This window comes from Amblyomma maculatum, chromosome 7, assembly GCF_055883805.1.
Source record: "Amblyomma maculatum isolate TAMU_Amacu chromosome 7, ASM5588380v1, whole genome shotgun sequence".
Classification (NCBI taxonomy): domain Eukaryota; kingdom Metazoa; phylum Arthropoda; class Arachnida; order Ixodida; family Ixodidae; genus Amblyomma; species Amblyomma maculatum.
The window spans coordinates 52,661,041-52,733,129 of record NC_139350.1 but is presented as its reverse complement, the minus strand read 5'-3'; the positions used below and the strand labels follow the sequence as shown (position 1 = coordinate 52,733,129).

General features: G+C 44.4%; 2 long non-coding RNA genes across 2 annotated transcripts; one reads left to right on the top strand and one right to left on the bottom strand.

The window, feature by feature from the left end:
• Positions 1 to 49,941: 49,941 nt before the first annotated feature.
• Positions 49,942 to 57,146, top strand: LOC146183199 (uncharacterized). Its single transcript, XR_014708758.1, has 2 exons — positions 49,942 to 52,969; positions 56,114 to 57,146. It is a non-coding gene; the product is annotated as an uncharacterized LOC146183199 (long non-coding RNA).
• A 4,992-nt stretch (positions 57,147 to 62,138) lies between these two features.
• LOC146183198 (uncharacterized) lies at positions 62,139 to 70,220 on the bottom strand. Its single transcript, XR_014708757.1, has 3 exons — positions 70,004 to 70,220; positions 69,163 to 69,269; positions 62,139 to 62,205 (listed from the first exon to the last, which is right to left on the bottom strand). It is a non-coding gene; the product is annotated as an uncharacterized LOC146183198 (long non-coding RNA).
• Between the last annotated feature and the right edge of the window lie 1,869 nt (positions 70,221 to 72,089).

The window sequence follows — 72,089 nt, the reverse complement described above, 5'->3', positions numbered from 1 at the left end:
GAAAACGTCCTGGCTACCGTGATGGTTATCAGTTCCATAGCTGCTATAAAAAAGCCGACCATGCCATGCCTACCCTCTGGCTCAATACAGCGTGGAAGCCTACAACCCATTTTAACGACAGAAATTTTTCCTGCAAGCACAGCTTCAAGATTTATCATGTGCAGCTTAACTAATGGTATATAAACTGTTCGCATAAAAATGCCACGATAACTTTAACCACAGAAGATTGCTACATTCATTCGCCAAAAAAAGCCAGTCACACATATTGATCAAAAATATTCACTGAAAAAAAAGGAACGAAAACTACAGCCCTATTAACCCAGTCAGTCTGCAAAGGTTGAGCAGAAAGCATTTCTTCCAAACCAGATATATGTACCAATAATTTATGTCGAGAAACCTGAAATCCCTTCCCGTGAAGGTATGTCGCTAGTTTTTGTAAAATAACTCGTCTCGTGAGGCGCTGTACTTCCCAGGCCGGAGTCTTTAGCAGTCGTATGATTAAATATACATATTCACTATGCCACTTAGAGAATGCACTACGTTAAATTTTGAGCAGCAAAGATCAGCATCGAAGCAAACATAAAAACTGATATGCAGTAACTTAACAAAAACGCAAATTAGTAAAAGCCGCGAAGGACCTGCTGCCAGAAGCACCTCCGGGGTATTCGCAGACATGTGTGTTAGACTATCAAATGGAGTCAAGGATACAAAGGTAGACCTTCCTGGCTTCCAGCGAAATACCTGCTTCAGTGGTCAGATTTGTCTGTGAGGCAATAAATCCCATCTCTGCTGCCGAAAGTACAAAAAGAAAATATAAAACCAGTAGGACATGCTGGCTTTTAATTGAAACATTCCTGACAATTTTTATTTACTCCATGTACACGGCATTACGACACCATTTCCCATTTTTCCGCGTTTCCTTGTAAACGAACAGTAGGGTGCGGCTTTGGTGCAGCTTATAATAAGTGACTCTGTATGTCGAAAAAGTTTGTAATTTCGAGTGTGAGGTCAAGTGCAGCTTTTGTTGCTCAAATGACTACTAATGGGGGACTGAGTTTCTCAGATCAGCAATAAAACGTTATATCAGTAATGCAACTCTGATTCACATTGGCGATATTCTCTGGCATCACCCAGTCTTGGTAGAACACAAAATTTTTGGAATTCTACACAACAGTGACAGTTTATTCATCACAACCGTTCGCCATGCGTTGTGCTGAATGCAGCCGAATGGGCAAGTGGGACCCAATATGCTTCCAGAGAGAGCAGTGTCTCCACCCTGAAAGCAGAGCAAGTCATCGAGACACCCTATTTTCATGCAAGATGAAAGCACGGTCAGTCGACCCTATATATTTGTTTCAAAAGTTTATATAGTGTTGCCTGATGATTGGAAAGAAGAGATCTGCAACTGGTTTTGCTACCAAAATTTTTTTCGAGGCACAGGGAATTAATGACAAATAGGTGGGGTGTCGTGCTATCTTTTTTTGCTGTTTTGGACAACTTTTGTTATGAATTACACAAGATGCATTAAAGTTAGGTAGTTGAAAATTGTCTGACTAAACATTTGATGTTGTATCGAAATTCAGTTAATTTTAGTTTTTCTAAGTAGTGTAGATATTGCTTTTATCAAATTCCTCAAAATCAGCCCAGGAATAAAATTTCGCTTACTTTGCAGGCCTTTATCTCAAAAAAGGTTTATGACAGAGCAGCAATAATTCCGCAATATGTTCTCAGCATACTTATCTATTCAACTGCTAAACTTTATATTCATATAACGTTTCAATACAGTGATACTATTGCACTAATTTCAAAAAAGCAGCAAACAATAAAAATTTCTGAGGACAATTAAAAAAATGTTTGATATTTTTACTTTGTCCACGTAATCTTCTCTACTTCAGCTTTCAAAATCATTAAAACATTGCATAATTTTTTTCCACCAGTAATTGCAGCCACTTCAATAAGGCCTTTGCACAAGGCACAGCGCACCATGCAGGTCTGTAGATTCTACAACATTTATGAATCGCCTACGATTTTTTAATTTTGGCATAATATTGTAATGCGGAGAAATATATTTATAAAAGAGGTTTAAAGATATATACATTGAGAGACAGCCAAGGAGTCAGGCAATGAGTGCCCAGCATTAGATGCACTTCTTTCTCTTTACCTTCTATGCACGAGCGCCACTTCGTCCTCATCGTTCTCCACACGTAACAATATTGTATCTAGCTATTTTGTGCCTCAACGTTGCAAATTAGCCATGAGAGACACTGCAACGATTAATTAGTAATCAGTTTCTTATGCGTGGTGTTCCTGATGCATTATGGCATTGGACAGCACACAGACATTTTTGCAATTCATCTTCACCTTATTGCGGATTACACAAAAACACAACACAGTTCAGTGAGCAAGCAACGTGTTTAAAATAACGTAGTGAAATGGGAAAATTGTGCGAGGCATGGAGAACAGCTGCCTCATTAACAGTGTTTCTGGGCTGTAATTGTTTATTTGAATGATTTGACAGCACACAATGCCTTCATTCCTGTACGCACAGTTTCTTCCATGCAGTCTTGGCTACGCTTACCGGCATGAAGTGTGAGCAGCAGATCGAACCCGCTGCAAAAGACCCAGTTCAGGCCGTCTGGCTGCCGTCATCGATGATAGGCGCGAGCATCTAGTTAGTTTTTTGTTTTTTTGGCATTCGATACCTTGCTTTGCCATGGGAGCGCCACAATCGCATCTGGTACAGCAGTTTCTCATGTGGCAGCGGCTGCCGCTCGTGCATGTGGGTGAAGTAGGCATGTAAAGCTCTCCTCGATAGTGCTCCAATCTTGCTTCCTTCACCCCCATGTTATCGGTGTCTGGTTGCGGTACTAACAAAGGGCGGATAAAATAGTGAAGCTCCAGTGCACATGCGTTGAGCAACTACCCGAGAGGTACTACTGTTTCGAACTCTGTCAGTCCGAAGACGCAAAAACAAGCTCTCACTGTGCCGCCTGTTAAAACAAACATCTGGGGTGCGCATACCCCCGCGCTCATGGCCGCTCCACTGACCAGATCGTGTCAAAATTAATGTCTTCAGTTCCACTGACATCCTTTCTGTACTGCTGAGCATATTTTAATAACCTGAAGTCCAATCCTGCTTGTATTTTATAAGCATAGTGGGCAAGAAGGCCATAACTATTAGTGCATAAATATTATGCAAAATGCTTTTAATTTTAAAAGCCAAAGTAGAGGAGAAAAGGTAGACAAAGTTTAAAAATATGAAGAATGTTTTGTTTTTTTAACTGTCCTTAAAAATTTTCATTGTCCATTGTTTTGTTTTTTTAAATTAGCACAATCGTATCTCTGTATTGAAACGTTTTATAAATATGAGCTTTAGCAGTTTGATAAATAATGCTGAGAACATAGTGCTGAACTATTGCTGCTCTGCCATAAACCTTTTTTTAGATAAAGGTCTGCAAAGTAGGTAGAATTTCATTTATTGGGCCGATTTTGAAAAATATAAAAACATCTGCTCTACCGAGAAAAGTGATCATTACCTGAATACAGATAAAAGCATGCAAATATTTATTCAGACAATTTTTAACTACTTAATTTTAATACATTTTGTGTAATTCATAACCAAAGTTGGACAAAACAGCGAAGATAAGCATGGCCACTCCACTTCTTCATTAATTCTCTGTGCCTCGAAAACATTTTTGGCAGCAAACCCAATTACCGATTTCTTTTTTTCAATCATCAGGCAACAATATATAAAATTCTGCAATATAAAAGGTCGACCGACCATGCTTTGATCTTACATGGAAATAACACTCTAAAGTCGTTAATATGATGCGAAGCTAGCTAGCTTACAACCATGCTGGTGCGCGGTGATGGCTGCAGATTTCAGATGATTGTCCCGTAAGCAGCCTCACACACAGTGAAGCAGAAAGACAACACACCACGAAAAAAATAAAAGCAGAACAATACCTCGGAAAGTGCTCTGGGATATAATCTTCTACATACCGTAACAAAGGGGAAAGTTTCTGGGAGGCCTAGAAATGTGTCATGTGAATCTGCTAAAAAAATTGGACCTCAGACAAAAGAGTGCAATGACTCGAGCATTGTCAATAAACTGAACCAGCTGAATGAATGAATGAATGAATGAATGAATGAATGAATGAATGAATAAAGTAACACTGCTACTAACACTCGTTGCAAAAGTTGATGCCTTATGAAAAAAATCACAGATATTGAAATGTCAGTGCAACACCTTCCTGAACAGTATGACAGTGTGCTTATCAATCTTGAAACAAACAGCAAAGATATTGTGACGTTGAAAAGGAAAGTGGCAGGCATTGAAGCCAGCACCTCACCGGTAGTGAAGCAGGTGTGGATGCAGCTAAATGATGTCAGCAATACATCCATGTGGAGATACATGGTCTGGCGCAGGAGGAAAAAGAAAACTTGCTTGAGAAACTAATTGATCCAGCAACGAAGTTGGAACTACTCAAGCTGCTTGACTGTGATCTTGAGGGACTGCACCGTTTGCCGGCATTGGCTAATACGGTACCTGTTGTAGTCACATGATTTGCTTCATACCCACTGAAAAAGAAATGGATGGAAGCGTGTTCTTGTCTGGAAAGTAGGGCAAAAGGAGTATGATTCTTTGACAGCTCGACTTCCAGCAACCGGCGATAGTTTTTTTAATGTGTGAACTAAAGCTGCTGCGATGGGGTATCGCTTCATGTGGCAGAGGGAAGGACACGTGTTCGTAAGAAAAGCCGAAGGTGATAAAGCGCTTCGCATCCAAGATGAAAGTGATCTTGATAACATTGAGTGACGTCACTGCTCAGATTTATAGCTTGGCTCTATTTGAACATCCATGGCGTGCTAAAATAATCAGTCATTTTTGCTCCCAAATGGCTTTAAAAGGTATATCGGCAAACAGTTTTACAAATCCTTCAAGGCATTCCACTTGAATGCAAGGTCAGTATAGAATAAAGAAACTAACCTTACGCCATTTTTTGATCAGGTAGAGCTAGCTTTTGATGTTATACTGTTAACGGAAACATGGTCCACGGATGCCCAAACTGTTTTCCACCTCCAGTCAAATAATACCTTTTATGTTAGTCGCACTGATTGTAGAGGTGGTGGTGTCTGTATTTTAGTTTAAAAGACTTATAATGCTAAATTATTGCCTGAGTGTTCAGTGCTTTCTGGTGACTGTGAATTATTGTCAATTAAGTTGCAAAACACAATAATTGCAGTTTGTTACCGACCCCCTGGTGGTTCTGTCACTGTTTTCTTAGAGCAAATAGAAAACATTTTTTCTTTGGTTACTGAAAAACACTATAATTTCATATTTGATGGAGACGTGAATATTGATATGCTGAATAATGATTGCAATAGAAACAAACTTTTTTTTTATTGTATATGGCCTTCACAATGTAACTAATTTACCTACAAGAATTACAGAACACTCAGTATCTCTAATTGACATATTTGTAACAAATACAACCAATGAGAACGTTAAGGCTGGAGTGTTCTCATGCGATCTGAGTGACCACCTCCCTATATTTATTTGCTGCAAACTCCACGTTAATAGTAAGATACAGCAAAAGACGATAACAATACAGGAAATCAAAGAACAGCTTATTAGCTTTTTGTGCTAATATTGCCCTCACCTCTTGGAGAGTGTGCACGGATATACTGATGCACAGTGCCTACAATGAGTTCATGCTCATTCTAAAACAGATATATGAAGCTTCCTCTCCACTTCAAACTAATAAGGAGAAAAAAAAGGATGCAAAAACCATGGGTCAATTCTGAGCTACTCAAGAGGATAACAAAAAAGAAATTATATAAGCAATTCATATCTTGCAAAGATGCGGACATTTTTCGCTAATACAAAGTTTCATAATTGTCTAGATAAACAGCTTAAAAAGGCGAGACGTGACTATTTTGCAAACTTGTTTATCGCAGCTGCTGGGCATTCGGATGTCCTATGGAGTAGGCTAAACTCAATATTAAATCGTATTCCTCATGAAATAGACAATTAACTAAGAGCTATCAGGAAAAGAACTTGCTGATGCTTTCAATAATCACTTCATTATGATTACTAATAACACTTGCGTTGTTAATGATTTACCAGGTTTTGTATACAATGAGAGCAACATCTTTCTGAAACCAGTAAATGAACATGAAGTAAACTGCATTATACAAAGTCTCAGCAATAGTATCGCTAAGGATATAAACGGCATGCAAACAAAGACAATTAAGTTTGTGTCAGATCTTCTTGCACCATATGTAGCCCACATTTTTAACCTTTGTTTAAACCAGGCAGTTTTTCCAAGCGAAATGCAGATTGTTCGTGTTACTGTACTTCACAAGAAAGGAGATAAAAATGACATGAATAATTACTGTTCCATATCTATACTCCCTGTTATGTCAAAAGCAGGGGAGTGGCGATGACCATTGTCGACGGTAGAAGCTATTATCCTACAATTTCCTTTACTGCCGCTAGCTGTGCTTGTCTGATGCCACCGCCATGGTGACATCTAGATGAAAGAGAAAATGGACAATTGATACTTATGAAGTAGTAACCTTAAATAATGTCCCATAATGTCCTCAGCGAAAGTTGCTTTTATCAACAATTATATAGCCTATTTGCCCTCGCAAGATTTGCTTGCTTCAAGAAATGACTGCTTTTCCCATGACTGTATACCTATTTATTATCGACAGCAAAAGCTTATGAGATGCGTATTTTCAAAAAAATATATAGTGCTGTTTAACTAAATAATAAATTGACAACCAATTTATTAGGTATCGTTGTCTTCTCCCAAGTGGGGCATGTTCTTTCATATTTTCATAAATCTCAGGTGACTGCATCGAAATAGTTTTTCTTTCCCAGTCGTCATCTCGTAATATTTGCCGCAAGGGATATCAACCACTTCTTGCCAAATGGCGGCCGTTGTTGTACTGATGTTCAGTTTTTCCGGTCCCTTCTCTACAAACACAGTGTTCAGAACCCGTACAAAAGGCTGCCCAGGCAAAACACTTTCGGGTGGGGCTTGAAATTCAGAAGCTGCACGTCTTCGCCCAATTGAAAGAGTTGCAACTGTAAAAGCATAAAGCGGCAAATGCGCCTACTACCACTGTTAATCCTTTATTTTATCTTAATCATCTGCTTTTGGTTCTAATCTTCTAGTTAATTCGAACAACAGAGTAAAGAAAATATTTTGCTAGCAGTGGAACGCCTTGCAGCTAAACTGCAGCCGGCGGAAATGAAACGATAAAAGGAAGGAAAGAAAGGGGCAAAAAGAAGAAAGAACAAGGATGGGGTATGTACAAAGCATAGAATATATAAAAAAGGCTGTAAAGATAGCGCATTGCTCGCATCAGCTAACCAGCTTAGATACCTTTCGGCTGCTGCACGAGATTCTCAAAAGGAAAGGTGCTCCAACTGTCCAGATGCCCCAAGTTTCTCCCATCTTCTGCCAGGTGTATAGGACCATAGGCACGTGCACAGGGTTCTGTACTAGGGAAAGCCAAGTTTCACCTCAGCCCCCCTCCCCCCCCCCCATCTCGCCTAGATGCCTAGAGCCAAAACACAGTGCGAAGATGAAGAATGGTTATAGAGCAATAATTTTGATTCTCCACCAAAGCAACAAACGCACCTCCAAGAATTGAGAGGTGGCATCTCCATGTCCAGCTGTATGATTCAAGTACTATGTCAAACCCTCAATTCAGCAGACTACTTCTCCCGACATCCTACTGAGGTCCCAAGATTGGGCACTGAGTGCTCCAGTTCATCTTATTTTGCAGTCAGCCAGGCTGACAGCGCCTTTCCCGACTGAAATTGGAACCAGTGCAGATGCACTCCACAGATCTGCTGTTGTTGAAGCCATTACCACCAACCCCAGGCACCAGCTACAAAGTTCACCTCCCCAAATGACTAGACGAAATCGGTGCCCTCTCAAGGGTGAAAGAGGAGCTATGTGCAAAAGGCAGCATCATCCTATGAAGTTCAAGGATGATGATACTATGACCTCTCCGCCTATGTGCTGTGCAACTGGTTCACGTTGGCTACCAGGGAATAGTAAAAACAAAGCAACTCTATTGTACAAAAATATAGGTTCAACAGTTGGACCAACCCTGTACAAGCACGATCCAAAGCTTTATCCCGTGCCATGCCACGAGCCACTTACCCTGACCTCACTCCCAGCACCACCATGACCAGAAGTAGCTGTTGACCTCTATGGCCCTCAAAAGAAAAGTATCTGATTGTTATCATTGATGATCACTCATGGTTTCCAGTGCTAGAGATTATCCAGTCGACACTTTCTACACAAGTTCTACCAAAGCTATAGAAAATATTTGCTCTGTTTGACATATCAGACAACTAGTAAAGAAAGACAACTGGCCACCCTTCAACAGTAAAGACACTGCTTCTCAGTGCAAGAGCGACTGAGCTAGCTGAACCTTTATCACCACAAAGTGACATTATATTGGCCCTAAGCAAGTACAACCATGGAGAGGTTCACAAAGCCACTTGTTAAGCTCATTGAGATGCGCACATCGAACTTAAAGATTTGGCCATGGAACTTAATGCATACTTGGCAAGTTACAAACACCCCATCTCGCTACACGGCACTCCCTGCATCACGTCATGTTTAGAAGGAATGCTAAAGGCCTCTTACCTTTTATCCTACCACCAGAGCAGCACCTGCACATTGCTACAAGACACTGCAAAGTAAACACACCATGAAGGCCTACGCCAATATATACAGGCATGTTTCCCATCATGACTTCTCTGTGGAGGGAAGAACTACTGAAGAAGAGAGAAGTAAGGAAAAAGCCCTACTCTGTATATGGTCCTGAGCGCCTGACTGTGACTGCAACAAAAAAGAACACCATATAACAGCAACAAACCAGGAACGGAAAATGGTATGCAGAAACCTGCGACTTACCAAAAAGCTGCTGGTACCTGGTGCTATCGCCATCTATGAACCGGCAACGGCACCAATCTTTTCATTCTTTCTTTCCTTCTTTTCCTCACCCCTCTGGCTATATAATACTCCTTGATCCAGAAATAAACCGGCGTTCTTTTGGCCTGGCTACGCTGTCTGATGCATCACCCGGGAGCGGCGTTCCCATTGACTACACCTTTCCAACAGTGGCGACGAGGCTGAAGCAAGGATATCGGGCCCAGGACAGCGACAGACATGGGTCACAAGCTACCGGACTTCGATGAGGAAAAAAATAAGTGGCAAGTTTACTTGGTGAAAGTAGAACCGTGCTTTGAGGCCAATGAAATCTCAGCTGATGCAAAGAAGAGGGCTTTACTCGTAGCCGCCCCTGGGACAAAGACAGTTCAAGTTTTATGCAGTAAAGTAGCGCCAGCAAAAACAAGTTCGTTGAGCTACGACAAGGTAGTCGAGACCTTGAACAGCTACTATGATCCTACACCAAACGAAATAGCAGAAAGTTTCAAGTTCTTCAACCGCTATCAGAAAGAAGAAGAATCCGTCCAGGAATTTATCGTCGCTATACGACGAATAGCACAGAACTGCAATTTTTCGTCTATGCTAGACAGAATGATCAGAGACCGCATCGTGTTTACAAAAGTTTACAAAAGCAGCTTCTGGCAATAAAAGACCTGTCGCTAAAGGAAGCAGAGGCTCTAGCACTAGCTGCAGAAAGCGCCGAACTAGATTCGCGAGGCATAACCGGCGAGGCTCGGGATCCAAACGTGTTCAAGATAACTCATCGGCGCCAATCAGAGATACGAACGCAACCGCGAACGCAATGCCAGTGCTGCGGTAACTACGGCTACAAGACTGCAGTATGTCGCTTTAACAAACGGCAATGTTTCAAATGCAGACGATACGGGCATCTAGCGAAGATGTGCTCAGCGGCTGACAGCGTTAACAGAACTGGTACCATGGAAGCACAAAAGCGGCAGGAATCGGAAGACAGTGATAGCAGTACATCGCAGATATGGTCCCTCCGTACGGCGGCGCAGACGCTGCTACCGCCCATTCAGGAAACATTCACATGGAACGGCGTTGACCTAAAAATGGACATTGATACTGGATCCCCAGTCTGCGTCATTTCAAAAGCTATTTATGACAAACATCGCAATGAATGGCCTCCGCTCGCGAAATCGCCAATAAAGTTATCGTGCTATCTTGGAAAGCTACCAGTGCTGGGCGTCATGAACATGGACGTGCGTTATCAAGCAACTACAGTGGAATGCAATCTGGTGGTGTTAAACTGCAGAGGCCCCAGTCTTTGTGGCCGGGATTTATTGCAGAAACTGAAGGACACCGGAATGACTCTCCTGCACGCAAAGGAGCAGACTAACGTGGCCAGCATGGTTCCGCCAGCTGCCCATCAACCTGCCGGGGAAATTCTGAACAGCTATGCTGATCTTTTCGGCGAGGGCACCGGACTCTTGAAAGGCCCGCCAGCGCGGATTCATCTCAAGAGCGGAGCAACCCCCAAGTTTTTCAAGGCAAGGAAGGTTCCTTTTGCGTACAAAGAAAAAGTTTCACAGGAGTTGGATAGGCTTACGGAAGCAGGGATAATATCGCCTGTACCATATTCGGAATGGGCCACACCCATTGTTCCCGTCTTGAAGAAGGATGGCTCAGTGCGCCTTTGCAGAGATTTTAAAGCCACACTAAATCCTGTGTGTGAGATTGAGCAATACCCGCTACCAGTTATTGACAACATGTTTACCAATTTAGCGGGAGGAGAACGGTTCAGTGTGCTAGACCTGCGAGATGCCTATAGCCAGGTCGCGTTGGACGAGGAGTCGCGGAAACTGGCCGTCATCAACACTCAAAAAGGGCTATACTGCTACAATCGGCTACCATTTGGAATTTCTTCTGCGCCAGCAATCTTTCAGCGGAAAATTGAATCCGTGCTCCAAGGGTTAACCGGCGTGCAGGTCTATCTTGACGATGTGCTGATAGCTGACAAGAGCCAAGATGACTCAAACCTGAAAGCAGTACTGCAACGCTTCAATGAAAATGGCATAAAGCTGCGTGCTGACAAATGTCGCTTCGCCGAGCAAGCAGTAACATATCTCGGTCACCGCATTGATAAAAACAGGTTGCACCCGGTTGAAAAGAACATTGATGCTATCAGACTAGCCCCTTCTCCGCGTAATGTTACAGAGTTGCGTGCCTTTCTTGGGTTTATCACCTTCTACCATAAGTTTCTCCCTAATCTGTCCACCTTACTTGCACCTTTGTATAAGCTACTGACAAAAGGAGCCAGGTGGATGTGGAGCGATAAAGAACAAGCAGCATTCGAACTGTCGAAAAAGGCTCTTTGCGCAGCCCCTGTGTTGACATATTTCAATCCGAAGCTCGAACTACTTTTGGAATGCGATGCCTCGCCTAGCGGTGTGGGAGCGACACTTTTCCATCGCATTAATGGGGAAATGAGGCCCATCGAATTTCGGTCCCGGATCTTAACTTCGGCCGAAAAGAAGTATTCTCAGATCGAACGTGCAGTGTTGGCTCTCGTTTTTGGTGTTTTACGTTTCCGGGACTACCTCCTTGGCCGGGAGTTCACCCTGGTGACGGATCATCGGCCACTGCTCGGCCTTCTACGAATGGATCGTCAGACCCCCATCATGGCCGCCGCGAGAATACAAAGATGGGCTCTTCTGCTGGGAGCATACAAATACAAACTGCTTTGCAAATCCGGTGAAATGATGGTTAACGCGGACACCCTAAGCCGTTTACCTCAAACTTTGCAGGAAACGGAGACCGCACCAGAAGGAGACGCAGAGTTTGTCCTCGCCATCGACCAGTGGGACCAGTCGGCCATCACTATTGAGGAACTGCGGTCACTCACAGAAACGGGCGTGGTACTAGCACTTGTCCGCAGGTACGTCCACGAGGGTTGGCCTAAAGCATGTTTCTCCGGTAACGCTGAGATGTTGCATTACTACAAAAAGCGACATGAATTATCTGTTCAGGATGGCCTCCTACTGTTGGGAAATCGTGTAGTAGTCCCCAAACAGGCGCGCGGTATGATATGATGATATTGCATGAAGCCCATCAGAGCGTCTGCACCATGAAGAAGGTAGCACGGTCCAAATTTTGGTGGCCGGAGATCGACCGGGACATTAGCCGAATAGCCGATGAATGCAGAAACTGTGTCCAGGCTTTACCAATGCCTTCAGCACGTGAACCAGTAAACTGGCCAGCTACAGAAGAAAAATGGTCCCGATTGCACCTCGATTTCGCTGGACCTATCAGGGACAAAATGTTGCTGATCGTGGTTGATTCCGACAGCAAATGGATCGAGGCCATTCCACTCTCGCGTGCAACGTCAAGCAGCACGGTAAACGCGCTGCGTATGCTCTTCAGCCAGTTCGGACTACCGCGCACTGTAGTAACTGATAACGGCACGCCCTTTACCGGGTCGGATTTCGCCGAATTCATGAACAGGAATGGCATTGCCCACATTCAAACACTGCCCTACCACCCACAAAGCAATGGGCTGGCAGAACGTGCGGTCAGAACGGTTAAGGATGGGTTAAAGAAGATGCCTGGCGTGGATCTCTCAACCGCACTTGCACGAGTTTTGTGTCGATACCGGAATACCCCAAGGCAGTTGAGCCTATCACCTTCAGAAGTACTGTTAGGTTATCGACTACGCACCAGACTTGACATGTGTTTTCCTCTCAGGAACAAATCTGTCCAGAGCAGAGCAGCTACGCCAGCTTCGGACGACGCCAGCGGGAGTTTCGCTCCGGGGGACCCTGTACTAGTCCTTAACTACGGTGTTGGTGACAAGTGGACACCCGGAAAGGTGAAGTCAACAACAGGAGCTCGACTAGTCACCGTCAAGACGGAGGATAATGTGGTGGTCCATTGTCATGCTGATCAAATCCGCAAGCGCAACGTCGAGGGATCCACACTCACGGATACAGACAGTCCAGCAGCAGAACCAGTGGACCATCCGCTGGCTATTCAGAACAACGCATCCATGTCAGAGCCCGCAGACCCTGCTCCCCAAGAGACACAGCTGCGCAGGTCAACCTGGGTCAAGAAACCTGTGGATCGCTATGGTTATTAGGAGGAAGGGATGCTATCGCCATCTATGAACTGGCAACGGCACCAATCTTTTCATTCTTTCTTTCCTTCATTCCCTCACCCCTCTGGCTATATAATACCCCTTGATCCGGAAATAAACCAGCGTTCTTTTGGCCTGGCTACGCTGTCTGATGCATCACCTGGGAGCGGCGTTCCCATTGACTACGCCTTTCCAACAGTGGCGTTCCCATTGACTACGCCTTTCCAACACCTGGTAATTCAGCAGGGCCAGAAGTACCAGAACTCGATGCACGCACATGCATCTCATATATAGCACCACGCAGCAGGCTGTACCACGCTCACCGCCAACAATTAGGCGTCGTAATAGGAGACCCAGGAGACTCATCGAAGAGTGCCAAGAAACCTCCACTTTTCTAAATGGGGGAGTAGTGTTAGTGTGTTACCGTTTCGGTTTCGACTTGTTTGGAGCTCGAAAGTTTAAATCATGAACATCATCCTGCCCGAATCATGATGGGTATGTATGCCGGTGGAGGAAGCACGTTGTGTCACCACGCGCGATGTTGAATTTCGATAATCCGTGTAATCCTGATAATAAATTAACGTTGCTGAAATATACACGCATGTGCGGCGCTTGCTTGCCCTGTGTAATTCTAGCTCACTTTACCCGTGTTCAGCGAAAAGCTTAATTTTGTTTCTACATTTTCGTATCTAGCGCCACAGTTCTATGCATTCAGACGAAATATGTTCTGTCTACTTGCTGTGAACCGTGAACGCGTCTCTTAGAGTTCATTTTCATTTTTGTTTTCATGGCTGTGCTCTAATTCCGCAACAAACTATGCTTTTTGAACGAAAACGTTCCTTTTGTGCGCCACCATTGGCCCGCCGGATATCAACAGAAGCAGGAGCCGAAACGTGAAGCACCACAGCGAAAGGATGGAACTCTGCGCGCAAAACTTGTGCGACAGAAACAGGAACTTGGGTATTTTGCCACAGCTAAAACGCACGGAAACATGTTATCTAGGAATTTCCAGAACCTAGGCTTGGCGCGGGGTTTGCCTTGATCGGCGCGAGAGTGAAGATGATCCCGGGCCGCTAGCCACCGTACCGCCGCATTGGCCGACCAACGCCGTAAATTGCAGAATTTGCACGGCAACCCATGAAATCAACGCCGTGCACAGAGAGGATGGTACGGAGCCACAGGCAGCTAAACTGGCTAAACAACACATGCATACAGTCATATGATGCTTTGTTATATGTTAAACAGTGGTTAAGCAGCTCGCACGCAGGCTCATTCTTCAAGACCGTCCAAACATGTGGTGGCGGCGCAGCGCCATTCGCAATTTTTAAATAAAATAACATCTTTCCTAAGGTGTCTTCCCTTTAGGTTGCATTAATATTGTTGCGGCGACATTAATAATGCAACCTAAAGAGAACACACCCCATGAAAGATGTTATTTATTTAAAAAAGGGCGAATGGTAGCGTTGGGCCGCCGCCATTTTTCGACGGTCTTGGGCATGGTCTTGAGGAATGAGCCCCACACGCCATACCAAAAGAGCAACAATTACGGACTATAAGCAGGAACGTGCATGCCTTTTTCCAAGCCTTTTTTTTTTTTTCTGTCTTGTAATGTTCCTCGCTCCTCAAAACTCTTCACGAGTATTTCAATTATTTAGGCCTACCGTGGGCCACGAGCCATCGCATATTGTCGCAAGAAAATTTTCACCTGCAATGTATAACGCAAAATAAAGCGTACGGAAAGCCGCGTCATATACGAACAAGAAAATGATGTTAAAAAACTTGTATTGTATACCTCTGGATGTGCGCGTGGCCTCAGTGCGTTGTGACGGGGATCTAAATAATAACAAAATCCAATGGCTTGCACGGCAGCAGCAACACGAAACTATAGCAGGCTGCTCAGACTAGGGGCCGTTGAATGGTTGCATATGGTGTTGCGACTGGTCCAGCCCGCCAAGCGGCGAAGCCTCTCGGGCCTAGCGGTAGCACGGGTGTTTTAAATTAAAATACTCATATTTGTTTCCACGTAAACATGAGTTATAAAAGGCATATATTTTTAAAGTGTTGCCAAACAAAATCTGAACTATATTTGGGGGTTTTATTCACAGCCAATGGCAAGCGTCCACAGCCGATAGAGCGCGGCAAATTTGAAAGCGCGGCTTTAGTGTGGCGGTCAACGGAGGATATCGTAGCTGCCTGTGTTGAACATAAAGGCCGATATGCTTCGTTGATGATGTGATGGTAGTGTCAGCGGCAGAAATGCAGGCCATGCTGAACGTTCGCAACACGCATATATTCTTCCTTGGACTGAAGTTCAAGGCAAAAAAGACAGTCATCGTCTGCTTTTCAGGAGAAACAGACGAAGCAAGCTAAGGCGATCGAGGAAGAGCGGCATGAGTACTCACGGAGTACAAGGAATATTCTTCGAGAGCACTATACTCGAGCTAAGACTCTCGCAACTGACAAAATTTTCCGCCTGCAGGAAGAATAATGTGCGAAAAGCAGCCACGCGCTCGTGATTGTACTCTCCGCGCCGACATTGCAATAGTGGACCTGTGGAAACTTGTCCACGTCCACGATATATCATGTTTGCAAATCTGCCTTCCGGGACACGTGTCGCTGGGAATGTCATGAAGGAGCACTGAACAAGGGATAAGGGGGTATGCCTCGAGCGTTTCGACAAGTGGACTTGTCTTCGTCTTGTCTTCGCCCAGACGAAGACAAGTCCACTTGTCGAAACGCTGGCTCGACCTGCGAACTGATCAGGCGTACCCCCTTTACCTTTGTCCTTCATACCGTGTAAACAATCTTCTTCCTCTCTTTCTACCTAGGAATGTCATAGTAATTGATAGCCAATGAGGCGGTACAAGGAGACATAGGGTGCCCCAGCTTCGAAGCCCGGCAGATTTTGAGCAAGCTGAGGTAGCGCGGTCGTCTTATTCATAGCGAGCCGCGGAGCGATGGGCGCGCCGCGCGTTTTATTACGTCCGCCACATGCATCAGAATTACAGCTAAACTTCCCGCTCGTTTACCAATCCGAGATGTTCAGGTTTTTCAAGGACATACGTCATCGCGGCAGAAACGGTTGGAAAGTGGCCGCGGTTGTCGAGGTGCGAAAACGGGTTGATTGCGGAGGCCGAACGGCAAGAGCAGACCATTGCCCAGGACCACCTGTATGACAACAATAGGCTTCTTCGATTATATGCAACCTCAGGCAGCTGCCAGCTCGCTGCCAGAAAGTTCAGTTCTACACGAAGTGTTTCCGTGGTCACATTGCATCTAGCTGGCGGCCACCGAAACCCGCCAACCGGCTATGATTACGTTCATGGCCGGGGGACGGTTACGTATTAACCGCGACGGTGAGGTGCAAGCCGCCTCGATGAATTGCGTGCGGCAGCGTACGTGGAACCGAAGCTGGAGTTCGCTCTGCGACGTCAGCGCTCGGTTTCTGGCGGCTGAAGCCGCGAAGAAACACTGTCGCTTCGCCTGTCTTTAGTCGCGGAGGCCCCGGCCTCCGTCCCATAGGCCTGCGTGCCGGGGAAAGTTCATAACAACAACAACAACAACAACTGACGGAACAGAGATAAGCGGCAAAACTTCAGCGCAGCCCGGGCGCGCGCGATAGCGCGTGCCATATGCGGCTGCAGTGCACAAGGAGCAGAATAGGGAATTCGAGGAGGCGCAACAGTCGTGTAAAGACACGCGCGCAAGCCGGCACTCTTTTCCAGTAGGGTTTCTCATTTTTGCTTTTTTTCGCTTCCTCGCCTGACAAAGAAGCTGGTTGGAAACGTAGTTTTTTATTGGTGCTTTCGAAAGCGAAAAATTATGATTGACTAGACTGTAGTCACTGAGCGCCGCTTCAAGTCCTGAAAAACGATCGCCGCGAACACTGTTTTCAAAGAGCATTTGTTGGCAGGCTTTGAGACAAAAAAATTGGCTGTGGCTTAGCTTGGTTAAGCCCGATGATTGCGAAGCAATACGTGGTACTACTATTGTACCGCTTGTGGTGATGCTTGGCTGTGCTATATTCACCATGGTGATGCTCCGGTTATGCATGGCTATGGTGACGCTTGACTGTACTATGTTTAGCTATGGTTTCACATAGCTAAACACACACAGACAGAATGACAATGCATACGTTTCTCGTTTCATCTTTTATTCAAACCTATAAATACACTCCGGTGGTCCGTAAAGAAATGGCTTTTTGTCTGTTGATACCGTACTGGCCATTCTTCCAATTCATCATCATCAGCAGCAGCCTGACTATACCCACTGCAGGGCGAAGGCCTCTCCCATATTTCTCCACTTAACCCGGTTCTGTGATAGCTGCATCCACTTGACCCCTGCGAACTTCTTAACCTCATCCGCCCACCTATCTTTCTGCCGCCCCCTGCTACGCTTTCCTTCCCTTGGAATCCAGTTTGTTACCCTAAGCGACCATCGGTTATCCTCTCTTCGCCCAACATGTCCCATGCATGTCCTGCCCATGCCCATGCATTTCTTTTTCTTAATTTCCCCTAGAATGTCGGTAACTTGAGTTATTTCTCTGACCCACTCTGCTTTCTTCTGTATTTTTTTTTCCTATTAGTGGGGAGAGGTTGAAAGGAGGGGCGGGCAAAACCCCTCAATAAAGGGGCTTTAGGGGCGGGCAGGCTAGCCAACGTAGACAGCATGGTTTCAAACGAGTGACGGCTTGGAGCTTGGAGCTGCCCTCGGTAAAGCAGTATGCACGCTTGCTTCCTTTCTTCTTTTTCCCTAGCTGTGAGGTATGGGCTGGTTGGGCTTGAGAGGCAGCAGAGGGAGTGCTGAAGATTTGCTGTGTCGTTTACTTGGCTCAATCAGCCGCTTTTGCACCTTAAATGTTACGCCTCAATTATGTACATACAACTATATTGTTACGGACGACAAGGAAGAAGAAGCGGGCAGTGGCGCGGGAAGGAGCGATCGCGCTAGGCCCGCGAACATTCATTAAACGTCATCTACCATCGTCATCGGTCATGTTCTGTCTCCTGTCTTCATCGGCTTGCCGCTTCGTAACATTTGGTTGGAGGTGCGGGGTACGACATCCCCATCCTCGCCTTGGAGCATCAAGGCCATCTTCAAGCCGGGACCATCACCGAGGGCCCAGGGACATCGCCGAGCAGCTTCGCCCCAGCCCTTCAAGCCCAGACCTGAACAACTACCACCGCCCAGCCCCCAGCCCGGACCTGAAGACAAGGAGAACAGACATACGAATCAGAACCGAGACAAAGGACCCGAAAGACCCGAATGACCCGAAGGAACCGACGGACACGAACACGCAACCCCCGCCCAAGCTGCCCGACGTGACCTCGAGCCATCGGTCCCATAGACTCTGGTGATGGATGGTTGACAGCTCCAAGGGAGGCGGATCACCCACGCATCAGACATCGTACCGGCAAGCCGTTCTATTCTTCCTTCTTCCTCTTCTTCTAAGCATCCAGACACACCCATCATCATGCCATAAAATCATTAACATTGCTAAACTTCCTCGTCCCCGATCGGGACGATCGCTCGGTGGCCCCAGGTCATGTTACGGACGACAAGGAAGAACAAGCGGGCAGTGGCGCGGGAAGGAGCGCTCGCGCTAGGCCCGCGAACATTCATTAAACGTCATCTGCCATCGTCATCGGTCATGTTCTGTCTCCTGTCTTCATCGGCTTGCCGCTTCGTATCAATATATATATATATATATATATATATATATATATATATATATAGTGACGTATCCGTAGCTAAGTAACAACTTGCAGCTTAATTCCAAACATCAACGTTTACGCGCAAGATACTCTAAAGTTATTTGCTTTTTGCCACTAAAAAACTGCATGTGTGTGGGCGCGCGCGTGTGCAAATAACTCATGCGCAGGTACTCAATATATATGAGGCCCCACATAAGGTCAGTACTCTTGCACGTTTTCATTGTAATGAGGAAGCAAACTCAATCCCTGCAGCACGCTGCGAAGAAGCAGGCTCGCGACTCGAAGTCCCTGAGCCGCTTCGAATACCAGATCTAACCCCGCCAGACCACAGGAAGAAAGAGAACGAAAGCAAATACTGCGAACGCACAAAATCTGTGCTCACTCATTCCCCCGGGGGAGGAAAATTCTGTTTACTGCTTGGAGCCATGGGGGAGGGGAGAAGACTGTGTTGGAGGAAGAGCCATGCCGTGGACGAAACTAACTGCCGCGAGCACTTTACAGAAGAAAAATACAGAAGAAAGCGTGCGTGCTGTTAAGTGTGGACGGCTAGACGCTCTCCCTCCGCCAAGCGCTTTTCTCACAGTCCCACTAGAAAAAAAAAAGAAAAAAACTTCGACAGGACACGCAGAAGTGACGCTTACACATATATAGAGTGGGAAAAAAAGAAGGAATGCTCAACGCTATATTTTTGCTTGCTCTATATATGTCATCTTTCAGTTAGTAAAATACAGTTGTGAGCGTGTGCGTCCATGCAACTGTCCGTGTTTTCTAGAACAGTTACTTCATTTCCAAGATGCGCATCCCTGCATGCAACAATGCTACCCAAAGATTTATGCTGTTCATCTGTTGACACTGTTATGCCGAGATGCAGCTTTATTATTATTTTTTTTTTTTACGCAAGATGCAGCAAGATTTATCTCGATTCATCGCAGCAGCACTACTTCCTCGTTCCAAAATGTTGTAACTCTCTGCGCTCTATCATTCAACCAACCACTTCAAATACTCTGCAAGCCACTACGATAGCACACCTACAATTAGAGATAACTTGAGGGACATTGCGATAGCTCGGGAAGAGCTGTGCTGGCCACTCCAGACCCTCTTCAACTTGAACCAGCAGTTGAGGGACGCCGCTTCCCAAGCCCCACCCTCCCATCATAAAAGTGATGCCTAGGCCCCAGGAAAGCAGAGCATAAAGGACTTCAAGCCACTGCCTCTTGTGATTCCATTGCGATGAGGCCAGCCACATTGTTATGCCTCTACAGACGAATCAGTTCAATTCAGTCGAGTCCACTCTGTGTGACCTTATCAACCATATCACACCAAGCTTTCCAGTTTCCCACTATCTTTCTGGGAAAGAGTGAGGGACGCAGGAGAACAGGTAGGCAGCGAACGCGATGGTTAGATGGCATCCTCGTGGCATTGCAGATGAATCTATGTACAGATGAATAAGCATGCTCAATTCTGCCATTGCTGCCCTAAAACCACACACCGGCCAGCGACAACAGAAAATTGACCACCTGCACATCATGTATCATCAGATGTATGTATCATCAGGCCATACATCCCATTCTCCGTCACCGTTCAGCACACAATCTGTGTCACCGGGCCACAGCTACTGTGGCTGTCTGAGGAAGGTTCACACTTCTTGTAGAGGAAACTATAGAGAGCAAACTATGGAGATGAGGTTGCTTGCCAGTGAAGTAATAAAGATGTTCTGATGAACGGTGATGGTGCATCTGCTACGGTGGCGTCAACGACATTACGATAGTTAAAGATGACTACACACAAGAATATGGCACCAGTGCCAATTGAGTGGTGTGTAATGATGACTTGGGGCCAGTGTGCTGGCGCTGAAAACGAAGACACCACCAGCTGTGTGAGCCCGAACCTACGACTTGTATTTTGGTCAATCAGTCTATGTCAGGGGTTATGACGAACTGCACCGACAACTTGTCTTCTCGTAGCTGCCCTTAGGGAAAACCAAGGCTCTTACCAACCTTGACTTGATGATCGAGGCCACCCTTTCACTCACAATACACTTAAAGCAGCTTGTCCGTGAAGTCACTTGGCAGCTCTTGCTCCTTCCCAAGCCGACCATTAAATAAGGCACCGACCCTTCAGCACATGGTCCAGGAGCAAGTGTCTGAGGCCATGCAGTCAGTTTTCAACCCGCCTCCCGTTGCTGCACTGCTTTTACACTGAAGTTGCCTGACAAGCACTGGCAGCATTTGTCAGTTTCCGACATCGCCTCGGGCAACCCCCGTTCCTGCTGCTCTGCCACCTCTTCATTGTTTTAAACCATAGTGGACTCTGGACAATGGACCTATTTGCTACACCTTCGGCATCGCCTGACACGTGATGCATCACTGCCATTGACATGTCTTGCCTGCTGCTGACAAAGCCGACCATTGAGCATACGCTTATGACCCTCTTCGTAATTTTACCTGAATCTCACCTCCTGAGCACCTGGACTACAACAGCCGCCGTCTGTTTGCCACTGTTCCCTATTTCCGCTTCACCGTTCAGTTTCTTCCATGATCTGTCATCCGATAATGCTACAGAAAATCTAGTGATCACAGTTCTGGAGGCAACAATTCCCTTTTCATTCATCAGTTGAGATTTGCCTTTGCCGTCAAATGTGGTGAAGGCTCCTGTGGAGGGCACTGATGCTCTTGCCCTTTTATATACTGGCATTGCTATGTCCATCTAGAATGAGAACCTGTGCTGACAGATTCAAAGTGACGATGCCGTTATGTGGTTTTTCAATTAGTGCTGCTAATTGACAGCTCAAGCCTTTGGCCTCATGTACTGCTAGAGTCATTATTTGGGGCTTTTTGTACACAACTGAATTTATCATACTTTCATTGAACTGTCATGACCTCATCGATTTCTCTCGTACTCAAGTTGAGCCCTTTCCTTTGGCAACATGCTGGTCGATACCTCTACCACGTGCGCCAAACTAACTGTGCCTTATGATGGTGCAATCCTGCCATGTTCTGCTATGCTGCTATGATCTTATCTGCAACTCTTTTTAGTGGGCCTGTATGGTGGTAGTGACTGTTGCAGCAGTAGGTGTGGCGAACCTGACGACATGGTGTGTGATAGTGTTCGTGTTCAAATGCAGTGGTTTTTGCCAAAGTGTTGTGTGCAGCGATATGACAGCTTCAGTTCGCCATCTCGCTTCTTGGCGAACTGAAAGGACGCGACGACTTTGGTTCGCCGTCCTCTCCTATGCTCCTTTGACTTTGTGACTGTCTACCGGTGGATACCTGACAGCTGTGCTCCAGACCAGCGGCTTTACTAGTCCCCAACGCTGACTTCGAACTGTTAGTGGCACGAGACGCTTGTGACCGCAAATATGCACTAGACCACCAGTCCGAGCACTGTACTTGAGTTGTACCACGTGGGCCGCCTTCGTGTTTCACCTTAATGGTTGTGTGTGCGTTTGTGTATCGTCTAGATTAAGGAGAGATGGCATCCGAGTTATAAAGGTGTCGGTGTGTGTGAAGTGCCATCTGCTTTGGCGAACGAGGTGGCGAACCACCACAGCCTGTCTTCGTCAGGCTGTCTGACGGCTTCAGTGAGAACCTGTGCTACCAGATGCGAAAAGTGATGATGCCATTTTATGGTTTTTCACTTCATGCCGCTAATTCACAGCTCATATATTCTTTGATCGCATGTACTGCTAGAGTCATTATTCAGAGTTTTCTGTACACTACTGAATTAATTGCACTTTCATTGAGCTGTCATGATGTCATCATGCCCAAGACGCTTTGCATTGTAGCCCCATCCAGTAGTGCAGCCAGAGCTCGAGTTTTACCAATGTTAGCATCAACGAATGCCGTAGATGCCCTCTCCCTCTGTTTCCGCATTTTTTTGTTTTTCATAAACTAAAGTCTCCTTTGAATCTCCTAGACTTTAACTCAGCAAAACTGTGTCTAGGCGGGCCAGATCAGCTATCACGCCTTTTTTTTTTTTTTTTTTTTTTGCAGCTGTGGGCTTTGCAAACCCTGAAAAACACTTTGCGGGCCCTTATTTGAGAAGCAGTGACCTATGATATGCTTTTAGCAATTACTACTATGTGACGCGACATTTTGAAATCCTTTTGGTGAAGCGGTGACCACAGGCCACTAACAGTGTTTTCAATGTTGTAGCCGAGGCTCACTTTTTTGAGTGAGGTTGTGTACATATTTTTTTATTTTGAGTCATTGCGTATGTTTACAATTCTAACAATGCAAATATTTCTTAAAATATGCAATTTAAGACTAGAACATTTTGTAATGCCTTTTGCAGATAATTTTGGACCTGTGTTTGCCAAACTGTAGCCTCAGCTACTTATGCGCCATAAAATGCAAGAACAGAAACACCGAAACACACCGACAGCATTTGTGTTGCCAAAATGTATTTGGGGTTTATTTGGCAAAGTGAACATGGTCGAGAGAGTTTTGGAGAAAATAAACTGGTGCTATCTGCAATGCGATATAGTGCCAACATAAATAACTTTCATTCTTTCATCAGCGCAATCAGTATCTTGTCAACTGATTGCCAAGATTTCACCAGCTGATCTTCACATGTCCAAGTTCGGCTTGACGGGGCAGTGCTCATCACCATGTGCTGCCACAGCCAGTCTACAGGGAGAGCACGCATCTCATCTTACGGCCTCTGCAATGGGCGCTGTTTCCACCTCCCGCCGCGCCTCGGTGGGGTCGCCACCGCCCCGTTGTTGCGCCTCTGCTACCGCCGTTCACGCGCAAGGGAAACGTGCGCTCGTTCTTCGCTCCGCCCGCATCGATTGCAACCCGCAGGTCCTGACATTACACCCCTTATGGTTTATACAAAGACGCCGTATTCAGCGTCTAAGATTTAACTTGTATGATGAATAAAATAGTTAATAATCCGCGCGCACAGCGCGGTTGAATGAAGCTTCGGGTACACTTACCTCACCACTTTTTGCCCCTAAATTTTGTACCAAAATAAATGTACCAGGCTATGCAGTGTGCCTTTGAAAGCTGTAAGTAGGTGTAGGGTGACCTGACGCGAATGCATGGCAAACTGATGAGTGGAGATTTTGTCAATCGCTGCCGTTTTTCGTTCAGAGCAAAAGAGGACCGTCGAAAATTCATGATGCGTCTCAGATGCAGAGTAAGGAACAAAACTTTATGCATATAGGTAAAATTTCAGTTTTCTAGTGGAGTGGGTTGTTCTAGCTTCAATCAAAACATATCAGTCGGTTGAAAGACCGAAGACATATATGTAGTCTCGCAACTGACGCACATGTATGACAGACGTAGTCTGGTGAATGCATAGACAAATAACCTTTCAAGGAAATGGGCTTAAACAGTTATGCATATTTGAAAAGAGCGGCAAACACTAAACAAAAAGGCCCTTCAAAGTTACGTGCACATTGTACTGCATATTCATCAATTGATCAAAATGCCACTTGCGCCTAGAAAATTCAGTCTCAAAATCTTCCTATACGGCTTGTGCACACAAGGAGTTAGCCTCTCGTTCCTGTCTGTCACTTTCTTGGCATAATTAATTGACAAGAAGGATTCTGAGAAATTTTTCAAATATCAAAGAAGCGGACCTTGTAACATATAGCTGTTGCCAATTCCTTCCGGGCAATTCGGTGGTGAATTCGCGGTGAAGTGCTGATTGAATCAGGATCTTAAGTACTTCGAGAACTTCAGACATCTTATAGTAGCGCGAAAAAACACACACAAGACAGGGTACAGGGTACAAGTGTGCTGAAGAAAGGACCAAAATATAGTTATGAAGCTTCAGTACAAGCCCACGAATTGCTGGCGGTGAACCGAGGTGTGGCCAGGAAAGCAGATGGAGAGAACCAGCAGATCGAGGTGCCTTTTAGAAGGCGTGGATACCCTGTCGAGATCGGTTGGCATGCCTTCTTCCGCAAGAATGCGACAAGAAATGGGAGCTGTGGTTCGCTTCTTCAGGCAAAATGACCTACAACTGATGCAGGCTGACAAGGAGGGAGGATTTCTCATTGTACCCACCGGTATCTTCAATATGAAGGCAATTGAAGCACTAAGGAAGAACTTTAGACAAGTCAGGAGCAGCGTTACAAGAGTAAAGAGCAAGGCGGAGCGATTGTGCAAAGACTTGGGCCTTTCACAATTGTCAGCAGCGATTGGCAAGTGTAAATCTGACTCGTTAAGTGTATTTTTTACAGCAAAGACTCACAAACCGGATATTCCGTTTCGAACAATTGTCAGTGAAAAGGGCTCTTGGCAGATCCAGGTCAGTCGGTTCCTTCTTAAACAATTGAACAAGCTGCAGGTAACTGACCCTTTCGTCACAAAAAGCTCGAAAGATGTAACAGAGTACCTGGGGCACAACCAATCAATCGGGTTCGCGTTTTCAGTGGATGTCGTAGACCTTTTTTTACTCCATACCACACGCGGATTTATTCGCATCGGTAAGGGCATGTGTGGAAGAACATGGAGAAGTGTCGTTCCAGAATTCTGTAGGCATGTCATTTGATGATTTTATGACTCTTCTGGAATTTTACCTCAGCAGTACCTTTATTTCATTTGACAAAGAGCATTATCTGCAACGCCACGGCATTTGCATTGGTTCATGCGTAGCACCAGTACTAACCAACATCTTTTTATTGCATATTGACCAGTCGTTGACGACAGCCCTAGATGGCACCAAGATTTTAAAAGTGTTCAGATACGTGGATGATTTTCTAGTTCTGTTGAGCAAAAGCCATGCTATGACGTACCAGGATACGGTGAATGATGTTTTAAATCAGTTTAGGCAGCATGGCAAAGGTTTAACATTTACCCATGAAATGCCTTCGAAGAACTGCCTACAGTTTTTAGACATCCGCATGATCTTTTCGAACAGCAATGTTTGCTGGTTGTATCACCCAAGAGTCCAGAAGGGACTGTTGCCCTATAGTTCGGCACACTCGAAAATAGTTAAGAGGGGGATTGTCGCTCTGTGCCTGGAATCCGCCCTCATGAAGTCGTGTCCGCACAAAATGCAGGAAAGTTTTAATGATCAGGTGAGCAGGCTTTCGTCTGCCGGTTTCCCCTGCGCGATCGTGGCGGCTGTGGCTGAGACATTGCTGCAAAAGATAAAGGAAAAAGCGCGGCAAAGGGCTGAAAGCAAAGGTAAACCTGTAGTCATGCCGTATGTGCACAAGGTGTCGCACAACTTGAAGAAGGTGGCGGGGAGGTACAAAGTGCCGATGGTGTTTTCAGCACCTTTCAAAATGGCAAAGCTATGCTCCCGTATCGCCAAACAAGGAGCAAAGAAGAGCGGCTGTGACAAGAAACATGCTAGGCCCTTTGCGGAATGCGCCATCGGAGTTGTCTACGAGATACCATTGTCTTGTGGAAAGGTGTATGTAGGCCAGACTGGACGCTGCGTGAACGATCGTGCACGGGAACATGACTTATCATTAACAATGGGGGAAGGTTCTAATTTGGCTAAGCATTGCGTGTCCTGTAGGGGTTGCCAGCCTCGGCTGTATGAGATTAGGATTCTTGGCAAGAGCCGCAATTCACTCGCACGTGAAATCATGGAAGCGTACTTTATAAAGATAAGAGGGACTGACTGTATCAGTGAGTCTTCTGTAGTGCTCTACAGCAGTGAGGTATCTTTTCTCGATAATATGATCTGAAATGAGTATTCCATTGTCCACTGTTTGTAACCTGCTTCGGACGACCTGTCTTTGGTATTAGTGGCGTTTTTTTTTTATTTTTTTTTATATTTTTATTATATAGATTTTTTTATTTTGACTGCTTTTGCTTAGTATACATGACAATGCCTATGCTACGAGATACTGACTACTTTTGCTACAATTTTTTGTTAGTTACCCTTGGGTTTGGTTTGTTTACCTTGGTCTTACCTTGTTGGTTTTTTTTTGTTAAAATGCTTTTGTTACCTTGGTGTTTTGTTCTGGTTTTTTACGGCTTTTTGTTAGACTGCTTTTGCTTTGCTATGGACACTGCTTTTGCTACGAGGGATCGACTGCTATTGCCTCTTTGCTAGTTACCTTTGGGTACCTTGTTGTGAGCTCTAATTTTTACGTTGTTTAGTTTTGTCTGCTTTTGCTTCAAGTCTTCACACTGCTTTCCTACGTTTGACTGTTGTTAAGATCTGTATCGTTTATTTATCGCTTCCTTGTTGTGTTTATTTACACATGCCTAGGCTTGTCATTGATGATTTTTGATACCGGGTGGGGTGAGTGCGATTGGGGCTATGAACACCTGAGTGGCCGAGGGTTTAAATATACGTTCCTCCTTCCTTCCAATAAACAGTTGGCAGTTAGCGCTCGTCCTGTACCCTGTCTTGTGTGTGTTTTTTTCGCGCTACTGTAAGATGTCTGAAGTTCTGCACCAACTAGGCCGACAACACATCTTACTGAAGCATACTTCGAGAACATTTGTGTGTAGTAGGTGCCCGGCAGCTTTTTCAAAAAAAAAAAAAGACCCTGTCCAATAGGGCAACAAACTCTGATTTCAGATAATGCAGTCCACTGGAATATTGTCTTTATAGAAGAGTGTACATGGGGCTACTTCTTTTGCTAGTTTGAAGAATAGCGCAAGCGTCACACACGAAGTTGATTACCTTAACAATATATCCAGCAAAGTAAGGTGAACCAGAATATTGGACAGTGGGTAATGGGATGGCAGATGCCATCACTTCCTTCAGTTCCTCGGTTACTGATTGCGGCGCAGCAGAAACGATACATTTTTTTTTGCATCGATGCAAGGTGCCTTGATTTTGCTCTCAGATGAAATGTCCATCTTGACAGTGTAGTCAAGTGCCGCTAGCTGTTATGGTCCTCGCCTCTAGCATGTCGTTCCCTTCCACATATTATCCTTACTTTCCCGAAGAGAGCCTCAATGGGGTCATTGTGGGGCTTGAAATGTGTCTTCAGTGAGAGTGTCCTTCTTTAACGCTTTAGAAGTATCTTGCATACTTTTGATATAGCAGGTGAGTTGATTTGTAAGCCACTGCATCGAGTATCACCTGCATCATTTATTGGCCTCTTTTTGCCAACTTCCAGCACAGGGTGCCATGAATATTGTTTTCATAATAAGCTTATTATCATGTAAAAATTTTATTAAGACAATGCTTATTTGCAAAATGAAAATAATGTTTATAATACAATACATTTGCTAATATATGAATTATAATAACATTTAAAACTCAACCCTACAACATTTACTTTGACTGTTATACTAATACTTTATATCATGCAAGCATTTTGCAATTTACATTATATTTTTATGAAATTATTTTCATCTTCTGATGGATGGTTTCGCATCTAGCGCTGAAAGACTGTTTTGCTGCTGCAGACGAGTTGCTGTCATGTTAGCCTTGAAGAAGCTTCAATGTGACCACTGCTCATTGTTTTTTTTTGTTGTTGTTGTTTTTTTTTGGTTCCTATTCTTGTAAAGCTTGAGAAAAATTCAGATTAAAATGGACAAGAATAGCTACAATGCCGCAATGTATGTTATATGCTTGTCGAACGTTTGCTGAGCAACAGTTTTTTATATAAAGACTTTGTTCACGAGCGTAGTATGTTGACTACATGCCGCTGCAGCATCTACTTTCTTTGTTCTTTCATTTCGGGGCTGCACTCACCACAAAACCCGCGAGCGACAGCGCGAAATGAGGCAAAAGCCACCCGCCACCACTGAAACAGACGCAGAGCGAACAGTGAGCAGGTCGCGCCCCTTCCGGCGGCGAAGAGCGTAACTCAAGGAGAAACGTTCCCATTGCTCCCACGATGATTGAGAATTAAGGCTGTAAGAAAGAGCGCGCGCTCTTCCCCGCGACGGGCCGTGGTGCTGCATACAACATCTGTTGTATTCTTCTACCTTCCCGGAATGAAAAGGCACAATGTTCACAAAATTATTGTAAAATTAAAGCTGTTATGAGAAAGCTGGAGGCCTTTTAAAATCGCTCTCCAGCTGGTATTGCAGTGAATAACTATGCACATTATTATTCATGAAACGTCTGGACATATGGCATGCCCCTATATGGCACAGAAGTGCAGCAGTCTTCTCTAGTGAATGCACCTATGTATCGGACCCTTTGATGAAGGTCTTCAGTGGTAATGGTACAAACCCAAGGCAGGGAATAGGCCATGATATATAGCAGGTACAAAAGGCTCATGGACAAGAAATTGGGTATTTTGATAATTACGAGTCTTAAACTAGAATTTCATAAAAAAAAGAAAGAAAAAGAAAAGGCAGTGAATTTTCATTGTAGCAATCTATCTGGCGTAATTATATAGTCATGAATAGAATTGCACACAGGTTGTAGGGTATATCCCTTGGCACTTGCTCCGAAGGAGAGGAGAATAAACACAAATAGCATGCCTGAGTAATCACCATTTGAACGGTCTAACAGTCACTAACAGTGTTCCACAAGAAACCCTGCTTTGGCCACTGTTCAAAGTATTCATCAATGACATTGCCCACACTGACATATGCATCAAATTTGTCATACATATATAGGGCGGATCTGGTAAATACGATATGGGCATGTTCAGAAATCTAGAATATACGTCGAGAGACAAAGAATAATTTTGGGAGACTACTGTCGAGCTCACGCTCTGAAACACTGCTAGGTCTAATTCAAATATCTCTTCCTATCCTAGCTTCCTATCTCTTAATGTTACCCCTACCATTTTTCGTTCCATAGCCCTCTAAGTTGTCCTCAACTTAAGTAGAACCCTTTTGGATAGCCTCCACGTTTCAGCCCCATAGGTGAGTACAGGTAAGATGCAACTGTTGTATGCTTTCCTCTTGAGTGATACCGGTAAGCTGCTAGTCATAATCTGCGAGTGCTTAACCTCATCCGTCCACCTTACTTTCTGCCGCCCCCTGCTACGCTTTCCTTGAATTGGAATCCAGTTTGTTAACGTAAGCGACCATCGGTTATCCTCTCTTCGCACTACATGTCCTGCCCATGCCCATTTCTTCTTCTTAATTTCCACTAGAATGTTGGTAACTTGAGTTATTTCTCTGACCCACTCTGCACGCTTCATATCTCTTAATGTTACCCCAATCATTTTTCGTTCCATAGCCCTCTGAGTTGTCCTCAACTTAAGTAGAACCCTTTTGGATAGCCTCCACGTTTCAGCCCCATAGGTGAGTACAGGTAAGATGCAACTGTTGCATGCTTTCCTCTTGAGTGATACCGGTAAGCTGCTAGTCATAATCTGCGAGTGCTTGCCAAATGCGCTCCATCCCAATCTTATTCTTCTTGTTATTTCCTTTTCATGGTCCGGATCTGCAGTTACTACCTGTCCTAAGTAGACATATTCGCCTACTACTTTCAGTGCTTCGCTACCTATAGTAAACTGCTGTTCCTTCCCGAGGCTGTTGAACATTACCTTAGTGTTCTGCATATTGATTTTCAAGCCTACCTTTCTACTTTTTCTGTCTAAGTCATCAATCATTATTTGCAGTTCATCCCCCGAGTTGCTTAGCAAGGCAATGTCATCAGCAAATTGCAGATTACTCAGGTATTCTCCATCTACCCTTATCCCTAACTGCTCCCATTCCAAGTCTCTGGATACTTCTTCTAAGCAAGCTGTGAATAGTACTGGGGAGATTGTGCCTCCTTGCCTAACGCCTTTCTTTATGCAGAACTATGGTTGCTGTGCAGCCACTATATATATATCTTCCAGCACTTTCACATACGGCTCGTCTACCCCCAGTTTGGCACTGCCTGCATCACTGCCGAGGTTTCAACTGAGTCAAATGCTTTTTCGTAATCAATGAATGTTATGTATAAAGGCTGGTTATTTTCCGAGCATTTTTCTATCACCTGGTTGATGGTATGGATATGATCGATAGTAGAGGACCGTTTCTGAAAACCTGTTTGATCCTCTGCTTGATTGCAGTCTAAGGTTGTCCTGATTCTATTAGCGATTACCTTAGTAAATACCTTATATGTAACAGACAGTAAGCTGACTGGTCTGCAATTTTTAAGGTCCTTAGAGTCCCCCTCTTATGGATGAGGATAATGTTTGCATTCTTCCATGGCTCTGGTACCGTCAATGACACCAGGCACTGCGTACACAGGGTGGCCAGTTTTTCTAGCATGACATCCCACCCGTCCTTAAACAAATCTGTAGTTATCTGATCCTCTCCAGCTGATTTCCCCCTTTTTCATAGTTTCTAATGCTTTCTTGACCTCGTCCTTCGTCACTGGTGGTACGTCTCACTGTTTTACCCTACCGCCAATCTCATTACGGTCCTGACTACTTTGGCTACTGCAGAGATCTGTATAGAACTCCTCGGCTACTTTGACTATCTTGTCCATATTTGTGATGACATTGCCCGCCTTGTCCCTTATCGCATACGTCTGGTTTTTGCTTTTGCCCAATTTCTTCTTTACCGCTTTAAGGTTTCCCCCATTCTTTACAGCATGCTCAATTTTCTCCATGTTATACTTCCTTATATCGGCCACCTTGCGCTTATTGATTAGCTTTGACACCTCGGCCAATTCTATCTGGTCTGTTGGATTGGAAGCTTTCATACTCTGGCGTTTCTTAATCAAATGTTTCGTCTCCTTAGACAGCTTACCGGTATCCTCGCTAACTATCCTACCGCCTAATTCTACAGCGCAGTCAGTAATGATATCTCTGAAATTATTGTTCACTGCTTCTAGGGTAATGTCGCCATCCTCGGTTAGAGCTGCATATCTATTCTGAAGCGAGATTCTGCTCTTCTGCCCTCCCCCTCACCACTAATTCGTTGATGGGTTTCTTTCTTACTAATCTGTTGCATTCCTTCTTCAGATTTAGGCTAATTCGGGACCTCACCATCCTGTGGTCACTGCATCGCACTTTCCCAATTACCTCTACATCTTGCACAATGGCGGGGGTTGAACATATTATGAAGTCAATATCATTTTTAGTCTCCCCGTTAGGACTTTTCCATGTCCATTTTCGGTTCTTGCGTTTGCTGAAGAAGGTATTCATGATTCGTAAGTTATTGCGCTCTGCAAACTGAACTAGTAACTCCCCCCTGCTATTCCTAGAACCAATGCCATAGTCACCTACTGCCTGGTCTCCTGCCTGCTTTTTCCCTACCTTGGCACTGAAGTCGCCCATTAGTACAGCATACTGCGTCTTTGCTTTTCGCATTGCCGATTCTACATCTTCGTAGAAGCTTTCAACTGCCTGGTCATCATAACTACATGTAGGTGCATAGGCCTATACAACCTTCAGTTTATACCGCTTATTAAACCTAATTACGATGACTGCCACCCTCTCATTAATACTATAGAATTCATCTATATTACTCGCTACTGTATATACTTATTGACAAGGAAACCTACTCCTAGTTCTCGCCTCTCCGGTAAACCTCGATAGCACAGTACATGCCCGTCCTTCAGTACAGTATATGCCTCATTCGGACTCCTAACCTGACTAAGCCCTAAGACATCCCGTTTCATACCCTCTAGTTCCTCTAAAAGTTGTTAATGCATTGAGATAAATAAAACTTCTTACAAATTGGTGCTGCTAAAAATAACGTATGTCCTCAATATGTCCTCACCCCTCAGTGGCACTGACTGAAGGCTTGGTGTTGACGGCAGCGGCTCCGCATTGTGCAGACTTGTGGCTGTTCCATGGAAGCAAGCAAACAAATGGAAGAAATAATTATTTCTGCAGCCATGAGATCTTGGGCTGTTTTCCGGCACATACACGACAACAGTGTGTATAGTTGGTGCACAACACTTTAATGATACATGCACGAGCTTACTTTGGCACTCTGGCTACACCTTGTACACTGCAGTAAGAGAATCAAGACTGAACATTGCAGTGCTTTGTATATAGCACTAACATGTTCAACAAGAACATTGAAGAAAGTAATATAAGAAGCATTGTCGCTTACCATCCCGGGAGTTGTCATACTGCTTTCATCATGCGTCTCTCTGGGCACCATGTCATTCAGGCACTTGCAGGCTCATTTTCATCTGAAAGGGAGTAGCCATATGACACAGACCACTGGTAATTAACTGGCCAGCATAATGTAGGATCTAATTGGGCAGAATTGGGCAGCTGAAAGTTGCGCCAGGACACTAACAAAGTACCACAACGCAGACACTGTTGCCTTAATTCAATGCAATGGTCCTTAACAAGCATCCTTTTTTAATTTTCAGGTGTTTTTATAACACAATAAGCAAACCAGCTCAGCCTCTGCCACTTCCAGTGCCAGAATGTTTTGTCCAACAGCATAAAATATTGGTGCACTTCATTTCATGTGCTGACCCAGCGACACAAGTTCATAAGCTTGGAGCAAAAAAAAAATGAAAAAACCTCTTGCAATATTTGGCTGTGGCATTGCATTCAGCATGTGCTGCTAATGATGCCAGGCAATTGTCTGAGAATACAAAGCAAATCATCTAAAAAAAAATTTTCATTTATTGTGGCTCCTGGTGGCTGTGCACATTTACATGGACATGTAAACAAAGCCAATAGACAGACCGCTATTGGAAACTGACCTTGGCAACGTTTACCACTAGAGCCCTAGCTAGTGAAGCTAGTTCAGCAGTGCTGTTAGAGGAGCTAGAAGGTATGAAATGGGATGTCATAGGGCTTAGTGAGGTTAGGAGGCTGAATGAGGCATATACTGTACTGAAGGATGGGCATGTACTGTGTTATCGAGGCTTACCAGAAAGGCGACAACTAGGAGTAGGTTTCCTTGTCAATAAGTATATAGCAGGTAATATAGATGAATTCTATAGTATTAATGAGAGGGTGGCAGTCATCGTAATTAGGTTTAATAAGCGGTATAAACTGAAGGTTGTATAGGCCTATGCACCTACATGTAGTTATGATGACCAGGCAGTTGAAAGCTTCTATGAAGATGTAGAATCGGCAATGCGAAAAGCAAAGACGCAGTATGCTGTACTAATGGGCGACTTCAGTGCCAAGGTAGGGAAAAAGCAGGCAGGAGACCAGGCAGTAGGTGACTATGGCATTGGTTCTAGGAATAGCAGGGGGGAGTTACTAGTTCAGTTTGCAGAGCGCAATAACTTACGAATCATGAATACCTTCTTCAGCAAACGCAAGAACCGGAAATGGACATGGAAAAGTCCTAACGGGGAGACTAAAAATGATATTGACTTCATAATATGTTCAACCCCGCCATTGTGCAAGATGTAGAGGTAATTGGGAAAGCGCGATGCAGTGACCACAAGATGGTGAGGTCCCAAATTAGCCTAGATCTGAAGAAGGAACACAACAGATTAGTAAGAAAGAAACCCCATTAACGAATTAGCGGTGAGAGAGAGGGCAGAAGAATTCAGGATCTCGCTACAGAATAGATATGCAGCTCTAACTGAGGATGGCGACATTACCCTAGAAGCAATGAACAATAATTTCAAAGATATCTTTACGGAGTGTGCGGTAGAGGTAGGCGGTAGGATAGTTAGAGAGGATACCGGTAAGCTGTCTAAGGAGACGAAAGATCTGATTAAGAAACGCCAGAATACGAAAGCTTCCAATCCAACAGACCAGATCGAATTGGCCGAGATATCAAAGCTAATCAATAAGCACAAGGTGGCTGATATAAGGAAGTATAACATGGAGAAAATCGAGCATGCTGTAAAGAACGGGGGAAGCCTTAAAGCGGTAAAGAAGAAATTGGGCATAGCAAAAACCAGATGTATGCGATAAGAGACAAGGCGGCAACGTCATCACCAATATGGACAAGATAGTCAAAGTAGCCAAGGAGTTCTATACTGATCTCTACTGCAGCCAAAGTAGTCAGGACCGTAACGAGATTGGCGGCAGGGAAAAACAGTCAGGCGTTCCACCAGTGACGAAGGACGAGGTCAAGAAAGCATTAGAAACTATGAAAAGGGGGAAATCAGAGAGGATCAGATAACTACAGATTTGCTAAAGGACGGGGGGGATATCGTGCTAGAAAAACTGGCCACCCTGTATACGCAGTGCCTGGTGTCATCGACGGTACCGGAACCGTGGAAGAATGCAAACATTATCCTCATTCATAAGGGGACTCTAAGGACCTTAAAAATTGCAGACCAATCAGCTTACTGTCTGTTACGTATAAGGTATTTACTAAGGTAATCACTAATAGAATCGGGACAACCTTAGACTGTCACCAAGCAAAAGATCAAGCAGGTTTTCAGAAACGGTACTCTACTATCGATCATATTCATACCATCAATCAGGTGATAGAAAAATGCTCGGAATATAACCAGCCCTTATACATAGCATTCATTGATTACGAAAATGCATTTGACTCAGTTGAAACATCGGCGGTGATGCAGGCATTGCGAAATCAGGGGGTAGACGAGCCGTACGTGAAAGTGCTGGAATATATATATAGTGGCTGCACAGCAACCATAGTTCTGCATAAAGAAAGTAACAAAATTCCCATAAAGAAAGGTGTTAGGCAAGGAGACACAATCTCCCCAGTACTATTCACAGCTTGCTTAGAGGAAGTATTCAGAGACTTGGAATGGGAGCAGCTAGGGATAAGGGTAGATGGAGAATACCTCAGTAATCTGCGATTTGCTGATGACATTGCCTTGCTAAGCAACTCGGGGGATGAACTGCAAATAATGATTCATGACCTAGACAGGAAAAGTAAAAGATAGGCTTGAAAATCAATATGCACAAGACTAAGGTAATGTTCAACAGCCTCGGGAAGGAATAGCAGTTTACTATAGGTAGCGAAGCACTGAAAGTAGTAGGCGAATATGTCTACTTAGGACAGGTAGTAACTGCAGATCCGGACCATGAAAAGGAAATAACAAGAAGAATAAGATTGGGATGGAGCGCATTTGGCAAGCACTCGCAGATTATGACTAGCAGCTTACCGATATCCCTCAAGAGGAAAGTATACAACAGTTGCATCTTACCTGTACTCACCCATGGGGCTGAAACGTGGAGGCTAACCAAGAAAGTTCTACTTAAGTTGAGGACAACCCAGAGGGCTATGGAACGCAAAATGGTAGGGGTAACATTAAAAGATTGGAAGCGTGCAGAGTGGGTCAGAGAAATAACTCAAGTTACCGACATTCTAGTGGAAATTAAGAAGAAGAAATGGGCATGGGCAGGACATGTAGTGCGAAGAGAGGATAACCGATGGTCGCTTAGTGCAGGGGTTCTCAAACTTTTTTGCTTGAGGAACCCCAAAAGCCTTCAATAAGTTGCAGGGAACCCCCCCCCCCCCTGCCTTCACTTACGAGCAATGTTGTCGAGTGCATTTTTGCAAAGAGAGAGTTGCAAAGGTTAAATGCTTATTGCACAGATTAATACAAATACTAATGTGATGGGTGGTACTGCTTCCCTTTTAAGAGCAAGTCAACAGTAGCACTCAGAGCCAGTCTCATATCAGCTGCCGGGTCAAGACGGCTCCTGTGCTTGTTCTTCAGATAGGTGAGGGCTGAAAATGCCTGTTCACATGCATATGTAGTTGCAAAGGGAAGCGAAATGTCCACTGCCCTTTCAAAGAGGCATGGAAACAGTGGAGCAGTCCCCATCCAAAATGTCACCAAGCCTTCACCATTAAATTTCTCTTTGAGAGCAGTGCTTGCCCTGAGCTCTGAGGATTCTCGCGGAACACAAGAAGACAGCCCGCGGAACAAAGGGGTTCTGCGGAACCCAGTTTAAGAACCCCTGGCTTAGTGTAACGAACTGGATTCCAAGAGAAGGAAAGCATAGCAGGGGGCGGCAGAAAGTTAGGTGGACGGATGAGGTTAAGAAGTTCGCGGGGGTCAAGTGGATGCAGCTAGCACAGAACCGAGTTAAGTGGAGAAATATGGGAGAGGCCTTCGCCCTGCAGTGGGTATAGTCAGGCTGATGATGATGATGTAAACAAAGCAGCTACATGAAGTGTATTATATTATGCAACTCGAGCCATGCTTAGAGAAAATGCAGAAATATAATGTATCTAATTCGCACAAAGTAATGTGGCTTTTTACTTTGCACTGCTATTCCCCAGCAATCGACTAGGCAGTGTTCAGACGGGCAGGCCGTGCGTATCATGGGAAAGCACAATCCACCACCACTCCTACTCGGAGCGCACGCGATTGGCAGCTACTCGAAAGTGCCGTTTTCGTCACATATGGTAACTAATTGTCCCGCTCGGACAGTCCGCTGTCCGGTCCGCTCGTCTGAACAGAGAAGGTAGTGACTTACCAGAATCATTTTTTTTTTTTATCTGACACTGGATTGCTTGCAAAGGCCTTTGCGAATGCTTTCATTGCGCAGCGGAGCGCGCGCTCATTCACAGTGCGCTTCCTCTGCCAATAGAACACAACGCTACTGCTCCTGTTCGACCACTGGTAGGCGCCAAATTTCGCGAGAGCACTTTTAGTGCAGCTAAAAGTGCTCTTGTTTGCCCAATGGAAACCGGTATGTGTAGGTCTGTACTTCAATCGGTCTTGCTTACCAGACCTTCTTCATTGGAACACTCCGGCACTTCTGCGCATGCACCAACTGAAAGGAGCGAGGAGAAATCATCATCATCATCATAAAAATGTTTTATTTTCGCCGAAATGAGACTCCTTTTTGGACCCCCCAGCATGCAGGCCCACGGAGGAAGAATTTCCTTCCTCCATGCGCAGGCCTAAGGGAGCCGTACTCAGGAGCCTCGCAAACTAAGATCTGGTGAAGACACATTGTTGCTTCACGGCCTCAGCCGCCAGGCGGATGGCTTGTTGCTGTTGAGCGCAGTTCTCGCTCCGCAGCAAGGTCTCCCAGGCTTCTCTATCTATATTTTGCTCGGCGCCCGGGCTGCCAGCACATTCCCAAATTATGTAGTATAGAGTGCCCCTCTCCCCGCATATTATGCAATACTGATCCTTCTCCTCTTTAGAAATTGTCACCCAGAAGGGGCTTATATGATTTCCCTCTTGCAATCTTCTCCATGCAATTGCCTCCTCGTTTCCGAGGGAACGACCGGGTGACGGATAGACCCTCCTGCTCAGCTTATAATGTTCCGTGATCTTGTTGTATGAAATCGAGCTATCTTTCATGTCTATGCGAGAGGGCTGCTCTACAGCCGCCCGGTGATAGAGAGCTCGGGCAAGCTCGTGTGCAGCCTCATTTCCTGCAATAGACTCGTGCGCTGGAATCCATGTTATTTCTATATTACCGCTACCATTAATGCTCCTGACCCGTCGACAACCGCACGAATACAGCCGCCCCGTACTGTCTGCACGCCGCGCCTACATAAGCCACCTGGTCTGCCGGTCGCTTCCTCATCTTTCTCTCGCAGGCCGGAGCCCTATGCTCTCGCCTTTCTTTGTTGTACTCGGGGTGCATGTTTTGCGGCATAGGTGGGACGCGTACCTTGGCCCTGATTTCTGGCGGGATGTTAACCATCTTGTGCGGGCTACTTTCTGGCCGGATTCCTACCCATTCAAGTATTGTTCTGCCTGTTTCAGACTGGCCGAGCCGTTCCAATTGGGATATTCTCACCCCCTCTACCAGCTCAATCCATCTGTTGTGAACTCCCATTTTCTCAAGCCGCTCCATCGACGACGATGTGGGGAGTCCCAGAGCTCGCTTGACGCATTTCCTCAATATTCTGTCTATCTTCTCTATTTCTGTCTTGTTCATGTTTAGGCCGGTACGGCATCGCGTAGCAGATCAGACTTATTATGTACACCTGTGATATTTTCAGATTCCTTTCTTTTAGTCCTGTCCCCTTTACTGCTACCCTCCTGAATATGCCTACTACTTGGTCTGCATATATGTGGCTAATTTCTTTATGATGTTATTGTTGTTGCCCTTCTTGTTGATAAACATGCCTAGGATCCTCATTTCCTCGACGCTGGACACTTCCAGGTCTTCCACCACCACTTTAATTGCTACTTCTCTCTTGTTCCTGCCGTCGCTATTATATACAAAAAGCTCTGACCTTTGCGGTGAACACGCCAGGCCTCTTTCGGCTGCATACTTCACCACTACGTCTGCTGCCCTTTGCAAACTCCACTCAATTTCCGCGTCGCTTCCGCTATTCATCCAAATGTTTATGTTGTCGGCGTACATGCTGAATTTTATATCACGATCTTGTTTAGCATGCCCTGGAGACCTCTCATCGCTATATTAAATAGGAAAGGGGACAGTATGGCTCCTTGCGGGGTACCTTTGCTGCCCAGCCTTATGCTGGAGGACTCTGCGTCCTGGAATTTGATCACTGCCTTCCTATCTCGGAGGAAGTCCTTGATATACTCGTATGTTCTCTTGCCCACGTTTACTTCCTCCAGACCTCTGAGTACCATCTCATGTTGGGCGTTGTCGAAGGCCTTCGCGAGGTCAAGACCTAAGATCACCTTGGCATCTAATCCTTTCTTGTCTATAAAGTCATGTTTTAGTCTGAGCATTATACATCCTGCATGCTGAGCTTAGGTCTAAATCCCACCATCTCGTGTGGCCACAAGTTTTCATCTTCCATATATCTCGTTAACCTCGTCTGCACTACGTGCTCCATGAGTTTCCCCTCGCACGACGTCAGCGAGATCGGTCTTAGGTTTTCCAATTTTGGTTCCTTCCCCGGCTTGGGGATGAGAACCACCTCTGCCTGTTTCCATTCCTCCGGCAATTTACCTTCCTTCCATACTTTGTTCATGTATCGTGCAATCGCCTTTATCGAGTCGTCGTCTAGGTTCCCGAGCATGACATTGGATATTTTATCCGAACCACGGGGCCAACCGAGTTCTTAGCCCAGATATAGCTGCTCTTATCTCCGCTCTCGTAATGTCTGCGTCCAGCTCTTCATTTTCTGCTCCTCCATATTCTGCCTGTCGCACTGCTGTCGCGTCCCCTTTGTAAATGTCCTTGAGCTTGTCCATCAGCTGTTCGTCCGTCCGCTAGAATCTGTGTCTCGCTTTCACCTGGTTGACGCTCGCAACCTGTTTGGATTTGCTCGGGTCGAGGAGATGTCTCAGTATATTCAACGTCTTTGCTAGACTCATGCTCCTTTCCATCTCGTTGCACCTGCCGTACCAATTTTGCGCGTTCAGTTTGATCACATACCTTTCCATTTCTTTCATGTGTCTGGCTAACGAGCACCTAACGTTTCTGTCTCCCTCCACATGCTCATTAGTTAGCTGTCCATTAGTGCACCTTCCCCTTCGGCTACCGCTTCCGCGTCCCTGGAATCTTCTCTCAGCTGTTTTTCCCAGTCTCCTATGTCTTAAATTTCCTTAGCTTTGTGGCTTCTGCGAATCGCCCGGAATTTGTCCCACTCCACAATTCTCGCCTGTTTCAGTTTCCTCAGCTTGACTCCTTCTCCCAGCTTCGTGGCTACAATAAAGTGGTCACTGCACAGATTTTCCATGGTGTTTACCCATTCTATTCTGCCAGCATTTTTACTGAAGGAGAGGTCCGGCATGGTGTCTCTGCTTACACGTGCCCCCTACTCTAGTAGGCGCACACGGGGTCGGTATGCGAGGTTAATCCGAGGTTTTGGGACTCCTCAAGGAGAAGTCTGCCCTTCGGATCATGCCTTGCGTACCCCCATTCCTGGTGTGCCGCATTAAAGTCCCCTACGATCACCAACGGGCTTGGCCCGGCCAGTTTGATGGCTTTTCTAAATATCGTTCCGAATTTCATTTTCCTCTGCCTCGGGTTACTGTAGATATTAAGCAGAAATATGCTTTTAGTTCTCTTGGGTCCCGTGATCATTTCTATCATAACCGCTTCTGTCGCCCGTGCTCACGTTGTGCTCTAGTGTTGCTATATTCCCTTTTACCAGCGTGGCCACTCTGCATTTTTCACCCCTATCGCTACAGCTTTGGCAGCTTTGGTATCCGGCCAGTTTGACCTGATTTCCTCCGGTTTCCTGTCATCTACATGCTCCAAGTGCTGCTGTAATAGCGCTCGCTTCCGAAATAACTTGCCGGACGTGACGTAAAACTTATTTTATGTTTTGTTTGTAAAATGTCTGCCGCTTCTCGTCGCCGTTTCTAGCGATAGGCCGCTAGTTGGTCGCCATGTGTCGCCGGCTCCGTGATCGCTCGCAGGCTGCACTTGGCTGTCTGTGGCGATGATGGCGGACAGGTTTCTTGGCATCGTAATATGAATATCGCGATTCTCTTGGTTACAGATAGCACCGTCTCCGACCTGTGGACTCAGCAACACTAGTTCTGCAATGCGTGTCAGCCTGCCCTTGTCGATGGAACATGCCTACAGTATGTTGCGAGTAACTGGTGTGGTCAGCATTCCATCTATTTACATGCATTTCCCGAAATTTACACGATTCACTCCCTTTGGATCATCCGGAAGTATGAATACAATCGGACTGAGGTGTACAGCGCAAGTAGCACAGCACATGGGATGAGAAAAACTCGTCTCCGATCGAGGGCGTAGTTGAGTGAATCTCGCTATCATTTTTATCGTGGTCCTTGACTTCAACGCCACTATTTAGTAGCAGTGGTAAACTTTAAATCACCTGGAAATACCAGTATAAAAAGCTGGTTAGAGCCTGTAGTTTGTACGAAGTTGCCTCTCTATCCTGGACTTCAAGAGGTCGGTTAGTGTATCCAGAGGGCAATTGTTTTGCCATTTCCGTTGCCTTTATCGGATGTACAAACAGGAATTTGGTGTCCAATTGATACAGGCATCTTGACACAGCTAATCTATTATAAAGCTCCGGTGCGATAGCCAGCCCGGGACTAACCGGGAACGCCAGCTATTATCACAGCTCTCAAGCGACTCGCTGCCGGCCTACTCGACTAGTCTGCAACCGTGGTACCTAGGTATATTTTCAAGTAAACTTCTGTACTTAGGAGTGCCGGGAGGTACAACGGCCACGCAAAGAAAAAATGGTTTCCCTTTTCCCGACTCAGCCCTGCCTCTAGTTTTGCTCCTAAAGTTGAAGGCTCGAAGCGCAAGCCGTGAAATTCCTGGTATTTTTTGCACAGTATTTACCGTCCAGCTGCTCTAGCTATAGACAGTTTATGTTGTGTCGAATTCCTGTAGTTCTTTTTTTTTTTTTCAGAAAAATCCCATGGCATCCTATTCGATCGATGTTATTTCTACTTGCCCTGTTGTGCTTATCATTTAGACAAGCATGTAGACTGGTGTCAAAACAATAAACAGTGCTGCATTCGTGATTCTATCTTTGTCCAGTCATTGCCCTTGCGACTAGTTGCAGCATGCACCAAAAACAAAGTTTGCCAAGTAATTATTTCCTCTGCCTTAGGGAAAACAGGCCAGCTGTGAAAGCAGCAAAGATATGCACTGATATCCCTTCATAATATTTCACACAATCATGCTAATGATGCATTGCATTTTCAAAGATTTGAGCAGTCTGCCTGCCAGCGCAAGACGGAACATTTATTGTGGACTGCATATTGGTTGTGTAGTGTCAAAATACACACATGCATCTCGATTTCAGGACATTCAATAGCCTCGGGTGGTCACAAAATACTCCATATGTCATGATAGCTAACTGCAGCTCTGGGATAAAAAAAGGTATATGGACATAAATCATTGCAAGAGCAACAAAACTGCGTAAATTTGCACTGTTAAAGATATTGAACACTACACAGTGAAAGTAGTTTTGCTAAAACCATTGCTATGACTGACATGACAAACAGTGCTTGTTGCCTTTAGTGATGCGATGAGCACAAGGCCTGCTTGAAGATTTTAATCCAGTCAGTTAGGCGGAGTTGACATCTGTTTCTGTTGTGTCATTATACATGCAGGCCAAGGTAATGCCATATGGTCCTTGGTTCCAACACTGCAATTCTGAAAAAGTGACTGCCAACACAGGCCCGATGTACACCGTCCCACTGCTGACCGTGTATACTCCTAAGTGATGTCCAAGTCTTGGGCAGACACCAATCTACGCAGCTCACAAAGCAACATTCCTGCCAAGGTGGTTGCCTACCATAAAAACCACATCCCATAGCTGCCATTCATGGCAGCCCAGAAGTAATGAAGTGCTGACGAAACACATTTGAGATGTTGAGTGAGTTTACACAAGAGGGAGTTGTTAATTAATATGGCTAATTAGTCATCCAGTGAAATTTACACTGTATATATTTTGTTAAACAAAGCTTTCTTTTGTGAAGTAAAACAAGCTCCAAGTAGCCACAGGCACAAAGTAGGCAAATGGCAATACTTATTGAAATACTTATTGTGAATTGTGTTTTATTGTCGGATTCCTTTGAAGGGACACTAAGGATGGAAAGCAGTTTTCCTGCATCGCTAAGATACAGTGTTCTAATCTTAAAGAGACCACACGAGTTGCTTTGGGATGTTAAACCCCACAAACCATTAAAGAGACCACTTAAAATGAAAGCAGAGGTTTTAAAAGGATGGAAAGACCAACAAAAAACAGCACAAAGATGCTGCCATTAATGGCCAATTTCGCAAGTAAAATGCATGCTTCCACACAGAAGTTTTGGTGCAGATTACTGCAAGATATATTGTGTCGTGAGCCACCTAATGTGGCAGTGACACGTCTTTCTCAGCAAGATTATCATGAATCGACTCACGGGAAAGCTTCCAATTAAAATTTTCTCACCAATGAATACTATATGCCATAATTGCTGCCAGACAACACAGCCATAATGAGAGAAATAATCAAATTTTTACTGAGACCAATGACTCAATGGAGTTGTCCTCAGTGTCCCTTTAAAAGGGCGCACTGAAGCATTCAAGCAAAGTATGCACTGATGCATGTGAGAAAATATTCTGAGGTAACACAATCTTTGCTCCAACAGAAGACTGGCAACTTCACCACAAAGAGGGAAAACAGCTGCCCAGGTACACTGGTAGTACAGCACATACAGCAATCGCAATAATTAGCAGACATGCATTGCAATTCACAGAATGTCACGAAATGTGTTCGCTAGGTTAAATGTAATGGCATTAAATGTGCAAGCACATTTTGCAGATTGCCGAGATTTATTTGTTGCTTCAATTATTTATTTCATATATACGGCCACACCTTTGGTCAACAAAAAAAAGGGTGTGTAGGTGCCAGAAAAGGGGTAAGATTAGATGTGCTAGGTTTCTCTCCTGGAGGAGCAAGGAGAGAATCATTCTCCTGTAACCAGTTGACGGTGGATTCATCCAAATGTGAAGGTCCGATGTTTGACGACCCAAAAGTTACCTAAACGGGCATCTCTGCCAGCCGTCGACCAGAGCATATGTAAGAGAGGTGGTCATGTGTAGCCTAAGCACGGACATCTGCACGAAAGAAGGAAAGAAAAAAAGAGCTAACATTTTGGGTATCACATCAAAAATATGTGTAAGCCCACTCAGCAACCAAAAATGACGTACACTGTGCATGCATACAACACGTGAATATGTCAGCGCAACTTAACAGTGTTGGCCGTTCATGTCATATTGTAATTATGGTGCAGCGAGGCTTGCTGATGAATTAAACAGGCTCTGCTCATCACAAACCTCTCAGCAGCACTTTCTCACAATCAGTGTCCTGACCTTTCAATAAGACAGCTTTCTCCTCCTTGCATTGCTAGAATGTATCAGAAGGTTCTTGCTCACAGCATATAAATATGATCAATATGATAAAGCTCACCATGAATGTCATTACGGTTTCTTCCCCTTCCCCCTTATCATCTGCCTGTGCTGTATGCCCAGCTTTCTTGACCTATCCACATCCAAATGAGAACAACTTAAGGGAATAGTGAGGGCAAAATGAACTTGGTCTATACTAATAAATTACTGTGTTCTAATAATGAAACACAGGCTTTTTCTATGGTTGAAGTTTTATAGATAACAAAAGTATGGAAACTAAAATACAGCTAAGCCGCCAATGGCCACTTTTGTAAGTAAACCGCGGTGACGTGACTTAATGTTTACTCCGGCAGATCTCCAATGCACGACTACACAGCCGTTCACTACTGAATGATGATAAGTGTGTTTTGCAGCATGAGCTGCATCTCGTAAGGATTAAGGGGGCTCTCCTGGAGAAATTTGTGATGCCTACATGACATTTTCTGAATTGTGACCTTGTGGTCTGTGCATGTACAACAGCATGGTGCATGCGTAGAAAAAAATATTGCCTGCAAGCAAATTTCTGGTCTGAAGCCCCGAGGCACTAAAGCCACTCTCTTCTCTTCGGAGTGTGAAGCCAAGCACCATGTGATGGGTGCATAATAAAAAGCATATAAATGGCACACCGGAAAGCGTGGCGTGATATGTTCATAGGGTCACGAAGAGTCGGACACGACTGAACTGAACTGAAATGGCACACGGCTACGAATGTGATTTGAACCCATGGCAAGCTACACGTGTCAGATTCTCTGGGCGCTGCATTAAACAAATAAGCTATAGCTTCACCTTGACATCACATGCATTATACAGCCACTTTCTCATGCTGTGCATCACTGTCTTCATCAACTTCCACTTGTGCACAGTTTAGTCACAAAGGAAGACCATGCAGACACAAAACATTTGAACACGTGGTCATTGAAAAAAAAAAGTCGTCTAATGCTCATTTCATATGCCTTAGGGAAACCCTCCAAGGTAAAGCAGACTTGCAATAAAAAGTGATTACTCATTGCCATCCAACCGATGGCAGCCCTATTGCTACAAGAAAAGATATGCAGCTTTTTCAGCCAAAGAGGTTTTGATAAAGCTGCATAGCTTTCCTTTGCAGCTGTGCTTTGGTGGATTCTCATGAGTAATTACTCCCTTATTCCACTAGTCTTGTAGGTCAGAGGGGAAGGGGGTAGTTGGTAACGCTGGGGGCTTCCATTGGTCGAGTCCGTAACTCTATCTTCTTGGGCAGCCATGCTGTGCTACAGGCCACAACAATTTTTTAGACTGTTCTATGCCATTTCTGTGAGAGCAAAGCTTACGGCCTTCTTGTCGTTGTTTTATTCATGCTGCGAATGGGTTTTACTCTACAAGTAGTTCTTTTGGTCATGACGTACCACAGGTGCAAATCAAATGTTGCATTTTGATTGTTTTCGGAGTAATAAATGCACCTCTTGCTGCCAAAAAAATATCAACCTACCTGGAAGAACCCATATAATGATTTTTTTTTAGATGAGTAGGATGAATCTGTCTGCAGCGTCCCTTTAGGGAAGCAGCAGTGCAAAACTTAAATAACTATGTAAAAGCTGAGAAGCTATTCTATATCTAATCGATAACTTAGACAAAAAAATTGAGTTTCTGCTCATTAGTCCACAGGCATATCTGTACTTCAGTGAACCTCCGAAGTTTACTATTTTCACTTTATTTTTTTTTTTTTACATACTGCCCATTAAAATCTCTCAGCTGTGTACAGCCCAGCCAAGGCACTGAGTGAAGGCATTCCTTTCATTACAATTTCTCAAGAAATGCAACTGTGGGTGTGTTTTCTGTAATTCTGTCTGCTTTCTTACTAAACATATGAAATTTCTAATAGTACTTAGCTATACAACAAGGGGAAGTTTGCTGCTGGAGAAGAGTAAAAATACTGGCATATTTCTGTAGATCTTTCCCTGTGATGACAGTAGTTAAAGAATATCTGTTTTACAGGAATTTATATTTTTTATAAGCTGGGGACGGTGGCGGCTATGGGCAAAATATTTTTCTTAGCTGTGATAGATATCACCAGCCTTATTTAACTAATAGCTATATTTAAATTAGTAACTGAGTGCTTTAAACTATAGCTGTAATGAAACATTATTCGTCTTATTTAAATCACCTTCAGGGGCTCCCCCACGCACTCACATTAGAGGAGAGGAGAAGTGTCAAAACCTGGGAATTCGCAAAGTGCTTGCAAAAGTATGGACGGAGGTCTGGTTCCACCTGGAGCGGGCATGTCGCCTCTTTAGCGAGCAGAAGTTCTCGGAGCTCTGGTGTCGGCTGCCTGTTATTTATTTTTTTGTTTTTAGGGTGGTAGACTTTGTTTTGTTGTGATTTCATTTAAATACCTAGGTTTGAGAGCGTGACATGGATGGTATAAGTAGGATAGAACTTAAAGAAAACAGCAGTTGCTAACAATGACCAATGAATGTTTCCCGGCATATGTGTTACTCCACTGAACGGTAAACAATCAGTTTTTGATGTGTGAGTACACCAAACAAGCAAGAAGCATTGATAGTATTCTTCAGCTGGTAATTTTGTCTGATGGTTAGCTTCTTATTTAGGTAACCAGAAAGACCTTAAACAGACTATTTTCTGTGACGAAGAAATTGTGCATGGCAGTTACTGCAGACTCAAGTTGTATCCGAGACTATAGAGGGGAAGCAGTTGTTATATTTATTTTTGTTGATGTGTCGCATAGGACAAGCAATATTTATGACTCTGACATTGATGAGAAATTGTAAATGAACACTTTACACAAGGGCAGAGGTCGTACTTATGAAAAAAAAGAAAGAAACTAAAGAACTAGGACTACATAAAATGTGTTAAGAAACTATATGGCATTTCAGGTTACTAGCAAACCTAAGAATGCTGCAAAACATGTGCACCTTTGCACCATGATATAACAGATCAACATAAAGCTATACACGTGCAGCTTTCTATGCAATGCACACAGAAATTCCCAGTGCTCCTGCTGCTATTGGAATAAACGGTAGAATTTCACTCCTGGTGGGCATTTCACGCAGGTGCATTGAGCATCCAATGATGCAATATTGTATGCATGACATTGCAAAATCCTTACAACTGCAAACATACTGCCTTATGCCGCCGTGAAACAGCAAGGCATAGGCTTCCGCTGGGGATCACATAGCGTCGCTTGTGGCATGATTGTTATACTTGCACTGTGGCTCTGTTGCTTTGAAGTTAGGATTGTTATTGTATTCGTTGTACTTTCTTTCATGAGGAAGTCATAGTTTCTTCCACCATAAGCCAGTTAAAAAAAATGTGTCCCTTTGCATACATGCTCGTCTCCCAGCACTATTAATAAAATTATCAGTAGTGCGCAAATAAAAAAAACATTCGTTAAGGAGCTGACTTAGAAAAACAAGGGGGCTGTACATACTCCTTAGGTTGTAAGTTGAAAATCACTGCATCACTGAGCTTCATTTTAATGGTGGGCTCGTTACTGCCCGCTATCTAGGCAGCGGGCAGTTACATCATCTTTTACTGTCAAGTTTCAAAGATATTCAGAGCAAGATTCCTATTTTGAAAATTTACATTTTAAAATGTCCTGCCGTGTTTCTTATCCCTAAAGCTAGGTATACTTTTTTTATCTAGATGCGGAGTGTTCGACTACCACAAAGAAAATATAGTTTAAGCATTTGCTACATTGTACAGAAAATGTTTTGGACTTGTGCACACTATGCAATTTCATACACAACATGCAATGCTATTCGTGCCTGAGAAACAGTTTGTCCTACATCCAAGTCCAAAGTGCATCCAACTGAGCTATGGAGACATCTATCTTAACACTGAGCGTACTCATCAGTGCCACCCTTGACTACAGCAAGGGATGCAGAATTACCAGCATTACCGTACCTGTCATGTGAAATGTGATGAAACAGCGAAGCAATGTGAGAACCTCCTTATAGTGCAAATGGCATCAAGACTACCAGAACAGAAGCTGTCATTAGGTTCCTGGCCAGACAACAGAAAGGAAATCAGCAGCTCTTTATGTAGCCAACAGCCACTGTGACTAAACAATGTTGAGGAGAAAGTTTTCACTTCTTAATTCGTAGTTCTGGTTAATGGAGAATGAGGTGTGCATTTTTTTTTACCTGACAGACTATTTGAGAGAAAATAAAACAATGTCCTCATTTCCTACCCAGATTTGCATGGTTAATGACATGTACAGAAAAAAAAAAAAAAAACGCCATAGGTATTTTTCCCTTATCCTACTCACTGAAAATGAGGTTCAGTCATTTATTCGTCTTAATAAGCTTTGCCGGGTCGCGATGGTTAGGTACATACATCGCCACTAACTTTTCAGATGCTTTAAACTGAAGGAGGAGTGAAGAAAATGTGCAATAAGGAACTGTGAAATCAAAGTGACACAGGCCTACGAGAATGGTATATGGCAATAACACGAGCCCTTTCAAAGCAGTTATTTTCATAGCTGCAGATAAATCAGGTCATAAATGTACGCGGCACTGCAGCGTTCTAAAAGGTGAGAGAATTGTTATTTTGAATCTATGGAGCACTGACCTGTAGTAGATGATTTTGGTGCACGAAATGCTGTTTTAAATACAAGGTTATACACATATATTTCATGCAGAACTTTACAACGAACAAAACATTTTAGAAATGTTGCAAACAAGGTCCAGCCATATGTATACATTGAGCATTATCGGCAGGTGGCCAGCTTCCACGATAAACACGTCTTAGGGTCCGGGATTTAGAACTGACATGAACAATCGTTCCTTCAGGAAGAACGTTAGTCACTACTTTTAATGTAGCCAAGTGGACATGTACCTGCCATTTTTATCGCAGCTCAAGCACAGGTGACCGATAGTTCTGAGCCTTGCCTGTTGCACCCACACAAATGTCGCGGCTCTACGACAACAGTTGCTGCTGCAGGTGACAAGAACACAATGAGAGCCCGACAGCACTGCATCGCGATCCATGGATCCATGTCCATATTGACACGCAAGAAGTTGGGCAATTACGTTGTCATGCAAAAGTCTGTACTCACGATCTCACCACATCCCTTTCGCAATCCGCGCCGGCCGGCGTTGCTGCGACCCGGTTGGAATAAGCTAGAAGCTTGGTGCAACCGGGTGAAAATAAGCAAATCGTTATTGCAACCCATGGATTGGCTTGGCTTTGTTTATTATTTTTGGATTGGGGTTTTTGCAGGAAAGCCCAAGGCAGATCACGTGTCGTGTGTTTGTAAACGACGTTTGGAATGTGTGGTCGTGTGAATCGCGATTTTTGCGCCGTGCACATTTCGTGCCTCAGTGCTCATCTTGCAGTTTCTTCATGGATTACGTTAGTAACGACAGAGGCGATAGACGCAGTAGAGGCTTCGTGCATCCACGGAAGTTGAAAGAGTGCTCCTACCTGCGGACCCCGTCTGTCTCTCCGTTCATTCTGCAACAAATCATATTTGCGCGTTGCTTCACAAACAGGGCGTCTTGGATTTATTTTTGAAGCATGAATGGTGCACACTGTGGCATACTAGAAACCAAGATCGTATGTAAAAGGCCTGTGTATGGGGATCGTGGTTTGGTTTGTGCTGCTATGGAAGAAGAATATTCTCAACGTGTATGTGGTCTTGGCTTTCGTTTTGAAGGTTGCAGTGTTTATGTAATCACCGTATGTGATCGCTTGGCTGATTCTGGAAGGGCGTTTATGTGCTCTTTCTTTTGCAATGCCGGGCACTCCAGATAAAACGGGTCTTTTCGAAGCTGCGAGCAGTTTTCCCAAAACTGCCTTAGCGAAAGGACACTTCTATTTCGCGTTATTCACGAGGTGTCCGCGTTCGCGTAGTGTGCAAGAGTGTGTAAAAAATATTTAGCATTCTCCCGTTCCTACGTTCCCTGAATCGCACAAGGTATAGGCACTAAGATGGAGCCGAAGTGGTGCCTTTCGCCCTCAATATATCCCAATATTAACTTCGAAAAAAATATCCAGCAGGTTCGGTACGCGATTTTCTTTTACCGCTTTTCCCAAGTTGCGTCGCCTGTCTGCACGCATTTTTCACGTTGCCCGCATTCTGCTGAAGCTACCTGAATTGAACAAACCTCTATCCACTAGTTTGATCCAAGGCTTTCTGACCGACCGCGCGCGGTTTGTTACTGCTAATACCCAGTCCTCTTTTTCAAAGTTTTCTTTCAGCTATGTGTTCCACAAAGCACTGTCCCTTACTCTTAACGATCTCCCTTCAGTAACTTCTACCATCCACATTTTAGTTGATGACTGTGTACTTCGCTGCTCTGTAACCAACTCGTCCGACGCTTCTGCCTTATATCTATCTATAATTCGCATACAATAGTGATGTGCTATGTGGCCTCCGTCCCTGAGAAGCTTTAGACTTGATTTCTTCTCACCACTGCCAAAACAACACATTCTACTTACAAAATTAACACTGGTACTACTTTTTCAAAGAATTTGTTTAAGTACCTTGGTGTTCACCTCCCTAATGGCTTAACATTGTCTTGCCTTGTAAGCCATGTAACTAATTACTCTAATAGAACTGTTGGATACCTCTATCGTAACCTACCCATGGCTGGCACCTTCTTGTGTAAAATTACTAGATTACAAAACCCTTGTGTGATCACAACTTTAATATACCAGTCATATAGTTGATCCACACTACTGTAACTTTACTGAACCTTATGAGCCTGTTCAAAACCATGCCACCAGTTTCATTCCCTCGAATACTCCTTCAGCATCTCTGCCATAAAATCTGTTACAGTCTCTGTTCTCGTCACTGTACTTCATGCCCCTGCCTTTATCACAAGCTTTTCATAGAAGACCTCATGGCAGTTGTCTCGGCTAACCTGTGTATAGAACACCTCGCACAGGTCATCGTAAAAGTGGCGTTTCACCGCATGCCCGCACAACTACATTTCATGAGTCATTCTTCGCAAGCACTGTTCACAACTGGAATCATCCCTCATCAGTGATCCTGTAAGCTTCAATACTGCCATCGAAGAACCTGTCTAATCATAGCCATGTATACCACTAGCCTGTCGCCATTTATCACTGTGCACAAGCCCATTCCTTCTGTAAAGTCTCTCATTAGGACCTCTGAGGTATCAATAAACACAAATAAAAGCATGGTTGATAAAGATTCCTTGCAATATGAGAACTGTGATTATGTTTGGCAGGAATATATATATATGTAACTGGATCACGTTGAACGGTGTTAAGCTTGAGCTTGTTACAATTGTCTTTCCTGTGATATTGAACTTAGAAATTAGGATACTGAGTGATAACACTGACATGGTGGCTTACCTTTTGAACTTCATTCCTTAGAATTTGATTGCAGTATTCCTTTCTTTGCATTCATCCTAAATGCAGGGGTGGAAGTGCTGCTCCATTTGCTTCATTCTGCTCCAGCCTGCTTTCCCTGCTCCAAAATTGCTTCAACTCGACTGCATCAATGTTCTGACATTAAATTTAGTGGAGCACGGTTTTGGCGCACAGTGGGCCATTACTGGTTTTGACAGCAAGAACCGCAATCCGAGACGATTAAGTTAAGCGACTATGAGAAGCGCAGCTGGGCAATGGTTTGTTATGAGTTCTGTATACAGGGTATGTGGCTGGTGTAGTCAAAACGATGGCAGCACACCGGTAGCAGAGGTGTAATGCATCTCACCCGAGCCTAATACGTATAAAATTTTAATATACTAGAAAAGTATGCTGCATAATGTTTGCTTGTAAGTAAATTTGAAGAATTCGTTACGGAAAATGTTCTGTGCACTTGATATAGCACCTACTCCCAGCCTTTTGAATCGCCTGTGGTGAGGGAAATGAGATCAGCGAGTGAAGCAGGCGCACCAAACTACTACAAGGTAGCGAAGCACTGGAAGTGGTAGGCGAATATGTTTACTTAGGACAGGTAGTAACCGCAGATCTAGATCATGAAAGGCAAATAACTAGAAGAATAAGATTGGGATGGAGTGCATTTGGTAAGTATTCTCAGATTATGACTAGTATCTTACCGGTATTGCTCAAGAGGAAGGTATACAGCAGTTGCATCTTACACTTACTCACCTATGGAGCTGAAACGTAGAGGCTAACAAAAAGGGTTCTATTTAAGTTGAGGACAACGGAGATGACTATGGAATGAAAAATGGTAGGTGTAACATTAAAAAATTGGAAGCACATAGAGTGAGTTAGAGAAATAACTTGAGTTAATTACATTCTAGTGGAAATCAAGAAGATGAAATAGGCATGGGCAGGGCATGTAATGCGTAGAGAGGACAACCGATGTTCGCTTAGAGCTATAAACGATTCCAAGGGAAGCAAATCGTCACAGGGGACAGCAGAAAGTTAGGTGAGCGGATGAGGTTAAAAAGTTTGCAGGAGTAAAGTGGATGCAGCTAGCACAGGTAGAGGAATATGATGCAACAGATGTTTGGTTTGGGCTAGTTGGTAGCAGTAGCAGAAAGTTGTCAGTTAGCGCCTGTCCTGTCTACATCTGTGTTGTCCCCGTCTCTTTTTTGCGCTATGTCTTCAAGAAACAGGTAGAGGAGTATGGGAGAGGCCTTCACCCTGCAGTTGGTATAGCCTGGCCGATGATGATGACTACGAGCCATTGGGAACTTGTCCAGCTGCAACGAACTACACGGTTTGTTTCTAGCGATTCTGCTGTGAATACAAGCAGGTGCTTCACCATCTAGCCTGTCATGCCTACGACAGACAAAAGCACACTTGGAACTCTTATGGAGGTGATGCCACTTAGGTGCCAGTCACTAAATGTGTTTTCAAAAGTGTTGGAAAGTCATATACAGGGCCTATCACCAGTGTGTTGAAACTAAGATAGCTCAAACAATAATTTGAGCAGCCACAGAGGGCCATAAAGTAATGAATTTGAAGGGGAAAAAGGCTATACCTAAAGTGCCGCCTATCTTCCCTGAAGGCGTTACTGGCCAGTACGCAGAAATTTATCGGCACAGGCGCAGGATCAAAAAGAATATGCACAAGATAGAAAGCAGAAATGTACTGTTCATTGATGTGAACTTCGAACTAGTGGCAATGCTTAAGTGCATCAAAGTGGTGAAGTCCACCTTTGAATCTTACAAAACAGTATAAATCTCTTAGTTAAACGATCTTCAATTATGAACTGTAGAAGGCAGCATTCCATTTGCTGCTATTTAACCCTTTGACTGGTTTTGCCGTACAGGTGCTGCGGCCGCATGCAGTCCAGAGGCGTTTTTGCAGTACAGGTATTGCGCTAAACGCATAGTGTTTGAAATAACTCGACACTGGAGGTGATTTATTTATTTATTTATTTTTTTTCGGAATATTCGACAGTCAAAGAGTTAAGTGAGGAAGCTAGAATTCTATTATTAAAAGCGAGTCTAGAATCTTGCTCCAAGACATAATGTGATTGCTCCAAAACTCTCGCTTTATTGCTTCAAAGCTGCTCCGAAGTTACTTTATTACTGCTCCATGAGCTGCTCTAAAATGCTTGAGCCTGCTTCCACCTGTGTAAACATGATTACTTTCTTCCCCTGTACGGCGCTTCAACCAAGAAAAAGCTCGATTATAATTTCTTTCCCGTGTTTTTTTGCTTGTGTGACTAAACTATTTAAACTAATATTCTGCCTTGAGGTCCTAACCAACTTAATAATCTCCTTAATAATAAGCGAAGCATATAAGCAGAAGGAGCGATCACTTTCACTTTGACATTAGATGTTGCAGAAAGTCAAGTTCATCATGGTTGACAGCAAAGTCTTATTCATTGTAATTTATGGCTGTATCAATACTTGTGCATGTTACTTTTGGAATGAGGTCTTTGAGATTGAGATAGATGTGGTCAGAGGTAGGGAGATGAACGGTGATTTATTTATTTATTTATTTTTTTTCGGAATATTCGACAGTCAAAGAGTTAAGTGAGGAAGCTAGAATTCTATTATTAAAAGCGAGTCTAGAATCTTGCTCCAAGACATAATGTGATTGCTCCAAAACTCTCGCTTTATTGCTTCAAAGCTGCTCCGAAGTTGCTTTATTACTGCTCCATGAGCTGCTCTAAAATGCTTGAGCCTGCTTCCACCTGTGTAAACATGATTACTTTCTTCCCCTGTACGGCGCTTCAACCAAGAAAAAGCTCGATTATAATTTCTTTCCCGTGTTTTTTTGCTTGTGTGACTAAACTATTTAAACTAATATTCTGCCTTGAGGTCCTAACCAACTTAATAATCTCCTTAATAATAAGCGAAGCATATAAGCAGAAGGAGCGATCACTTTCACTTTGACATTAGATGTTGCAGAAAGTCAAGTTCATCATGGTTGACAGCAAAGTCTTATTCATTGTAATTTATGGCTGTATCAATACTTGTGCATGTTACTTTTGGAATGAGGTCTTTGAGATTGAGATAGATGTGGTCAGAGGTAGGGAGATGAACACAGCACTGACTGTCAACTGAGGTTTGTTGGAAAACAGAGGAATTTATGCACATTTTCATAACATGTGACTCAGCCGAAGTCAAAACGTCATATACATGTATACCAGTTTTCTCTCCTAACAAAGCATTGACAAAAAAAAAAAAAAAAAAAAAGTAACAATAAACAAGAAATCACAAAAATCCAAAACGCAAGTGAAGTAGTATACATCATGAGCAAGCACATGCCTCACCGCTAAACATTCGATGAAGACAAATGAAAAAGCCAGGTTGAGCTGTATATGGGCTTCTGTTGTCAAAATGTAAAGTATGAATGAGCAGGATTAAGTCGTGTCGTTAGCCTTAAAAACCACCAGATATAGAACCGAAAACTGCCATACAAGAAAAGATATAACATACTAAGCGTTTTGAGTAAGCCTACGCTACTTACAGGATCTCAAGTTCTTTTTCACTGAGCATTATCGAAGGTGCACTGACGCACAAGCCCTTTTTCTGCTTGATGACTCTTGCCTCCAGAATCTCTCTTGTAATCTGCTTGTTGCTTCTACCAATAATCTTTGTTTTGTGAAGCCCAGTGCTTAAAGTCTGGCTCAATCGGAGGGGGTATGTAGTGATTCGAGCATTGGTGGAAAGGGAAATAAAGAGAGAAAGTGGCTGGTTGCCTGTTTTGCAAATCGTTTTATACAAAGGGGAGAAACCATTACTTTTCTCCATCTCTGGTTTTTATTAATACTCAATGTGAAACTGTTGAAACGGTAGAGAAAAAATCTTCCAATTACACCACTGACAAGAACAAAACAATGGTTACCTGGTTTGTATTCTTACAGTCCTCATGCTTGAATTCAAGCTTGTGGGGATCTCTGAACCCTCTTAAATATTATGGGGGGGGGGGGTCTCTGACACACCCCCTGGCTTTAAGCCCTGTAGAAGCCAGGGCATACAACCTGTGCACCTGCTGCAGTGCAAAGCAACGTTTCCTTCGCAGATGTTTCTTTTTTGCAAGTTTTTCATAGGTATAATTGTGTTCTCAGAGCCGTTCATTGAGGCATCTACCCATTTGTCCAATGTAACGTTTCCCACAGCTTAATGGGATCTCATACACCACACCTGTGCTGCAGGGTACAAATAAAGTCTGGTGTTCTATGCTGCATGCACGTCGCTGCACACCACAAGTTTGAGTGATCCTACAAAGCTTCGATAACTTTTCCGAAGCTGTAAAAACTACTTCGATATTTACTTTTTTGCCTATTCGTTTCAAATCATGCGATATGCTGTGCAGATAGGGTATTGCAACCAGATTTTGTTGTTGTATTCTGTCCACTGTGTTAGTCATAGCTTCCTTGCTGCTTGTTTTCATTTTTTTATAGGTTCCTTCAGCAACTGAGATGACACCATGTTCCGGATAGCCGGCTTTTTGCAACCTGTCAATTTGATGAATGAAGCTGCTTTCCAGGCATTTTCGAGATTATCTCATTCTTCTTTTGACTCCTCTTCCTTTCTTCTGTCACTAAATCTCATGTCAAACGTAAAATGGGAACAAATTTTCTCACAATCCCGGCACATTTCATTTTCCTCACTTTTGTTTCCCGACCTGGTGGGCTTGACTAGTCTTGTATCAGCTGACGGACTGGTTGGCCTTGGTGACCCATACTCAGGACATTCTCGGTGCCTAATACTCCGTGTCATTAAAGTTTCTTCCTCCTTCTCCCAGTGCATTTCTTTCTTTACCGTTTCCACCTAAAGCATCTTGTCCCAACTATATCTCTCATTTGCATTAACCTAGAACACTGCTTTTCCTTTGCACCATTGCCATTCAGTCCCCCATTTATCTTGACTCTCCTCCTTTTAATTGGTGTACCTGGCTGGAGTCCTCCATGTCGAAGTGACAGATGGCCCTGGTTCTACAAGTTGCAAACCTCTTTGGCACTCATTTTTGTAGCCAAATAAAGTTTATTACTACTACTTCTACTAGGTCTTGAAGTACAGTTTAAAGAGTTGAGGAAAGGTCTACAGGGACCAGCATAACTGAAAGCGAAACTTAAAAAACACAATTAGACCTTAAACGTGGGTCATTTTATTTTGCAGTTCATAACTTATATTTTGGATAGTTCCAAAGAAGCTCTGAATGGTCGCGTTTGATCGTGCTTCTCTACCTTAACATTTCTAACTGAAGGTATGAATGCATTCTAGAAAAGAAAGCAAAAGCCTTCAGGGCTAGGCTTTTTTTGTGCTTCTAAGTGTTGCAATTTTTTAGAAAAATTTGGCATTGGCAGAACAGCCAAGTTGAGTATTAAATTTGGGTAAAATGAATTCTGCTTTAACCATACACTCTAAAATTGCCCAGTACTCTTGCTGAATTTTGGGGGTGCTATTAAAATCACTTGTTTTAACATTTCAAAAGCCTTTTTCTGTTTCTTCTTTGGCTGCATATACTGCAGCTAAGTCTCTTGATTTTAGGCGAGTATCTCAATTTTAAGGCACTTTTGATGACTCAGTACTCGTGCCTTTTCCTTTCTTAGAAATTTTTGCCTCAAATTCAAGTTATTTATTTCATACAAAGAGGAAGCAGCCACAGTTAAGCAATTACTGTGTCTTGATGAGCTGGCCCATCAGGTGATGAGGAATGCTTTGTATATACTGATTCACTAAATGAGAAGCATGGGCATGTTCAACTCAAATAAAATTAGCTACCTTTTCTTAATCTTCAAAAGGCATTTGATACAGTGACCCTTAAGATTTTAACTACCAAACTGAACTACTTAATTGTCTTCTGCTGTCCATTTATTGCTATTCTTATGAATTTTTGCATCAGATTAAACAACCAAATCAAACCTGGTGATAATGTATCAGTAAAGGGGGTTGTAAAGGGTGGGGTTTATTCCATCTCCCATACTTTTTTCCTTAATTTAATAGCACAAGACTCAAAATTTAAACTTCCACGAGTTTGTCCTTCTAGAATGAACAAATTATGTCACTAAGTGTTCTGACAATGCAATTTCAGTGAATAAGAATCTGTTGGCACCATGCAGGGGGTCATGTCGACGCCCATGTCAGTATCTATATCTGTGTAAACTTTCCCAAAACATAATTCTGTTGGCGTATTTAACGCAAGAAATTTTTATGCACGGGCTAAATTGAAACCACTGTGATGATCGAGCGCGTACCTGGCCATAACCTTCTCTATTTTTTCGACCTGGCTCTCTTATGAGCCCGTTTCATATGTGCGGGTATACCTTGCTCTCGAAGCTTGCCGTCCCTCCTGTGCGCTAAGAAGGAGCAAGTGACAACTTCGGAGCAGTACGCTGCCATCTACGCTACCTGCTCGGGTAGTTCCGGCCGTACACAGGCGAAACCGAAACTATACAGCGGGTGAGCGCAAATCGCCACGCTAGTCATGTATGCTGAATACGCGCCACGCACCGCCGCGGGTGTCACTCCTTTCATAATGTTCGGGAGCGCCCGGGAGGAATGGCTAGCGAAGCGATCGTACAACGTACACCTGTACATATATATGCCGCGCGTACTAAATTATCCTCGACCGAGAGGTTTTGTTTTCTGCCATACTCGGCCTAAATTCGTGTGCTAAAAGCGGGGACGATAATGGTGGTTCCAAAATTTAAAAGACTGATATAGATATTATAATTGCGACCTCAGCAAACCTATAGCTGTTAGTAAATGAGGCGCTAGTGCGCATGACTAGTTAAAAAGTATTGTCAGTTATATACCAGCGCCTGCTTAATTGTTATCGCACCGCATACACGGGCACAATTAAAAGCCTCCAGCCAAACCAACACGTGAAACTGCATGTTAATTCTGCAATGCCCGCAGTCCCGGCATAGTTTCTTTTTTCACGACTCGCACCCGCAGCAGCGGAGGCTGCAACGAATTGCATGCCGCCCGTAAGCGTGTACGTGGCGTCGATCGGCATTGCAGTGCACCGTTGTGATCATTTAAGAGCCAACAGATCCCGTACGTCTTTGTTGGCCAGCGTGTATAAACGAACTGTCTGGCGACTCGAGCAGGGTAAGCCATGCTAATTCGACCAGGAGGCGACTTCGTGGCAGGAATTGCATGGTTGCGATTTTATAGGAAGTCGAGATTGAATTGCGATGTCCCAGTGGAAGCTAGGTGGAACGGGACTGCATGGCCGTGCCACAAAAACGTAGCAGCCGCGGGCAAAACCAAGCACCCAACAACGCAACAGTGTCTTCTCCCTCCCCCGCTGTGCTGGTGCAGTTGACGTACTCGACTTCTGTGTCCAAGGGTGTGGGATTCAATCCTGACTGGGGTGACTGCTTTTCAATGGGAGCGAATACTAACAAGGCGCCCGCGTGTACTGCGCGGTACGGTAAAAACCCAGCCAGATGGTCGAAATTCTCGGAGCCTTCCACTATATATACGGCGTATCTCACAGCCTGATCGAGTTGCTTCGGGACCTCATAAACCAAACCAAACCATCTTTTGCAGTGCAGTTTAATTCGTCCCCCACGTACCCACCTCGCATACACAGCATATGTAACGCGACTCATTCGAACATTTGACCTCGAGAGCTATTATTCGAACTGAAGTGGAAGCGCGAATTTTCATGTGGCACTTGATCTCAGTGCGTGGTTATGCATATGTTTGTTGTGAACATAAAATATGGAAAAAGAAGTAAATTTTTTTACTATATATTTTGCGCGGCCGGATTTACAAGAAATGGTACATCCAGCAGCCAAATGACCGTGTTGTTTAGATTATTCCATGGTCGTCTCTAACAAATCCAATGCGTAAGATATGCATCAGAGTGCATCGCCGAACTTTCTTCCTCTGATGTGCTCTTTATTCGCTTCGCTGGTTACGCGACTGCCATAGGGCTGCGCTGTAAACTGAACTCGATAAAATATTTTAATTATGTGCTCAATTAGTAGAGCTGGGCTTACCTGCTTAGTACAATAATCAGCGAAAATTGATGTCCATTAGCAACCAAACTGGAAAGAGGGTTGAATCCGTGCCGCGGAGGGCGTGGCGTCGCTGGGAGAATCGACGGCGACGATGCGCCGGCCGACAGCTTCCAGTCGATGACCAGATGCATAGCAGGCTCGGTCTGTAGAGGTGAGCACTGCACAAGTGCTGCCGATATTTTACGTCGCAGTCGACAAGGAAGAAGTGAAAGGGATGAAGTTGACTTACGTTGCACTCTCTCCAGGCGTTTTAATTGAGCAGTGGCCCGTTCATGTTTGGTGTCAGCGCTGCATTTTCCTTTTTAGTATCAATCAAGCAGCTCGATCAGAACACTGTTAATTGTGCTTGAGGGAGTATGTATGACAAACTCTAAGTGACGACTAGATATATCAAATTTTCTTTATTAAAAATAGTAGTTGGCAGGGCTCTTACCTGCAGGTATACGTAAAGCCTGATAGCATCTGGTTTAAGCACCCTTCCATATATATTTCATGGAAATCAGGTTAAGCCTAGCTGAGTCCACTTAGAAAGGTACCCTCTCGCAAAACGTGGCTTGCCAGTGCGAAAGCACGAAGGTGCTGTATAGAAACTAGCAGATGTCGTCCTTGCATGATGGAAACTGGCAGCTTGAAATATGAAATCTATGTGTGCCAGGAGGAATTCTATGTAATATTAAGCATTGCAATACTTTGCTTGAAAGCATATGCTTTTTTTTTTGCTCATTAGTTTCATTCACAGTGCACATGGGGTGTCCACTCAGAGACATCTACTCTATTTTCCTTTTCCAAAAGCTTGCTTTGTCCCTGACAGAGTACTGCCAAATGTTTCACTTTTTTAGGCTAAGAAATTTCTCACTGCAAAATTGGAAAGTGTACCAAGCAATTAAGTAAGGCAACAATGCTATGCTTCAGAATACTCAGGCTACTAGAGGCATTAAGCTGAAGGTTTCATCATTAAAATCTTGTCAAACATGAGGATAGTCCGAAACTGAATTGATAAACTACTGAAGTTAATACTGCATTTATGGTTCCAAAAATGGCTGGGATCACACGTGCATGCTGATGGTACAGTGTTGCAACTTTTGCTGCTATACGTACCTTAATACTATTTCTCAATCTTTTGGAACGCTTTCATATTGGCAATGCTATTTTTTTAACTGCTGATTTTACTTACAATTACTGTGCCTAAAGGTTAAAGGTGTGGGAAAGGTTATACCAGAAACTGAAATACACCTAAATTGAGCAAATGCAACAAATATTTCGGGGGCACTTCTGCACCGCTGTTAAGGAAAACATGCCACAGCATTTACGACTCCTGTATCCTCATCCCTGTACATTTAGTTGGCTACTTGTTGACTCACCAATCTTAGTTTGCGCTTTTATCACACATACCAATTTGTAAGTTTACTAATTATCACATGATGTGAATGAACTCGCAACTCACACATCTGACTTGGGATTCTGAAAGGCAATGAGTTTTTCTCATGCCAAAAGAGCTGCTTGAGTAGGCAGCTGGACCATACCATGGTCCCCACATCACCCAGACCAATCCATCCGGTCATACCATCTGCCAGTTATCCTTGTCGCTCAAAATGCCTTTTTTGGTAAATATGACCTTTTAATGCAATCACATTAAATTAGGTGAGGGCTTCAACTATTGTTACATGGTAAGAATTACTGCACACGCTTTTGTTTATGCCCTTTTAGTATGCTGCCTCACCATCCCAGTAGCATAGAGGCACAGCAATAGCGTATTGAGAGGGTATCCAAGGTTAGAATCTCATTGCTACAAGCATGTCACCTCGCTATTGAACACAATTCACTTTGAAGGGCCAAGATTACAATATTTTAGTGAAGTGATTAGCACTGCCAAATGTTTGAGCATTACATGAGGTGACAGTATGGGTGTAAGTATCCCACAGACAAGGACATTGCAATTAAGTTGCTGCTCATTAGCAAAATATTGAATTAAACCACTCTTCTGCAATTCAACAAACACCGCCCACTTTGCCTTTCCATCACCAGGCCCCGTCTGCAGTTCCAAGCATCTTCATTGGGCTTACCTCTAAATATTGTCTACGAAACATATCTGTGAACTTTTCTTACTTCACTGGTTTTGCAGATTATTTCCTGTCTCAAAAGGAATAACAGAAATACATGTGGCTCTATGACACATACAGTAAAATACTTACCTTTCTAGGTAGGCTACAAAAGGGAAGTAATGCAGAAGGTAGGCAGTCTAAACATAAATGTGTGTGTCAACATGGTGTTTTGGCACTGGAGTGTTTATTACTCCAATCATGTGCGTTATTAATGAATGAAAAGGCACATAGGTAGGAATACTTTATTTTGACACAGAAGCTATGGCCAACGTGTGTAAGTGAAGTGCAGACTTGTGAGCACACTGTTGAGCCAGTAGCACAGGGAGCAGTCAACTTGGACCAGGGAATGCCATGCTTTGAAAGGTGGGCAGCTGTTGTGATCTCTCGACTAGCATCAGTCACGTGCAGGATCGGCTGTCATGGGGAGAAAAAACAAAAGTATGCAAGCTCAGAACAATAACAAAACACTCAGAGAAATTCAGAGACGTACTAAATTTAAATAAAAAGATAAAAGGCCTGCAGACTATGCAGCAGCTCATATATTCTAATAGTGGATTTGCATATGGTCACTACACCCTCAAAAAGAAAAAGCACAAATGCTGAATTCATGACTCGTCAAAGGAACCAGACCAAAAGAAAAGCGTGCACCATGTAGCATAGCTCAAGAATGAGAAAAGCCAAAACAGCAAAAAGGTTACCCTAAGTAAGGCCAGTACTAGTGCTCTCTGCATGCGTGCGACAATGTATCACTGCAGTGCACATGCACAGCAGAAATGGACACCGCGGGTGGTAAAGAATTGATATGAAGTTATCAACACTGGCCGCAGACATCAGAACAGACCGGTGATTGTGCTTTGGTATAACGCAAGCGTGCGGACTTTGGTAGGTTGTGAAGCATATAAATAAACGTTGAGACATCTTGAAAACCATGTGTGCACATTTTCATTTGCTGCTGCATCCAAGAAGTTTCACTTGCACTGTTCATTAGACGACATGCGTTGCTCTCGAATTGTAGCGTTTGTCGACTACACAGCATGATTCCAGAATCGCAACTAATTCAGCTGTGGACTTTTCATTTTCTAAACTTGCGAAATCCTTCCTATGGGCTGTGAAGAAGAATGAGGAACTGTTCCACCCAAATGTAGTCGCTCGCACATGAAGCAGCCACAAGTCATTTTGTGCCAAACAGTAGTTTCCATACAAGTAACAAGAAGTTCTCAAGCTATGTGACAGGATCATAGCTATTTACTTTGAGGGTGGCCACAGCAAACAGGCAACAACCACAAGATGGCCAAATCCCTCACTGAACTGCAGCACCACAACAGTAATGCCAGCATCATAAAACCTCTGGCTGTCTTTGATATACAGTCCTCATCACAAATACACCAGCTCATGTTGTTAAGGAGGCTGTCCATGAGCATCTTACTTCTCAAAGCAGCTGAAAGTATTGCAAACTGAGACCAACACTTGACTAAGTGCAGTAGCAGCACTACTAACATTCAGTGTGTTAATGGAGTATAGACACCCTGAAACAGATAAGACAAAAAATCAATTATAAATTATTTAGCGGTTGAAGATAAAAATCAGGTGATCTGTACAAAGTACTGTCTTGCATGTCGTTAACAAGCAAAATGCGACCAAGATTAGGTGCATATGCTCCTGTAAGATGAAGTACTGCACTCACCTAGCCCAAGCAGTGCGAGTACCTCCAGTCAAAACGCTTTCAAGTGCCATCATCCATGAGATGGTTGCCCAATAGCAATCGGAATTTTCACAATGCTGCGTTCCTTATCTTCAGCCAGCATTTTTCACTCTTCCCAATGGATGCAACCCTCCCCAAAACTCCAAACTCAAGACATCAATTCAGTCATGCAGAACTGTCAATAATGACCTGAACCACAAACCAACTTGGAGAGGTAGAAGCAGGCTTGAGCACTTTGAAGCTATAAAACTGAAGTTTTGAAGCATTCAAATTGTTTTGGAGCACGTTTCTAAAGTCAAATGATTTTATTAGCTGAATATTTTATACCTGACATACCAAAATAACCTATTTGATTCCTTTTTATTCAAAGATCAATGCATTGCTGAAAATATAAGACTAACAGCCAAAACATGTACAGATATTTAAAATAACACAAATGACCTTAGAAACAATTTGGAACAAACTAGCAGAAAATGCAATGCTTGTTTCCATACTTGATGCCCGAACGATAAGTTCGACTAAAAACATGACTATTTCAGCCTGAGAAATGTGGACTATACCACTATGATGTGCTCAAGCACCACTGGACTAGTTCGGAGTTCACATCAATAAGCAGCACATTTCCACTCCCTATCGTGTGCATATAATTTTTTTTATCCATGCCTGTTCTGATAAAATTTCCAAGGCACTGGTCAGTAATCCCTTCAGTGCGGATAGACTGCACTCAAGGGTAGCCCTCTCCCCCTTCAGATGCCCTACTCCATGGCCTTCTGTCAGTAGCTTCTCACGTTTTCGCTTGAGCGGCACCCGAGCTTAGTTTTAACACGTTAATGATGGGCCCTGCATGCCTGCCCAACACTTGTGACATTTCTAATGATTGACACCTTCATGGTGTCACACCCATAATACTGTATGTTTTTGTCTGACGTATGTTTGACGAGCTTATTATTAACAAAGAGGTTCAATGAAATAGATCTACGACTGCCAGAAACGAGGCTCATGCTAATCTGGCTCATGGGATTTAACGTCCCAAAGCAACACAGGCTATGAGAGGCTCATGCTCTTCTATTTAGCAGAAAAGGAAAAATATATAAAGGCTCTGTTACGACACAGGTATGCAAACCAACAGAATGAAATTGAGGAAGCATATAATTAACTAAGAAAAAAAAAAAATCTGCATTGGTGATGAACGGTAATTAGTAGTGTATCTACTGTCAAATGAAAAATAACTCATTGCAAACTAGAAAAACAAAAACAAGAAACATGCCACCGTTGAGGACCGCGACCTGCACATTATGCATCCCATGCTTTACAAACTACTAGCTACAATGATGGCTGTGCAATCTTTTACTTTCAAGCTATTTATGTTGCATGTATCCCAACATAGACAGCGTTCACCAGTGCTCAACTAAACCGCAGCAACAGACGTGGGAATGCCCTGTAAATACAGCAACAAGGTTAACAACTGGGCGAGTTGGTAATCATTCATTTTAAGCCAGCCAAAAGACTAGACACAGAGAAGCCAGCCTCATCTCGTTAGCTTCTATTCCCTGTCTCGTTTTTTGGCTGGTTTAAAATAAAATACAGCAAGTGCCAAGTAGAACATGATGTGGAGTGTGGTGTCTGAAGGGTTGTGTATGAACGAGCAGCGCCGGCGCGGCGCGCCACTGCTTGTAGTGTGCCCAACCTCCGACAGGCAGTGAGACTCACGGATTCGGGCAGTACAGCCAGTGGTGACTCTTTCGTCTTCCCACGACAACTCTAAACTGTTAGAAATTCGCTGAAAAAGAATGTATTAGTTTAGGCTGTTTACAGTCTCCAAACACACCACGAAATATGTCAGCTGTATTGCATTTCGCTTCTGCTTAAGGGGGGACATGGCTCTTAAAATTATTTTCCAATTTTTGACCAAATTTGATAAAACCTGGAATTCTGATTCAGTTTCTTGCACTGATTTCAAACATGTAACCATTTTTCCAGCTGCCCAATCAGAATACCAGGTTTTATCAAATTTGTTGAAAAACGTAGGAAAAGTAGCTTGAAGAGCCATGTCCCCTTTAAAAGCAACCAGTTTGGCCATGATTTCAATTCGTGAAATCGCATTCAATTAGAATGCAAAAAAAAATTGTCATAGGACTTCTTGCGAGGATGCTTTAATATTTAGACACCGTGTGCAGCAAAATATAACTGATTAAAATCTCGAGGAAACGCAAAGTAGCCAATAGCGTGCGTAAGTAGCACGCCATGCCAAAACTGCCGTTCGTCAAGCGTAGGTACCACCTCCGTCAAAGAAAGAGAAAGCCAATATTCTTCTCGATTTAATTTATCTGTGAACTGGAGGCGACGGCGGTAGACAAAAGACAAGAAGCTCAGGCGGCGTGCCCACCCTGTGGTGTGCGAGAGGTGCTGTTATATCATAGCTCACAACAGCACCGCTGCCAGGGCCGGCACGTGTTCTGGCTGCAATGCTCTTCACTGATTCTGCATGTAGAAGGTTCCCCCCCCCCCCCCCCCCCCCCCGCCCTCAATTTCCTCTGTCGAGAAAGATGGCGCCGCTGCGGCAGCAAGACTGTATCTGTGGCTGAGGCGTCATGAGTGTTGAACACCAACCTTGAAAAAGATAGCACCTCACCAAGCGTTCGAATGTTGGCCTTTCCCAGTGGTTTGTATGAGGTTTCCAGTTCCTAGCCTCCAGTGGTATATAAAACTGACCATATGTGAAAGCGCCTTATCGCAGACCAGACTGCCTGTGCTCGCTGATAGCTGAAACAGCCTCATCTGGCGCTACTCTAATTTATTAGGCGAACTCCCCGCTGCACCACACCAGCGTAACCCGCACATGGCATTTTACGCTTTAAAACACGCAAGAGCGGTGTCTGACTGCTGCTCTTTAGTCACCGAGGGGAGTAATTTTATATATTTGTTTGTATCGTTCAATGTGGCCGGCGCGCGCCTAATTGTTTACGACACTGATTGACTATTTAAAAATTGCTCATTAAAGATTTATCTTATTTCATCGTCAAGGAGATTTCTAAACTCTATCAAGCCTTTGCGGCTATTTCAGTTATGAGACGTTCCAATCAACAGATTAAAATGAAAACCATACCCACATTTGGTTTTGAATTTTCTCATGTGGAGAAAAAAAAAAAAGTGTACATGACTCCAAAAAAACAACAAAAGGGCTGTGTCTCTGGAGCAATGGTCCTAAACCGGCTCAAAGTGTGAGGACGCCGTAGCAGAGGCGTCCGGATCACTTCGGCCACCTGGGATTCTTCAATGAAGCTGCCATCATCAAGTATATGCCTGCCATGCTTTCAGCTTCGACCAAAATGCCGTCTCCCAATTAGGATCAGACTAGGGTATCCCAGCTCAGTACTCGAGAGCTTTAATGACTAAGCCACCGCGGTGCCGTAATAGGTAAATAAATAAGCTAAGAAGACTAAACTTCTTTCTCGGAGCGTATCATGGTCATTTCATCCATTTCGCTGCAGCGACGCCGCGAATGTGTATTTTACTCCGACAAAGTGACTATAAAGGACATCGGCCCTCTGTGTACAAGCCCGAATCCGGCTCAGACCCGTACGTTTAAGCCCACCCCGAGTCCAGCAAAAATTTTCATTTGTCGGCCCAGACGGCCCGTGGGTTGAGCCGCACCCAGCTTTTGGGCCTGTGCATGCCCACGCAGTGTCGTGTGAAGCGCGTGCTACCTTCACCTGACGCTTCTACATAAGGTTTGACGATCTTCTATTTTTTCGGTTCCTGGGGCTGCCTTTCAGTGGTTCGCTTTCTACTTTTCGATGTCTGAAAGGTAGGCAAGGCAGGCAGAGAATATAGTGGGGACCGCTTCCTTTGCTAGCAACGCTTTGCAGCATATGCCCATTTAACTCTGTCGTCCATGTTTTGGACACAAACCTGGGCTCAAAGTGCCCCTCACAAACAGTGACAGTACAGCTCGGCCCTTTCTTGGCATGCCGGCCACCATAGCTGAAGTCGTTCGACATCTTTTCGCACCGAAGAAAGCTGACATTTTTCATTGCAGAATATGTAGCCTGTATTGCAGCGGTGAACAATGCACTTTTTTCCACATTACATTACATTACAACTTAGAATATACCATGATCGAAGAAAGGCGTGGAGCGGGGGCGTCAGCGAGAAAAACAAAATGCGCACCGATGCAAGTTGAGAACTGACTGGCAATCTTGCGGCGCCAGTTAAGTTTGCGGGCTTCGCCCAGAAGGAGATTCCGAAGGGGCGGCCAAGGTCAAGGGGCAGCTTGACGCGGGCCGATTTATGACGGTCACGCAGGCGACCGCTTCTCGGAAGTGAGCCCAGAACACACGGCAGCGGGCGACGCTGCCGGCTCTGTCCGTCCCGCGACGGAGGCAGAGCAGTGCAAGTGGAAGGCACAGCATAAGCGCAGTGGTTGTGGGTTCGGCACTAACTGCTGTGTCTCCCGGTTCGAGTGGAGAGGGCGCGGAGGCCATAAATCCCGAAATGCGGTGTAACACGGGCCTGGGGAGAACGCGCTGTTGACATGTCTTCATGGGAAGACGCCTGTACGTCCCTTTGAATCCGCCGCCCGTGCGCAACCAACCAAGGGCAGGGATCGGAATGTTTGGGCCTGAGGTTTGCATGTGTGTGTTTATGTGTGTGTTTTCGGAAGTGTAACCGTCGACGCCGTTTGTCTTTGAGACTGCTTGGCACCTCTTGCGTGGGAGGATTTTGGAGAGGGAGAAATCGCAGATGTATGTGTTTGTGTGCGCAACCACTCGCCGCATAGTGCATGCTTTGTGTTTGCATTACTTCACATGCATAGGAGAGGGGTATATGTGGCACAGTGATTGGCCAGCCCATTTTGAAGGACTGCATGTTATTGGCCACAGAGTGACTAGTCGTTGATTGGTTAACGGACTAGACTCGAATTTTGAGCGCTAAGGAAGGAGCGTTGGGACAGTTGGGCTCGGAGGACGGTAGGGCTCAGACGAGGGCAGACGGTTTGTTCGAGGAGGGAGGCTAGGCTGACGGAGGTCTCAAGGGACTCCGGCCTAAAGTGTAGCAGAAGGCCAAGGTCTGATTCTGCTAGCCTCTGACCTCCGATCGTGCACCCAGTTGCAGTTAGCCCTCTATGTTTTGATATCACATCTGACGACGTTATTGTAAATAGTTTGTAAACAAGTGTAAATAAATGTGTGCAGTCGAGAAGGGAAGTCCTCATCTCCGCACCGCAATGTGTTGCTGAGCTACGGACGCAGCGGTGGTCACCAACACCACTCGGTACGAGCGAAGGCAGAAGAAACCAACCTGTGCAGGAATATCATTCGTTAAAGAAGGCAGCTTTGCCAGTTTTTCACAGCGAATTGAGAAGACAATATAGCGTGGTTTGATCTTCCATCTTGCGCAAACATTTGTTTGTTTTTGGAGCTAGTCTGGTTTTCTTAGTCTGAATCAACTGTTACATTGCACACTGTTTGCAATGCATTAATTGCAACTCGGAAAGAAAGGCTGCAAACTACAAGCTGGACACTGCAGCTGCAGGAATGCTTGCTTGTTTGATTCATTCATGCACTCTATGCAAACTGGGGACCTGTGCCCAAGCATGTTCCCCATGTAAAACAAATGACCAGTCGCGGTGGCACAGCAATTGTTTTGAAATTAAGTACAGGGCTCACCTTGTGGCGTTTGAGCATATGCTGTCTCCGCCTTTCATAGTCCCATTGTTCAGCCTCAGCAACCAGCAAGTACATGCTAGACTCCAAAACACATACCAGGAAGGTCCCTGCGTACCAAATATTAGACGTCAGCTTATAAGCGATCTTCACACACACAAAACAAATTGAATTTAAAACAAGTACATGTTGATGCACTTTAAGCACAAGGCGAAATCGCTTACCTCACCGTAATCAGAAAGCGGCCCTGCATACATTTGACCGTGCGCAGTCATAAAATGAGGTATGAAATCATTACACCGCGTCATAGCAACGAGGGCCACACAAAATGATAGTATGTCGCACAAATGGTTAGTACGTCGTGGTGCATCGAAACAAAAGCTTCCCACACAGGCCTGTGTGATCCTCGCCTTTCCTGCTTCTACGCGTTGTTTTGTCATGTCCTAGTACCTCCTAAAGTCCCTCTATCAGCTCAGAGACGTTACAATCATTAACTATTCACCCAGACAGGTGCGGAAAGTTTACCCAAGTTTCCCGCCCTTTTCAAGCGCACGCAAGACTGATAGTCAGGCGTGCTTTACATGACTGAGATTTTCGTGCGGTTGGCCTAATAAACGGTATTTAACCGCATGTTCCTTAGTGTCCAACTGCGTTGAGCTTTCGATTGAAACCTTCGATAATACACCTTTGGGGCGTTCGGGCCCACTGCCGGCCAAGCAGGCTCAATGGTCAACAGAACATTCGGGCGCACGGACGTTGAAAACTAAATGTAGAACTCTAGACAGTGGGCAATGACTCAATACATGCATACTGAAGTATCTTAAGAATAGAAAAAATTGCTTACGTAACGTACAACACGAGAGCACACGGCTGACACGGCGACACAGCTCTCACGCCTCCCACCATGAAAGACGACGACCAGCCATTTTGCTACTAAAAGCAACACAAAACCCACAAAACAATAGCCGGATGTGACGTTTTTCTTAAACCGGATAAGACGTCATGGGTTGCAGCAAGCATTTTGCTCCTGCAACCCGGTTGCAGGAAGCATTCCGCTGCTGCAACCGGGTCGCAGCAGACGACGCGCCTGAGCCCCTGAGCCATTAGCCAGTAGCAGCCTCCTTCCGAGCCGGCCATCATCATCATTAGAGTCCCTAGAAGTATTTGCTAGTCTGCCGTCCGAGCGGGGTTCCCTATGGAACCGGTTGGCCGCTTCCCGGATGAAAGCGCAGGGGGCGCTGTACGCATTCGGAGCGTGGTCGCGTTGTGTACGTGGTGCTGTGGCGGTTGTGCCGTACCTGCGCCGCTCTGATCCGTTGGTGCCGTGACAAGGCTCGTGCACCACGTGCACTTTTTTCGCTCGCGAGCCGGAATGCGCGCAAATTAGCTAGCATGTGTGCAAGTGTGCCTTTTTTACGGATATGTGATCGCGCCATGTTCAGAAAACGGGGTAAGCGTGATAGCACGTGTTTCTTGCCCGGGTGCAAGACCGGGTAGCGCTCGTGCAAGGTGAAATGTTCTCTCTTCAGGACACCGAAAGACGCAGGGAAGAGGCAAGAGTGGGAGCGCAACATCAAGCGCGGCGGCAAAGGCAATAACATTGTTTATTGTCTCAGCTAGGGCATAAAGGAATATGCAAAACGAAAATTAAAAGGCGTAATAAATGAAAGAAAATAGGCTGGCTGTGTTCTAATAAAATTCAAGAGAGAACGATGATACGGCCCTTGCGTGCAAGCAATGTACGAAGATGGGTTGCTCGGTGAAAGGCCCACTGCCGTCAGGTGCCGATATCGTCGGCTTCAGTGGCGGGCAAACCCACAAGTGGTGAATATCTTCCTCATTATTTTGTGAGTTGCAGACAGGAAATCCTGGACGTTGATATAAATATCGGTATATATAAATATCGGATGATCCGGATCGGGGTTGCCCTCACATTACTGTAACACGAATAAGCTAGTGTCGACGTTTGTGAGCGACACTTCAAATCCTGCTTTATCGAGCGAAGTTTTAAGACAGGTAAAGGTAATTGAGATTCCACGGGATGTTACGCAACTCACGAAGGATGCCGCTGTTTCCTGACACTCCAAAATACTTGTTGAAACCCCTGCCTCTCAAGAGGAAGGAGCGCAACTTGTACGAGCAAAAACAGTCAGCAGGGAGACCTGCAGAGAAAGAAAAAAAGTGCACTGATCCTGAAGCATCAGTGGAGCCAGTTGAAGAATACAGCGGTGGTGGATCGTGTGACGTGAGCCTGCTCCAGGAATGCAGAAAGCTGCATGCCACGTACTGGGGACAAATGTCGATATTTCTGATGTTGAACAACGAACATTCGCATAGTGCCACTCAAGCGAGGACGAATCTCCGGAGGCAATTGGCATCGGCGAGTTCTGTTCCATCGCAGTGGTGAAGCTGCCATGAATGCTGCTGTGTGCATTCGAGGAAACAAAGTCAAAGAGATAGCTGTAAAGTCGACAGAAGAGGTAATTAATCTTATTCAGGACATTGCGAAACTCAGCTTGTGTCCTGGCAGCGGATTGAAGCTAGCTATTACCAAGACCTTTCCCACCTACAATGGGCGTTGCTTAATTTGCGACGAACTGTACCATTATTTCTGATGCAACATGCATATAGCCTGCAAGTACTTGCGAAAGTTAACTCAGAGCACCCTGTCAAGAAGAAGAAAAAATTAAGAAACAGACTTCTATGTCTCGAGCTGTTTGTCGTACGAAGGACAAGGTGGCAAAGCTGGTAAAAGCTCTCGGTGAAATGAAAAATGAAAATGAACACCTTCAAGGACAGAGTTTGAAAGAAGTGTTAGTGCCCTTCCTCTCAACTAACAGCTGGCTGTTAAAATATGTTTTAGAGGTTGCAAAACGGAAGTCAACAAAAGTGATGGCATATTCTGATGAGTGGCTACTAGGCTTCCTACG